Below are 72089 nucleotides of genomic sequence, written 5' to 3' on the forward strand. Positions count from 1 at the left end.
GTAGGTTCCTCAAAATCCAGTAAGAACATCTTCTAGAATTAGTAAAGCTTCTGAATGATATTTTGCTTCATTATATTATGCATTATTGATTGATTTGGTGAACTAAAATGTTCTGCAAAAGTGACACAAATTGAAACTAGGAAAAAGTGAAAGCAAAAAATGAAAGATAAGATGGTTTTCTTAAACCAAAATCAAAACTAGAAGCTAGTCAAATTTCCTAAGGGTAAAAGATCATTGCCTAATGAATGGGTGTATAAGTTAGAGTAAGAATATGGAGGCAAGAAAAGATACATGACTAGACTTGTGGTCAAATATTTTGCACATAAAATATGTATTGATTTTAATGAGATATTTTCCTTTGATGTTAAATTACTTCAATTCAAACTATTCCAAGTCTTGTGACCATAAAAGATTTTCATTTGGAATAATTAGATGTCAAGAAAACTTTTCTCCACAAAGATTTAGAGGAGATTTATATACAATAACTACAAGGACATGTGGTCAAAGACAAGGACAAAATATTGTGCAGGTTGAAAAAGACCTTGTATGGGATGAAACAAGCATCTTGATAATGAAATTTGAAATTTGATAGTTTTATGGTTCAACTTAAGGTCACAACAACTACCATTATGATCATTGTGTTTATTTCAAGAAATTGGACAATAGTAGCCATATTATCTTCTTATTATATGTTGATTATATGCTTGTTGTTGAGTCTAATATGCAACATATAAATCACCTTAAATAGAAATCAACAAAATCATTTTCCATGAAGGATTTGGGTGCAACAAAACAAATTGTCGGTATGAGAATAACTAGGGATAGGAAAAATCACAAATTGCCATTGTCTCAAAGTGATCACGTAAAAAAAACATTGAAATAATTCTAGATGCAAGATGCAAAACCATGTAGTATACCTTTCCCTAGTCATTTTAAATTATCCAAAAAGATGATCCCCAAGACACATGAGGAGATATACATTTCCAATATTATATACTCTTCAATAGTTGACAACTTGATGTATATCACAATGTGTACAAAGCCAAATATTGCACATCCAGTGGGAGTTATAAGTAGGTATATTAAAACAATACCAAAAAATAGCATTGAAATGTAGTAAAGTGGATCCTAAGGTATTTGCAAGATGTACATAAACTTGGTCTTTATGTTTTGGAGATGAGTCTATTCCACATTACAAGGCTATGTCGATTTAGATTTTTTAGGAGAATTCATAGTAGGAGGAGCCTTACAAGGTATGTTTTTATTGTAGGTGGCACAATGGTCAATTAGCTTTCTAGATTGCAAAAGGTTATTACACTTTCAATCATAAAAGTAGAATATGTTACTACTACAAAGGCTAGTAAGGAGATTATTTGATTACAGAGGTTTATGGAGGAATTATGCAAGACACAAGAGACTAACAGGTTGTAGAATGTCAATTAGAGTGTGATTCACCTTGCGAAGACCACAACCATTCACTCTAAAACCAAACACATTTGGATTTAGTATCATTTCACATGCTTAGGTTTAGAGGATGAACAATTGAAGTTGGAGAAGGTACATACTTAGAAGAATCCTATAGATATGTTGACAAAGATAGTAACTCGAGAGAAACGAACTTTTGGCTTAGTTTCTATTGGTCTTCAAGCTTAATCATAGTGGAAATTAGAAACAATCAAGTCCATGTGTGTCAATCTAGGGGGAGCTTTAGAAACAACGATCTTCCTATAGGATCAGTCTCTAAATGGAAGAATATTTAGTGTATAACTTGACCATTCTCCAAGTGGGAGATTGTTGCTTTGTGGTGACTAATTAGACAAGTACTATTCACTGGCTATTATTGGGAGTGATGCCTCAATTTTTTGGGTTAGCTTGTCAATCATTTTTTGGGGTTAGTTCATCAAACATTTCTCTAGTTTAACTTGTCAAGTTTTTTTAGGGTTAAATTACCAATCAACATTAGCAAACCATGTAAAAGGCCTATAAATAAGTGGTAGTGTAATGTGAAAGCATCTTATTGTAATTTGTTCTTTGTTGGATAACAAAATAGGTGGATAACTATTTTTGATGAATGTAGACCATATTGGGTGAACCACATTAAACGTATGTGCTATTTATTTTTTAGTCTTCTCTATCTCGACATTACATTAATATTGTTTGTTGCTCATATCTACGTAAATGCTAATATTACTCTCTTTTTAATAATCCACATTTATGCTAAATATGATGCCCACCTTGTCACTCAATCACCTCTATTACACTCTCATGTTGTTGGATGAATGAGCAATCACATTCAATCTATCAACACATCATTTTGAGATTTGTGGATATTTGTTTAAATAGACTATAGTTTATTTATTTTTTCACTTTACACATTTGTGTGCATACAATGCTCTCTCAAATCCAATTCCAAAACTTGGAGTAATATATTTCAAAGTATTTGGAAAGTGATTATGAAACACAAACTTGTTATTTTTCTTGAAGTACCCTTCCCCAAAGCTTACAATGGCGACTTAACTATACTTGGGGTTTCAAATCTTATATGCCATTTCTATGGTCATTTGGAGACTTGTAAGGATCTATTTTGGTCTTGTCTTAGTCTACATTGGCTTGGATTCATGACTTTTACAAACTCTTTTGCCTTGAATCTTTGGCACGACACACTATTCTTCTAAGAGATTTGTATAAATTCTTGTTAAACTCATCAAATCTAGTAAGCTTTACGAGTTGAGATTTTTTAAATTAAAATTTTAAAATAAAATTTCACCATTTTCCTAATGCTTTCATTAATCAACATGTTTTAGTAAATACAACATCTATTATCATTTCTAATGTTCCTTTGTATCCAAGGCAACAAAATGGCCATAGAAAGTTGCTCCTTTATAGCTTCTTGATTAATGAGGAAATGCACTTCGCATTGTAGCAAGGGTTCCTTTCAAACTCATTTTCACGTGTCTACACTTATTATCTACTTACAACTTGAGGAAATGACGCAATAACTCTTCATGCTAATATTCTAGAAATTGTACTAGGTGCTCTTTGCCTCTTTAGGTTTGTCCCTTTTATCCACATCCTTTGAATATCATAGGTGAAGAATGTCTATAAACAAGATGAAAAATTCCTATGTCATGCCTTTAGTATACCACCTTGTTGTGAGACTTTGAATATTCAACAATATACAAATCAATAACTCCAAGATAATAACAATATGACTACTAATCCATTATAACTTAAATAGTCTAAAATATAATTAAAATATAGCAAACTTTATTATACTAGTTTTATAATTTAATTATATAATTATTTTCAATAAGTTAATTTTAATTATGTCTCCTTATTCTCTTTTTCATTAATCCCAACCTTTATTTGACCTAATCTTATGAAGTGGAAGGTGTATATCACCCAATTTTTTAAATAGGTTGTACATTATTTTTTAATTTGAAGTAACGCATGGAGAGACTTTTTTTAAGAGAGAGAAGAAAACTGTATCTCACATCCTTTGCTGTACATCGAATCAGAAAGTTCCAAATCATGTTGTCTCTCAGAAAGATCAAATCCACTCTTGCATGGTCAAACAGACGGCCTTGAGAAGACCAATCCCGGTGAGTAGTACAAATCAACTGTGCTTTGAAGTTGACCCTCTCTGCTTGTCATCGCCATGAAAAATTCTAATAAATTTTCAGAGTTTTTAAGACCTAAAATGAATATAAAACAATGCCCAGTTGCATGATGCACACATCTTTTTTTCAATGATGGGAGGTTCCCTGCAGTTTCCTTAACTCATTTAGTTGATTCAAGAGAAACCCAGTTGGTTTATCTCCATATTTATATATTTTACTAATTATCCCTCTTTTTCATTGGCTGTAGGTTGGAGCAATTGGGTTAGATTAGGGTAAGAGAATCTCAAAATGAAAGAGAATGTCATAAACAATTAGATTTGATCGATGTTCCAGTAGTTGGGTATTCCATTAGTGGGTAAATCGAATCGAGCCTGTAAAGAGCAAGGACGCTTTGGTTTATCTGTTTTTTTAAGATATCGACATGGTTGCCATTCCTTATTTTACTGCTCTCAGCACTTATTTAAGCTATGCGCTGCTCTTTGTTTTCGGCCATTTGCGGGATTTTTTCAGAAGCTTCTCCAAATCTGATCAGGGCACCCCAAAGGTACTCTCGCTGGGTTATTTAATGAATTTTCAACTGATCTGTTGAGTTTTCCATTAGATTTTGCATTCTGACGCGGGGACAGATTTTTTTTACTTTTTGGGTTTCTGGTATTTGCTTATTCGTTATTTCAAATGATACTATCTAATTTTCCGAGCAGATCCTATGATCACAGTTGGTTGTCTTATGATTTATATAATTCTGTAAAAATTCAAAACTAGATACAAAATCGTATTGTTGTATGATCTCACGTATCGAGAAATTTGTGAATTGAATGAGGGGTTAATTACTCGTATTACAGCAGCAGGGTATTTCTGCCATCATAAATTACTCATGTCATCCCAATTACCATTTACGTGTTGGACATTTTTGGGACATCAGTTAAGTCACAAGCTTTGCGTTCTCAGACATTTTTCCATCTTTCTTTTCATCTAGAATTTATATCTTTTTCCTTAGCATTAGCTTTCCAAGCTAGCTCGACTAAAGTGTTAATTCTGGACTAGAAACACAAAAGCAAACATCTCCATGTATCCTAGGAAAAACCCTCAGCAATGATGGAAACAACCCAGCCCCAAAAATGAATCCTTTATTAATTTGAAAATTTCCTTACAAAAGTCAGAGCTACAGCTCCATAAATTCATGAACAAAAAACCCTCCTTTGTAACACCTCTGATCAAGACTTGAAAAGTCGAAGATGCAGGATACATAAGAGAATACAGTATATAAACTTCCTGATGATTGCACAAAACAGTAACAATAGAACCGCTTGCTGAGAGCATATATATCCAACAGATATATGAACCCGTGTATCAAAAGGGAAAGAAATAATATGGTGTCGTTTTTTAACGAGAAGGCTCACGAAAGAACAGATAATGACAACCATCAATCCGTAGCCGTGAGATAATACTGAAGGAGAAAGTAACTGCTGCCAATTCCGTCATAACCAGAAGAAAGAATGGTAACGAAATGCAAGCATTGACGGGAGAGTAAAGGCACACATTGATAACCGTTTCCATCGAAGATGCTTTATGCGATGACCCCTTTACAATATGAAACAGAAGGAGCAGGTAATAGTTGCCGGCAGCTATGCGGGACCCAGGATAAAATATTATATAAAGTATGAGACACCTGTAACTCCAAAAATGTGTTAAAACAAATTTTCATTTATAAATCGTGATTTCCAGAATTTCAGATAAAGCTAAAATATTTAACACTCCCTCGTAGCTGATATGAAATTTAGAAACTAGGTGAGTATGCATTCTCATGCTTAACACAGTAACAAAAATTTATTCATAACTAATAATCATGGAATTGCTTAACATGAGAAATTTGTAAGACTCACAGCTAATCCTTTACTCACGGACTCTCTCAATGTGAATATTAATGGAATCTCTCAACATGACATCCAACTCTTATCACGGAATATCTCAATGTGATAATATCATGGACTCTCTTAACATGATATTCACTTTTGCGTAGTGAAATAGTTGTCATAGCTGATCTTACAATATTTATTAGTTCACACATCAAAAATGGTAATAGATAAATCTTACAAAACTAGACTTTGTTCCATTTAAGTCTCACAATTTACCATACCTAGCTTATTTCTAAAATAATGAAATTTCACCTTAGAAAGGGGCTTGGTGAGAATATCAGCAGTCTGATCATCAGTGCTGATATACTTCAGCTCCATAGCCTTTCAAAGTACCATGTTTCTTAAATAATGATACTTGATTGCTATATGCTTTGACTTGTCATGAAAAACTAGATTTATAGAAATCTTTATACAGCTCTAGTTATTACAGAAAATTGTAGTTGGTTCAAAGGATTTTTCAAATAATCCACTTATAAATTTTCGAAGCCAAACAACTTCACGAGCTGCTGAGCAGGCTGCCACATATTCAGCCTCAGCAGTACTTTGAGCTACACATTTTTGCTTCCTGCTGCACCAAGCAATCATGGCTGAGCCAAGGCTGAAACAAAAACTTGAGGTACTCTTTCTGTCCACAATGCAACCAGCCCAATCAGAATTTGAGAAACCATGAAGTTGCAGATCATTAGAACAAGAGAAGCTTAATCCATATTGTAAGGTCCCTCTGATATATCTCAAAATATGTTTAGCTGCAATGAAATAATATTTTCGTGGCTCACTCATAAACTGACTCAAAGTATTAACAACAAAACAAATATCAAGCCTTGTATTGACGAGATACATGAGAGAACCAATCAGCTGTCTATAAGGAGTACAATCAATTAATTCTAAATCAGCTGAAATTACTTGAATTTTCTTCAAATTAGATTCCATAGGAGTCACATTTGGCTTGCAATCAAGCATACCAAATCTCTTAAGAATATCAAGAGCATATTTACCTTGACTGATGATGATTTTGTTAGGTTGCTGCAAAATTTCTAGACCAAGGAAGTAGTGCATTAAACCCAGATCTTTCATCTTAAATTCAGAAGTTAAATCCTTTTTGCATTTGACAATCATTTCATCATTTCCTGTGATAAAGAGATCATCAACATAAAGAACAAGGATCAACATAAGAGCTTAATACCTTTTGAGATAAATGATTGGATCAGCTTCATTTTTTGTGAAACCCAAACTCAAGAGATAGCCATCAATGTGCTCATACCAGCCTCGAGGTGCTTGCTTAAGGCCATACAATGCTTTATTTAGTTTGCATACATGAGATTCTTTGTTATGAATAATGAATCCATCAGGCTGCTCTACATAAACCTCTTCATTAATAAAACCATTGAGAAAGGCTGTTTTGACATCCATATGATGAAGCTTCAATTTTTTACTCGCAGCAATAGCAATAATGATTTTGATGGAGGTGTACCTTGCTACGGGAGCAAAAATTTCATCATAATCTATACCTTCCTTTTGACTAAAATCTCTGGCTACAAATCTAGCTTTGAATTTGTCCACACTCCCATCAGCAGCATGCATTGTTTTGAATAACCAACTAGAGGAAATGACTGATTTATCTTTACGATAAGGAACAACCTCCCAAACTTTATTTTTTAGAATAGACTAATATTCTTCTAACCTGGCATCCTTCCAAACCTGCTGACCTATTGCTGATTCAAAATAAGAAGGTTCAGAGTCAATGAGATTACACATTAAAGCAGGATAGTTATCAAAAGTTTGAGGTCTTTTACTTTCTTAAAACGTTCCCTTAGGGGCTGAAAAGTTTTCAGCTTCTTGTATAATGTTTCTTGCCCACAAAGGTCTCATTTTCTCATTCATGTGAACACTAGGACCAGCTTTGGATATGTCTTGAATCTTAGGAGAAGAAGGAGAATCCTCCCTCTCAAAGAAGATGGAAGAATTAGGAGTAGCAAGAGGAGGATTTTGAGGAACCAGGGGAACATCCAAATCAACGTCAAGAGAAGAATCAGCAGATTTGGAACAATCAAAATTTTCTTCAAAAATAACATCTTTGCTTAGCTCAATTGATTTGCCCTGAAATGTAAATTCTATAAGCTTTTGAAGATTCACTATAACCAACAAAAATTCCCTTCTTACTTGAAGGATCTAATTTTGATCTTTCATCTTTGGGAATATGAACATAAACTGATGAAACAAAAATTTTGAAATGACTTACGCCAAATTTAGAGTTGGAGAATGCTTCTTTTGGAGTCATATCATTAAGTACATGATGAGGGCTTCTATTTTGAACATAATCTGCTGTCTTGCAAGCCTCTGCCCAAAGAAAAATCTGCAAATTTTGAACATGAATCATAGCTTTAGCAGCCTCAACAATAGATCCGTTTTTCCTTTCAGCAACTCCATTCTACTAAGAATTGTAGGGGACACAAAACTCCCTCTTGATACTTGCTTCAACACAAAAGGATTGAAAAGAACCTGAAATAAATTCACCTCCATTATCAGATCTAAGAGTCTTAATTTTCTTTTCAGAAAGGTTTTTGACTAAGGCTTTAAATTCCTTAAATTTGGATAGAACTTCATCAGACTCTTTGAATTTAAGAAAGTAAATCCATGTTTTGTGAGAACAGTCATCAATAAAGGTGACATAGTACCAAAAACCACTTAAGGAAGCTGATGTCATTGGTCCACATAGATCTGAATGAATCAGCTCTAATACATGCTTAGATCTACTTTTACTTGAATGAAAAGGACTCTTTGGAAATTTTCCTAGAGAACAACTTTTGCAAACACTATTATGAGAGGGGCTGAGAAGAGGGAGACCTACGACAAATTTCCCTAAGGATGAAAGTGATTTGAAGTTGAGGTGACCAAATCTCTTATGCCATAATAAATTGTTATTAGAAGCAACATGATTTAGAACATGAACTTGATTAGCTGCAAGCTTATAGAGACTCCCATGACGTTCTCCAATAATTTGAGCATAACGAAAATTAGAATCTTTCTTCCAAGCCACCACACTTCCATTAGAAAAAGCAATATTGAAACCTCTATCTTCCAAGGCTGAAATGGAAATTAAATTCCTCTTGATACTAGGAACAAACAGAACATCACTTAGATGAAGAGGAATACCAGATTTTAATTTTAAGAAAATGTTACTTGCCCCTTTGACAGAATAAGATGCATCATCGCCAATGATTACTTGAAGACGAGAATATGATTCAATCAGATTTGAAATGTGTTGCTTGAACTCGGAGATGTGACGAGAAGCACCACTATCTATCAACCAAGTATTACGATCAGCTTGTACATGACTAGACTATTACAATAATAGATAAGACGTCTATTATTAGTTAATGGTTATCTTGTAAATATCTTTAGCTTTAGTTTGCTTTCGTTTTTTGCTTTCTCTGGAATAGAATGTTTCTATTCTTTACGATCGTTTCCTAAGGAAACATCGTCTCTTCCTTTTGTATAAATTGACCTCTCGGTCTCTGTTATTAATAAGCAAGTATTTACCAATTACCTCGTAATATGGTATCAGAGCTAAATACTAAATTTTTTTCGGAAAAATTTATAATTTCTTCTTGAAATTATTTGTTTAAATTTTTCCAAAATTATTTCAGTTAAATTCTCCAAAACCCACCTAGGGTTTTCTGCTTGGAGAAATTCCCGAATTACGGGTCTGCAAATTGCATGAAAATTGTGGTCGTTTTGTACCATTCTTAGCTGGTATCTAAAAATCGCGATTTCTTTTGCCTAACATCTTCTGCAAATCGCGTTTTTTTATTGGTATTTTTTACCACGGATTGTCTGGGCCTTCAGACTCACGGCTCTGTGTTTGGTGAAAATCGTGGCTTCTCTCTTCAGCAAGCTCACGTGGTATTAGTCGCAGCTCTGCGTTTTTTTTTACAAACCTTTGCAAATCCGCCATCATTTGGAGGTCACACTCTGTCTTGAAACGTCTCAGTCTCTAATCATTTGCTGGGAAGCAGATTCGATCATTTTTCATCAAGAAATCTGAAGTTTTTTCAAGTTTTTTTCAGCTAGGGCCTTTTTTTTCGAAACCCTAATTTTTGGGGTTGAAAAAAAATTTTGTTTGCAAATTCTTGGTGGGTTTTTCGAGAGCTCAATTGGGTTGTCCGTTTTTTCTGGGTGCTTCGATTTTTGTGCCTCGATTTTCGAGCCAGCGGATTCAAAAAATGATAGCGAATTCCTTCTGGGTTTTTCGAGCTCTCTTCTGGGTCATTCTCTGATTCTTCTGGGTCTTCCGTATTTTTGCCTCGAAGAACGTGCCTTAACAGATTTTCACAGTTTTTCATTGAAAAACGTGCCATGGCATCTCTGACAAATATTTTGCTCGAGCATAATTCCAAATTCAATGGTTGCAATTATGGAACCTGGAAGCAGCGCATCATCGCAATCTTCGAATATCGAAACACCGATCAACTTGTTCTGGGTGTTACGCAACGTCCGATTTCTCTGGGTCCTGATCAAGATACATGGGATCTGAATAATCAAGAGGCAGTAATGCTTCTCAAACTATCCGTAGCTGATGACCAGCTTTCTCAGATTCCATCCGGCAAGATAGTGGCCGAAATCTGGACACATCTCAAAGGTCTTCATGAGACTTCCGACAAGAGCAGAGCCTTCTTTCTGAAAAACACTCTGTTTTCTATTGTCATGGATGAGCGCACCTCGCTCCAGGCACACCTGAATCGGATTCAGGAAATCCGTGATCAGTTACTTGCCATCGGTCGCAAGATGGAGGAAGAGGATATTGTGGTAATCACTCTTCGAAGTTTACCAAATTCCTATGAGCATTTTATCGAGACTCTCAACATCACATCTACTGGTGTTGATCTAAAGTTCACTGATCTTTGCACTTTGCTACTTCAGCAAGATCGGTGGAAACAACAGTTCGGTAGCAGCTCCAGTTCCACCTCCACTGAGCAAGCCTTTGCTGCGAAATCCTTTCAGAAGGATAAGGGCAAGTTTCAGCAATCATCTCAGCAGAAGTCTTCTCCTCCAACATCTGATGGTACCAAAAAGAAGAACATTCAATGCAACTATTGCCACAAGTATGGTCACATGAAGGTTGCATGTCGGAAACGCTTAGCTGCCTAGTCTAAGCAATCAGGTTCGCAACCCAAAGCGAACAGTGCAGAGCACACTGAGCAGGCGGAATCTGCCTTTTATGCCTTCATGGCTAAAAGACCCGCAGATCATGTGCAGTCATCTGCCTGGTACATTGATTCAGGTGCCTCTCGACATTTCACTCACCGCAGAGACTGGTTTATTGACTACCAGCCTTATTCAGATTCTGTTATCTTTGGTGGTGGAGAAGAGTACACGGTTGTTGGTAAAGACAACATTCAAATTCAGTCTGTTGGGAGGAAACTCATATTCCTTGATGTGTACTACGTTCCAGGGATGGAACTAAATCTACTCTCGGTCAGTCAGTTGCTGCGACATTCTCCACACTTGGCAGTCACCTTCAGTTCACATCAGTGCACCATCACTGATCAGGCGACTAAGTCTACTATTGCAGTTGGTCTTGAGGATCATGGTCTTTTCAGACTTACTGATTCTGGTGATTCTCAGGACTTAGCTATGGCTGCTCGGCGATCTTCCATCAGCACACTTTGGCATCAGCGATATGGGCACTTAAATGTGCATTATCTCTCACAACTTGCTTGGGATGAGCTTGTTCTTGGTTTGCCAGAGATTCAAACCCAACACCTTGGAGTTTGTGACGCATGTCAGGCTGGGAAGCAACATCGCACACCTTTCCCTAGTGGCGATTCTTGGCGAGCTTCTCAAGTACTTCAGCTTGTTCATGCTGATATCTGCGGCCCTATGGCCACTCCTTCTGTTCTTGGGTACAGGTATTTTCTGTTGTTTGTAGATGATTTCAGTAGAAAAATGTGGGTGTATTTCCTTAAAAAGAAATCCAATGCATTTATTGTATTTCAGAAGTTTAAACCCTTAGTTGAAAAAGAGTCTGGGAAATCTATTATTACTCTTAGATCAAACAATGGGGGGGAATTTTGTTCTAATGTTTTCTCCAGCTTCTTGGATACACATGGCATCCAATGCCAGTTCACCACACCCCACACGCCACAACAGAACAATGTAGTTGAACGTCGGAACAGGATAATCATCGAGATGGCTCGTTCCATGCTCGAACACAGACATGTTCGGAAGCATTTTTGGGCAGAAGCAGTTAACACTGCAGTTTATCTGTTGAACCGGTCACCCACAGTGGCAGTCAAAGGTAAAACTCCGGAAGAGGCCTGGTCAGGTCGCAAGCCCAGAATCAGTCACCTGAAGGTTTTTGGCTCTCTTGCTTTTGTTTGGATCCCTGATGCTTCAAGCACCAAGTTGGATGCCAAGATTCAGAAACTGATGCTTGCTGGATATAGCAGTCTTCACAAAGCCTACCGCCTTATTGATGTTGAGACATCTCGTCTCATATATAGCCGCGATGTAGTCTTTGATGAGCAGCGAGGACCATTCATGCCTGTTTCTCCTGTTCCTGATCCAGCAGACCAGCCTATGCAGGTTCATGATTTGGGAGTTCGGCTTCCATTAGGTCCACCTGATGGGAGGGCTCCAGTAGCTCTTACAGCTCCAGTCCTGCCAGTGATACCTGTACAGCCACCTCCGGCTTCTCCTGCAGGATCACCTCGTTTTGAAGATGCTTCACCTGAGTTTGATCTAGATTCTTCTGATCAGGATCCTGCTGATCAAGCATCTCCTAGTACTACTGTTGGTCATTCTCCTCTCCGGCCTAAGTGGTGGGCTAAGACACTTGCTGATCTTCATGATGATGAGCTCATTGATGGGAGAACTACTCGGAAAAAGAGCAAAACTATAGATTCTGTTAACTTTGCTCTTATGGCCAACATTCACAGTGTGTTTGAACCTCAAACATATTCCGAGGCTAAAGGAATTCCAGAGTGGGAACAGGCCATGCAATCTGAACACCAGAGCTTGCTGAAGAACAACACTTGGGTCCTTTCTGATCTTCCCCCAGGGAAGAAATCCATTAGCTGCAAATGGGTCTACAAAATCAAATACAAATCAGATGGTACTTTGGATAAGTATAAAACTCGTTTAGTGGCAAAGGGCTTTTCTCAGCGTCAGGGCATTGATTATGAGGAGACCTTTGCTTCTACTGCAAAGATGAGCACCATCAGATTAGTCCTAGCCATGGCAGCACAGTTTGGCTGGAAGGTCCATCAGATGGACGTAAAGAGTGCTTTCGTGAATGGTGATCTCCATGAAGAGGTCTACATGACGCAGCCTCCTGGTTTCAAGGTTGCTGGTAAAGACCATCAGGTTCTCAGATTGGTAAAAGCTCTCTATGGTTTGAAGCAGGCCCCTCGGGCATGGTACATCAAGATTGATACGTACCTCAGTGATCAAGGCTTCAAGAGGAGTTCTTCAGACTCAAATCTGTACATCAAGACTACTGACAGTGACATCATCCTTCTGGTTATCTATGTGGATGATCTAATCATCACTGGCAGTTCAGCATCTTTGATTCAGGGAATCAAACAACACTTATGCCAGTCTTTTGATATGACTGACCTTGGGCTCATGCATTATTGCTTAGGTGTTGAAGTTTGGCAACAGTCTTCTGGTATATTCATCTCTCAGTCCAAATATGCCAGGGCCTTGTTAGACAAACTCCGAATGCAGGATTGCAAACCTGCATCTACACCTATGGAGAAAGGTCTCAAGTTATCAGCCAAGTCTGATTCTCCTTCCGTTGATGATACTACGTATAGGCAACTAGTAGGCAGCCTCATCTACTTATCTGCTACTAGGCCTGATATTAGCTTTGCAGTCAGCTATATTTCACGTTTTATGACAGCTCCTAAGGCTGATCATTGGATGGTAGCAAAGCGTGTGCTTCGTTATGTGAAGGGCACTTCTGATTATGGACTTTTGTATTTTCGGAGTTCTAATCCTAAACTCAGTGGGTTCACAGATTCAGATTGGGCAGGCTCTGTTGATGATAAAAAGTCAACATCTGGATATGTGTTCAGTTTGGGATCCGGTGCAGTCACATGGACCAGCAAGAAGCAGCAGGCAGTTTCTCTCTCTTCTACAGAGGCTGAATACAGAGGGACTGTTAAGGCAGGATGTGAAGCTGTCTGGCTTCGTCGGATGCTTGGGGATATGCAGATGTCACCAGCAGGACCGACTACTCTGTTTGTTGATAACGAAGGCGTTATCAAGTTAGCACGGAATCCAATCTTCCATGAACGAACCAAGCATGTGGATGTTCATTGTCATTACATACGACAGCTGGTTGAAGACGGGACTATAGATCTTTAGTATGTTCCTACCTCAGATCAGACTGCAGACATTTTCACCAAGCCTCTTGGCCCTGATAAGTTTGTCAAATTCAGAGGATAGCTTGGTGTGTTAGATAGATTAACCATTAAGGGAGGGTATTACAATAATAGATAAGACGTCTATTATTAGTTAATGGTTATCTTGTAAATATCTTTAGCTTTAGTTTGCTTTCGTTTTTTGCTTTCTCTGGAATAGAATGTTTCTATTCTTTACGATCGTTTCCTAAGGAAACATCGTCTCTTCCTTTTGTATAAATTGACCTCTCGGTCTCTGTTATTAATAAGCAAGTATTTACCAATTACTTCGTAATATAGACAAGGCTGATATAGGTACAAGACCTTCTGGATGATCATAAGAATCCTTGGAAGGATCGGAATCTTTCGAATCAGACACAGTTACATCATGAAGATTGAGTTTCACAGTGCAATGCTTAGCAAGTTTTTCACACTTAAAGCATTTAATCTTGGAGAAATCTTTTTTCTTTTTAAAATCAGAAGATGAGGAAGGATTTTTATCTTCAAACTTTTTGAAAAACTTCTTTCTTCCTCCTTTCCTTGAAGTGTGAGAAGTACTTGATCTTCCACATGGTTAGATTTATGATAACTCCCTCTAGCCTCCATACGACATTCCTCTTGAATACAATCAGTTCTAAACCTTTCAAAGGTTGGAAAATCACTTCTGCTACTGATGCCTTGGATGAATGATTCCCAAGAATGAGGGAGACCATTCATTGCAAGCATAACCAGTTCTTTGTCATTGACAGTTTCTCCAATGGTGCTTAATTGATCCTTTAGCTTAGAGATCTTCAAGAAGAAAGAGACAATGGAGTCTCTTTTACACACCTTAATGTGAAGAAGTTGCATACAAAGTGCCAGGGTTCTGCTAGTATTATTTATCTCATACACACTATGCAGGGAATCAAACATCTAATTGGCAGAATTTAGCTTGGAGACGGTAGGCACTAAATGATCCTTCACGGAGTCAATGATTATCCTCTTGGCCGGAATTTTATTCTTCTTCCAAGATGCTTTTTCGTTAGGATCAGAAGGTTCTTGAACTTCAGATTCAACGAATGAATGGAGATCATTTTCTTCAAGTACTAATAAGATTCTGGATTTCTAAGAAATGAAATTGGATGCTCCTTCCAATCGATCTTCAACCTTCAAACCAAGCACCATGATGGAAATAAAAGCAAGATAAAAATCTAGTCTAGTCTTAAGTATAAGAAACCAGGCTCTGATACCATGTTAATTTTGGACTGGAAATAGAAAAGCAAACATCTCCATTTATCCTGGGAAAAACCCTCTGCAATGAGGGAAACAACCCCGCCCCAAAAATGAATCCTTTATTAATTTGAAAATTTCCTTACAAAAGTCAGAGCTACAGCTCCATAAATTTATGAACAAAAAACACTCCTTTGTAACACCTTTGATCAAGACTTGAAAAGTCGAAGATGCAGAATACATAAGAGAATACAGTATATAAACTTTTTGATGATTGCACACAACAGTAACAATAGAACCGCTTGCTGAGAGCATATATATCCAACAGATATATGAACCCGTGTATCACAAGGGAAAGAAATAATATGGTGCCGTTTTTTAACAAGAAGGCTCACGAAAGAACAGATAATGACAATCATCAATCTGTAGCCATGAGATAATACTGAAGGAGAAAGTAACTGCTGCCAATTCCGTCATAACCAGAAGAAAGAACGGTAACGAAATGCAAACGTTAACAGGAGAGTAAAGGCACACGTTGATAACCGTTTCCATCAAAGATCCTTTATGCAATGACTCCCTTTACAATCTGAAATGGAAGGAGAAGGTAATAGTTGCCGGCAGCTATGCGGGACCCAGGATAAAATATTATATAAAGTATGAGACACCTGTAACTCCAAAAATGTGTTAAAACAAATTTTCATTTATAAATCGTAATTTCCAGAATTTCAGATAAAGCTAAAATATTTAACATAAAGCAAGGTCTTTTTTTTTTTGCCATACAATTTAAAGTAATTACATTGTCTTTTGTTAGTGAACGTATACAAATATAGTAGAATTGCTTATAACATTAGATGTGATATTTTTTTTGGCTTGAATCAGGGATATGCTCCACTCTGCAAGGACTTTGAAGACTTCTACATCCGTAGACTGTATTGCCGCATTCAGGTATTTTACTTTTACATGAGGTCTTTATTAATAATGTTATATCTATAAGATGATAATTTTTTAATAACATTGTTAATTCTTTATGCTTTATATGTTGGTGGTGTTGTTAAAAACTTAAAATCAGCCCATAAACAATAAGGATAGAGTATTTCACATTGCTAGACAGCTTTGCTGTTTTCTCTAAATTGATTTCTTGTCTACATGGTATATTACAATATATTGTCGATGAATCCATAGAATCATAAATTTATAGAACACATTGGTCCTCTGAAGCATGGGTTGTGGGCACTGCCTTTTTCTTTTTCTCTGTTTTGGTATGCCCATTTAATAATTACACACTTAGATCTTTTTAAGTTTATACATATATGCATATAACGTTTATATATAACTGTATTATTTTGGAATTGCTGTTTTTTGTGTCTTGAGCTTGGAAGACAATTGACATCTTCTGAGGTTTTGGAATAAGTGCTTGTTATCTTTTTGAACATCCTTTTATGTTACTAGTAATCATTCAATCCTTTGTAAGGATTTCTGTAAGATCTTAACATCAAGCTTGTAAGAAAATTGGATAAGATTGATGTTATTCTTTGATGCAATTGAAGGTCAGCACAGTAATTGTGATGATAATCTTTGATGCTGTCTCGATGATATGATCCTTTTTTGATAGGTACTAATTGAATATCTATTTATGAAAAGCTCAACAGAGATAGAAGCAGGGTATAGGTTAGATGTTTTAACCATGGTTCATTGGGATGTATCCATGGGGTCCAGGTCATATCATGAATGCCTAGAACATTTTGGGGATGGGAATGGGCATAGTACATCCCCTCTCTGTCCCCGCTTATTTGAAAAATTTGGGATATCTGTGGTGTTCCTGGAAAGGGTGACATCTTATTTTCTTGCTGTGCCTCTGAGATGACCAGGGAATGTCCCCAGAGCCAAGTTCACTGAAAAGCAGAAGATATATATATATATATATATATATATATATAGGTAATAGAACCACAACTCACACTATTATGGAGATAGTTACAAAATATGCAGCTTTCTACTGGTATTTAGGAGTGTAACTTATAAATCTTACCAACATGATATTCTGTGATGTCTAGCCTCTAGGTACATGATATTATTTTTGAGTGTGAAAATACAAAATTTATAAAGAATGGTATTTCGATTAGGTGCAAACCTTTCCTCTCATTGAATTTCAAGCTTTCAATAGCTAATACATTAGCTACCTTTTGCACTTCAATTATGATTCAATTTCTGCGTGATCTATATTTTGTAAGTTGTAATTTATGCTATCAATCCAACCTCTGAACTGCTACCAATATTTGGTCATTTAGACAGAATCCATAACCCATTCATGAAATATATGGATGCTAGTAATCGCACTAGAGTGATGCTTTTCCTGACATGATGGGTGGTAAAAAATTGTTAAGGGTATGGGTACATCTCTGCATATTTTTCTTCTTTTCATCAACTTTCGAACCCTAGAAGAACAAAGTCATTTGATCGATAGGTCAAAATTTATGCCTGAATGTGTAAGCCACCTCAATTACATGCAATGCTTAAATTTTTATTGCATGAAGGTGCCATTACTTGTGTACCATGGCATATAGTTTCTCAGGATGATAATTTGGATTAACAGTAAAAATATTGTTTGGTCTATAACAATGGTTTTTTTTGTTGATCCATTTCATGCTTACAACTAAAATCAGGGTGCATCATGATGGTGGTAACAAGAAAGCCCTTAAATATTGAATGCAGTGTACCAGTGTCCCTTGTGAGGTTTATGACATGGTTTAACCACCTCTTGTGAATTCTATAAGTATAGTGATTGTATCAGGCATTGACATGTTGATCTTTTGGTTGCAACAACAATCACTACTTCTAAGTCTCTAACAAGTGGTATCAGCTCTTTGTTACATGTTTGAATCTATGCAAGCCATGACATATGCCGCTGCGAGGGAGATTGTTGATAGTGTGCTAGCATCCCATGAGGGGTTTGTGACACGGTTTAACTGCCTTTTGTGGATTCTATAAGTATAGTGGTTGTATCAGGCATTGATAGGTCAATCTTTTGGTGGAATGGCAATCACTACTACTAACAGAGACATCAAGTAGCCTCTAGATATTTTTCATTTTCTTATTTGGCGCATGAATGCACGTAGTGCTTAGTCAATATCTATAGGGAGATCCGATTCTTTTTGTGTGTAAAGGTTTTAATGAGATGAACATTACTTAGATACTCTTCTCCTTATATTGTTTCTGCAGTAGCAGGGATATAATGGCTTCCTTTTTAGTTTCTAACTTGTTTGATAGCAAGCTAAAAAGTTTGTATATTATGTGTCAAGTTTGTAGTTGCAGTTAGATTGATTCGATCATGAGATACATTGTTGATGGTAAATCATCATTAGCTAAATATTCTTATATATATATGTACGCATGCATGCATGCATATTATACATATGGTTATTTATATAATTAATATATTAACTAATGATGATTAACCATAGAGATATGTCTCTTCATGGGACATGTCTCCTCTCATATTTATGAGTCTTCAAATCTGCATTTGGAAGACATCAATTACAATGGCCATGTTAGTACATTTGCAAAAAATGATCCGTGTTACTCAACAATGTGAACTCTCTTTCAAAATTCTTTTAATTTTAAATTACTGTTATCATTGGGTAATTAGACATGATAATTTTTTAAATTCATACTATGTTTAGAGTTCTACAAAGGAGTACAGAAGATTTTCAAAAACTATAATTTGTTATAAAATTCAATAATTCAATATTAAACAATGGAAATGAAGTCTCCTTAAATAGAATAATACAAGTCTACTAAATGAAACAATCATTAACTGAATACCAAAATAGAAACTAATTAATAAAACTAAAATCACTAAAGATGACCATTAGGAACATTACCTTATTATCTTAATACCCTCCCTTAATGGTCATTGTACTAACTTTGCTACAAAAGGCAATCTGCAGTTCTTTTGGTCACGAAAGCATGGAAGGCTGCTCCCTTCTCATCAGAACACTCAGTGACATGAGCCTCCTACTGAGACCCTCCTCGAATCTATAGAATTTTTGGAAATGACCAAAATATCCATAGATCATCCAACCTAGTGTTGGGAAACAAACGTATCACTCTATGTAGCCGGAGACAATGACATGAAATTGAAACCATGATTTTAAGAAAAAAATATTAAACTCTTGCGCAAACCGTTGCCCTAGCAATTGTAGGTGCAATCTAGAACAACAACAAGAAACCACAAATTTTGTGGAAAAAATCATCAAAACCCTCGAATGATTTTTTTGGGGAAAAAAATAAAAGGCCAAGACCAAAAACTTTTGTTATGTTATTTTTTCAAAAAAAGGAAAAAAACCTAGAAATGATTTTTGAGGATAAATTAAAAAAAACTGAACATGACTTTTTACGAGAAAAATTTATCAAAACCAAACACAAAATTCGAGACATGGATCAGAATATAATACTTTATTTTTTAGGAAAAACAATAAAACCCTTGGTACAAAATGATTGTAAGGCAAAAAATCGCACAAGACCTTCCAATAAAAATGAATTTTAAATGTAAAACCCTCCTAAAATTCTTTATAGGAAAAAATTATGAAAACCCACAATATAATTTTTGAAGAAAAACTTATTAAAACTCACCCACTAATTTTTCTAGGACAAAAATTAGAAAACTGATGTTTTTTTCAAGGGACAAATATAAACCCCCAAAAAAAAATGGATGCGAATAAACAATTTTATGAATTACAGATGATTAAAAAACCCCAAAGACCATGATTTTTAGGACAAAATCATGCAAAACCCTCGTGCTGAAGAAATAAGTTGTAGCTGTGACAAACAAAACAACCCAGTACAAAAACTTTTACGTGGCAAAACACCAAACTTAATGGTAAAATACCTTCAAAATCGACCAAACTTCATCACGTGGTAAAATGAAAAAATACTTTGCGCGAAAAACAACACACACCAACACACAACTCACAAAAAGCACATGCAAACAAAACACAAAAATATGCAACACAAATAACTGTAGGCCTCATATGAGGGAGTTAGACCCAAACCCGCTTTGATACCATGATGTAGAATTTGGTAACTTGATATTAAACAATGGAGATGAAGTCTCCCTAAATAGAAAAGCAGCAAGACGATGATTTTGAATGAAACAATTATTAAGTGAATAGCAAAATAGAAACTAAAAAACTTAACTAAACTCACTAAAGATGATCATTAGAAACATTACGTAATTATTTTAATATAATTAACCAAGTCTAACACCTATCTTATTTCAAAGTTATAGCAGCCTTTCAGTACCATTAGTTTAGGAGAGAAATTATGTGATTTGACACAATTTTGGCAAGACAATTTCAACAACAAAAGTCTCCCCTAAATTGTTGTATTGTATTCTAGTTTTTACTATTTGTACCGAAGAATCTCAAGGGCTGTGTTGTCACAACATTGCCTTTTGCAAATATATGCTTCTTATTTCATCTAGGGCTTGCACATTCTAATTTGTTTTTACGCTTAGAATTGAGCAAATTTCATGACAATGATAACTCTAGCAAGAGAAGTGGCTTCCTTTACCAACAAGTCTAGTTACCATGGAAGGATTTAAAAAAAAAATGTCTCTAAGGATTCTCTCTACCTCATTGTATCTATATTTTCAATCCAGAGACTCATTGTCAACACTATACTTTGAATTTTTACCTATTTCCAAAGCACAAACCAACTATACAACTCCTTGGCTCTACTCACATTTGGTTTAGAAAGGATTCTCTCTTAACAATCTTTCCTTAATATCTTTGATCTTTCTGTTTCGATAGAATTTCACAACTTTAAATATTAAATGTTTAGCAACTTCTGCCACTGCAACCATGATTCTAATGAGAGGGCTTTCATGAGTCAGGAATTGAAAATATGTCTCTTACTTTCCGCTAACAACTGCCAAGAGAGCATAGCTGGGGTTCTATGCCAAATTAAGTTGGTCAATGGTAAAGAGTGAATCTGGTTTTAATAAGTGCTCGACAGATAAAGGGCCATATAAAGAGAAGTAATGTCCCCAAATAATATAATGGTAAAATAATGAATGTGTTATTAAACATAAATCATGAATGATCTACATATACAAGATACAAGGGAATGTTTCTATAACGAACAAGAGAGGAAATAGGAACATTCTTGTAGAGTGAAAAAGAAAGTTATTATAACAAACAAAAGGAGTTAATGAAAACATTACAAAAAGAATGACCATTAGAAAAAGACGGAATAGAGAGTAAATAGAAACTATTTAATATCGTAATACCCTCCCTTAATGGTCAATCTATCTTCAAAAAATAGATATTTGCATGTCTTCAAAAAGCGTAAAAGGCGGCCTCAGGTAGATGAGGGAGGTCTCCATGTTTTGCAGTGTTGGTCGGTGGTAGCATTGATTGTGGTAGGACGAGTCTTGGTACCTAGAACAAGTACCCCAAGGCGACAGTACTTGAAGATTGTCATCATTCTTTGCTTCCAGTTGTTGTAGTTTTTTTTGTTGAATCGTTGACTGCCTTCCAACATAAGACTAGTGAAAGATGTCATTGCACATTTTCCAGTGAAAAATTGTGATAAAACTGAGATGGCACAAACTTCGAGGCAAATTGATGGAAGACCTAGAAAATTTGAAGAGACACCCATAAGAGCTCGAAAAACCCATAAGAATCTGAAATTGGATTTTGAATCTACTGGCTTGAAATTTGAGGCACGTAAAATGATGCACCCAGGAAAAATATAGACCGACCTAGTTAAGATTTGCAAAACCCACCAAGAATCAGCAAAATGTTTTTAAAATTGGCACGGAAAAAGAGAGTTTCAAAAGAAACCCTAGCCATTTAAAAAAACAAAAAATGACAGATTTGACTGTAAAAAAATGGTGGAAAACGTAACTGCTGGACAAAAATCAGAGATAGAGGTTTTAAGACACCCTAGATGCTGCCCTTTGCAGAAGATTGTGCAGAAAAAGTCAACTTGAAAATGTCCAAAAAAAAGACCACGAAATTGCAAAAAAAAAAATTGAATGCCGAATCCCTAATCGGGTTTGAGGGGAAAAAAGATGCAAATTTTGAACACACGTAGGCAAATATTTCAAATTTTTTGAACTAATAATTTCAAAAAAGAAGTAATTTTTTTTTTCGAAGAGGCCAAGAATTTGCTTTGATACCATATTATGGTAAAATAATGAATGTGTTATTAAACAAAGATAATGAATGATCTATGCACACAAGATACAAGAGAATGATTCTATAATGAGCATGAGAGAGGAAATAGAAATATTTTTTTAGAGTGAAAAAGAAAGTTTCCATATCAATCTGAAAAAGTTTATGGGAACATTACAAAAAGAGTGACCATTAGAAAAAGAGGGAAGAGAGTAAATAGAAACTGTCTAATATTGTAATAAATTATGAGTATCCAAATTTTGTTCTAGACTATAGTTTCTATATAAAATAAAGTAGGGTTTTTAGGGTACCTTTTGCTTTGATTGAGATCTTGCAAGCAACTTTGGAAACATAATAATCATAATTTACAATTACATATCAGATCAATATATTGCTTGAATCAGCTTTAGGATGGCTCAACCATAGAAGTAATAAGCTAGGGTGATTTGATGAAGTGCTCGAGAGGCCCCCCTAACTTAGGCCCAAAAACAGATTTAACATCCTCTTGGCCAGCCCACATGGGTAGGGGAGTTGGCTTGAGGTTTGGGTTTGCTCCCATGTGGTCTCAAGTTCAACTTCAAAGCCCAATTTTGCTTGATCACCTAGCTTGCAGGTAGCTTGGTACATCCCCAGAGGATTAGCCTCACCCCAACTCGCCCCTTCTTGATTCCAATTTGGCAGTAAGCCAGCCCAACGTAAGATGGGTTGGGCACTGAGCTGGGTCGTTGGGATACCTCAGGCACAAAAAAGATCCATCTTCTCCTCATGTGGCTCTTGCTCTACGAATGAGGTGGTGTACCTAGTATGGTGTCCTATTACCATTTTCCTTGTTTGTCACTTCTACCTTATCTCCAATGATTTAGCTTCCTGATGCATTTATATACCCTGATAGAGGTTGTGAGGAATATACAGCAGGGCACCTAGAAAGTTTCCCCTGAGCCAAAAGGCAGTCTCCTTGTTCCCCTTTGGCCCCATGGGACTCCCTAGGACAGTATGAAATGGTGTTCTTAGGTGACGTCATCACCATTTTCCCTTTTGTGACTACCTCATTTTCCCTACCATGGCTATTTACAGCAGTTGGAGATAAAAACACATAGAGTATCTTATCCAAATCACATATTCCATATGTTCAAATATTAATCTAGGTCACAGAAAATGAATCAGAATTATATATAAATATAAACAACAATATTTATTATCTCAGAATATGCCACTATATGGATGTATGTTTTATGGGTAATATAAACAGTCATATGCAAGCATTATCTATATGCATTTGATTTAGTATTCAGCAGTTACAAATATTATGCCACAAAGACATATTAAGATACATCATACCAGAGATTGCAAATTATAAACATGAACTATTATATTTCTTTTCTTATAACCAATGTCTGTCCTTAACTTTTGATGATATATCCCCCCAATTGATCCTGAGAGGATGCATTTGATCCTCTTCAAATATCTCATGGGATTGCAGAACTTGTGCCAATTCATATCTCAAATGTAATCGCTGACTATTATGATGTTGTCTTCTTAACCACCGATTAGACATATGTCTATTATTATTGACACCTGTCATCACCTCGGTATATAAGTTGGTATTATTTATTAATATAGACTGTTGTTTTGTTATTAATCTGCTGTTTTGCATACTTGGGCGAGATTCCTTTCATATCATGCGACCTTTTGTATCGTTGTTAATCACTTTTTTATTTATTCCACCAATAGCTGCCATAGCCTCCATCATTGCTCTTAGTTTGTCATAAACTAATTGTACCTCCATTTCTTTATTGGTCTTGCTTGGCTTTAAGCAAATTTCTAATCTGTTACATGACGAGTCAAATTGAAATTTATGACTACTGCATTGATTACCATGCTAAAGAAATATCATTGATCATGGCTTTTTATCATCTATTTATCGCTGACTTTGATAGCTTGTTATCATACCCCTTCATTAATGCTTTTACATAATTTTAATCACAGTTTTTGGTTGTGGCAAATTACATTGCTGACCTGCCCCTTTTGATTTATCTTGACTATCTTAATTGATGTCATTACCTTTGTATTTTTATAGCTGCTGTTCATGCTTTAGTCACCATTGTCTTCTTATAAAATTGTTGCTCATTACAGAAGTTTAACCACTATCGCTTCATTTCTCATTTAAGTTGCTCACTTTATGTTTGCCATGATGAAGTAAAAAGAGTGGGGGCCTCATAATTAGGGTTCAAATGGGGGGACATGACAAGAGACTTGTAAGAAACTAAGTGTTATCTTGTAATTGGCCAAGCAAATGAGCATTCAGTGACAGTATGCAAGGCAGGTTCTGACTGTTCATTGCATTGGGAACATTAAGATGAACCTTGCCAGTTTCTTTCATGAAGTAGATCACGAGTTAGTTGGGATTTTGTCTATTGTTTAAACTCTCATAGATTCATCACAGGTACTGTTGTTTGATCTGAGCAGTGGCCAAGTAGTCCTTCACATTCATTAATAATGTGGAAATTAGTTTTTTTTTTCAATCTCAATACAATAAAATGTTGGAAAATGTCCTTAAAATATATCCATAGCAATGAAAATTAGTGTATGTTGTTTTAAAACTGACCATTATAGCACCTTAGGGTTTGCTTTAATTGCATTTTGAAGTTAAGGTTTCTCAATTTTTTTTTTTCTCACAGGACTGTTTCAACCGGCCTATTGCAAGTGCACCGGATGCTTGGATAGATGTGATTGAACGTTACTCAAATGACAACAACAAAACATTATTGTGGGTGATAATTTGCAAACATGGTTTCAGAATTTAAAAAATCAAGCCTATTATGAATCATATTAAACATATTTACATTTGTTTGCACTGGCCAGTTTAGAAAGTAGCCCATTGAGCAATATTTTTTTTCATATTCAAGGGATTTATTCATTCAGCCTTTATTTGAAACAGTCCAACTGGGAAGATAAATAGATGTTTAAACCTTGCATCCTACAACTATCTTGGATTTGCATCAGCAGATGAATACTGCACTCCACATGTGATTGAATCATTGAATAAATTTTCTCCGAGTACATGCAGCAGCCGTGTTGATGGGGGTAAGTATTTCACTACATGCAGTGTATCAGATGGTTGTTTTCTAAAATCTGGGCTCATATGATTGAAATGTATTTCAGAAATTGTACCATTGCCTTGCCTGATTCTTTTTTGTCATCATTTACAGGATCAATCAAATCTTACTGTTTTGTTTCTGCTAATAAAACAGGTACTACAGTTTTGCACAATGAACTTGAAACATTAATTGCTAGCTTTGTTGGGAAGCCTGCAGCTTTGGTTTATGGAATGGGATTTGCCACAAATTCAACCACTCTTCCAGCATTGATAGGAAAGGTAAGCTATTAAGTTTAAATAGACAGAAATTCTTGTACTTTCTAAATTGAGACTATGGCTCCATTTAGCTGATTCATCACTTTCTCAGGGCGGGCTTATTATCAGTGATTCCTTGAATCATTCTTCTATAGTTGCTGGTGCTCGAGCATCTGGGTCAAAAGTTGCTGTTTTTCAGCACAACTGTCTGTACTATACACCTATCCTAAATGTCTTTGCTTACTAAAAAGTTAGCAACAGTCCATTGGCTATTTTAGTATGTAAATGTTTGAAAAAGGTTAAAGCTTATCAGTTTTTCTGATACTTTCAGCACCTTCACACTTGGAAGATGTGCTTCGAAATGCTATAGCTGAAGGACAGCCCCGGACTCATAGACCTTGGAAAAAAATAATTCTTGTAGTGGAAGGTATCTACAGTATGGAGGGTGAACTTTGTAAGCTTCCAGAGATTGTGGGTGTCTGCAAGAAGTACAAGGTTTGATTGGCTAGTTTACAATTATTAGTTTATATTGTTTTCTAGAATGCTTTAGTAATTGTTCTTCATATGATGAGGTTTCTATTATTTGGTTTCATAAACATCTTGAAGTGTGCAACGATTCATCCTTATATATGATTGTGGATTAGGTTTACATATATCTGGATGAAGCACACAGTATAGGAGCTGTTGGTAAATCAGGAAGGGGAATATGCGAGCTCCTGGGAGTGGATCCAGCAGATATTGATGTAATGATGGGCACCTTTACAAAATCTTTTGGATCATGTGGAGGCTATATTGCTGGATCCAAGGTTAATAAGATATTTGGAGATCTGAAATGTTATTACTAAAATTACAATATTGAGTTGACACTGATGGTGTTGTTTTGACTGAACTAGAGTTCGTAATATAACTAGTTATAATCCTGCATGCTTATTCACAATTCACCTTTTTAAGTGGCTTTCTGTTCTCTCCAGGATCTTATTAAGTACTTGAAGGCGGTTAGTCCTGGACACCTCTATGCAACAGCTATGACTCCACCTGGTGTACAACAGGTTATATCAGCATTGAAAGTTATTCTTGGAGAGGATGGTTCTAATCGAGGTGAGAAAGACAAAGAGTCCTGCAGTTATGCAATCTGATTTTCATTATAGTGTCTTTCTTGCAGATTATTCTTTTTCGAATTTCCATAGGTTGTGGAGAATATACAATTTTTATTGAAGTATATGGGTGGTTGTTTTAATATTCCACTTCTCTCTTGTATTAATATCCCCTAAGGTGCTTGTGTGCTTTGTGGGTTTCCTTGCCATGTTATTACCAGAGCAAGTAAAAGTATGTAACTGTTAACATAAATTATGTTAATGATTAGTGATTTTTAGTGTGCCTTTTTAACAGGAGCTCAAAAGCTTGCACGCATACGAGAAAATAGCAATTTTTTCCGCGCAGAGTTGCAGAAAATGGGATACGAAGTTCTTGGAAACCACGATTCACCTGTGATGCCCATAATGCTGTATAATCCAGCAAAAATTCCAGCTTTCTCAAGAGAGTGCCTTAAACGCAATGTACGAGTAAATTTTCACTCTGATCATGTATAAAGTTTCAATTTATGTACCAATATTTCTATGGTAAGAAGTTATTAATGCACTTTTAGCTATCAGAATAGGTTTGCAGCTATGATCTATTCTGCAGAAATGGTTTCCCACAAAAACAAGAATGTTTCTCTTTGTAAATTGAAATTGGGTCTGTTTTGTGTGTGTATAGTCTGCAGAGTAACCTTTTCCAAATTTCTTCAGTATCAGTTCTTTTGCTGGTAAACCAGTAAATTTCTTTGAGACTAATCATTTACTTTTTGCATTTTAAGTCCCATAATTTTCTGGTAGCCAGTTGAGAGATTAATTGAAATGTCTTATTGAAAACAAACTTCCTTCCTGTTATTGTACGTAGTTTTATACAGTTTTACAGAGATCTTCTACTGACCGTCATTATGTATTCTAACAAACATTCCCGCACATTAAATTTCCACTAATGGGTGGCCTTACAGGCTTATTCATTACAGGCTTACTCTAAAACGCCTTACTCTAAAACTCCTATCGACAATCTAAACCTACAATTTTATTTCATAAGGTTGGAAGGATTTCTGGTGTATTAAGAAAGGATTGTGCATTATGATAGTCCATGATGCTTCATACACACATGCATATTTAAAATGAGGAAACAGTTTCTTGGGCTTCATTTATATATAAGAAGCATGAAAACAGGATGTGGTTTGTGACCTCATTCAGGAGGGTGACTATATATTTGACATGTTAACCAGAGACGAGTAATTAGAAAAGTAAGAAACCACAAATATTAAGGTATGATATTTATATTATGATTGAAAGTTTCAATAAAGTGAAGTGCCGGCATTGCCACTCAGACTTAACATCAACTTGACACAAACATTTACACATACTAAAATCAACAAAGTGTCAGCTTAGGTAATGAGAATAACTAATCTTTGTTCTAGCTGATATCATCAAAATAGTGAAATGCAAAATTATACTAACCATTATATCTGCAGTCCTGAAAGAATCCACAGTACTATAAAAGTGACCATAAAATCCAGTGTCCACATGTTTTATTGACTTTATTGTGTGAATCCTACACTGGGATGGCTTAAGCTTCAGATTCTGACCTCCTCGACAGTTGCAGTATCCTTTAAGTGTGATGCTCTCAGCAGGTTTCAAAGTTTCAAACTATATTTGTCAGCATTCTCAGCATCATTGGGTTCTGTAAGATTAATTCTGACTTTTGTACATATGGCATTAATCTTTTTGTCCCAAGTTGACATTTGTGATGCCACACCCTTCATTAGATTCTACATCTCACCCAACACCTTCATAATTTCATGGCTTTGTCCTGCCTGCATCTATCCTGCCTTTGCCCCCACCTTTATGCATCTCAAAGGTGTTGCCAAAGCAAATGAAAACATTTGCATGCCTTAGGTATTTGCCTGTTTTATCACATTGAGGAGAGCAACAGATTGTTGTGAGTCAATCATTCACATCCATAACAGCTCCAGACATAGGACCTTTCCATAAAAACAATTTGGTGAACTAGTTAGTGTTTATCCATTTGAACAATATATGTTCCTTGATACTGTCTGCTAGAGCACTGATTGAGGTATCCATGATAGCAACAGTAGTCACTTCATGCTTTAATCCATAATGATATATTTATATCAATCAATATTTGTAATCAAATGTATTCAATCAGGACATTGCATGCATAATGGGTACCTTCCAGGGAATTGAAGTTCAGCAAGTTTTAGTGTTTTTGTCTCTCTGACCACATGCCTGATAATATCTACTGCCTTGTTTTAGCATGCTGCTCCTCATCCCTGAGAATTGACCCCTTTCATGTTTTGAAGGGCATTCTGATCCATAGGTCTAAACATTTTACACATCCCACCCTCCCCCAACACACACACACACACACACACACACACACACTCAGATAGTAATAATAACCTTTAATTGTTTTTACAATGCATTTGAGTTTAGATAAAATTATTTTTAAATTTAGGAACTAATACTATCCTTATATGTTTTCTCAGTTAAAATATGATAGTTTTGAGACTGAAGTAATTACTTGCTCTAACATTTCTTTTGTATGTTGATAATTCTCTTTTTTTAACAGATTGCAGTGGTGACTGTTGCCTTTCCTGCAACACCTTTGCTGCTTTCAAGGGCTCGGATTTGCATATCTGCTTCTCATACTAAGGAGGACTTATTGAGAGCATTGGAAGTATGTATATTGTTCTAGATCTTTTAATTCTTCATGTTTCCATTTTGAGAGAAATTTTTATCTGTTGCTATTGTAATTGCCCTTTCTTATTTTCAATGTAGAACCTCTGGTTGGTCAAATGGAAAATATAAATGCAAATAATATCAAATGAAAAAGTAAATGCAAATAATAAACTTTTATCCCATACTTATAGAACAAACATATTTGATTAACATTAAGAGATATTTTATCGATCACATTTTAAGGGGCCCTTATTAACATCTCTGAGAGTTTCATTCCTCATTTTTTATGGCATTTGTTTGTTGCTCTATTGGCTGAATTTTCTGTTGGACCCTCTGAGTGTTGCACTTGCATTTGGTAAATTCCATCAAGGGACAATTCAAGAGTACGCATCTATTACTTAAAACATTTTGCCATCAATTTTTTATACTTCATTTAATAGATTTTGATTCATTGCATACTTAAGATGTGCCTAAGCATATGTTATCATCTTTGCTTAGATGTGCTTACTACATGAGTAAAATAAGGAAACGTTTGGTTCTACATGCATACATCTACATAAAATTTTAATTGGGAACATTGGTACGTTTGAGAAATATGATCAGGGCATGCTGAAATGTATTTGGCATGGATAATATATTGGCTTATGTGCTGACATAGATTTATTTCCTTTTTATTGTTTCCAAATGATACCGAAATGACACTAAGTGCATTATCTTGATGCTTTCCACAACCCTTCGGCAACTAACTACATCTTACATACATTACACAATACTGAATACATTCTTGTATATGCTACATACATTACATATCATGTTTGCAGCCACACCAACCATAAATGGCACGTGAATGCCCCAAAAATAATGCAAACCTATGAAAAGTCAAAGATAATTTATCTGGTGTCTTGTGGTGGCATCAATCTTTGAAACAAATATAAATTTATGGCTATTGATTGTTGCATAACATACATGTGAAACTTTTAGGCCAGTTTATGAGTGGATACTTTGTCCTGTAATTATTACGTAGCAAAATTATCTATAGCCCTTATGATACCAGTGTGTCAGGCCAGACAGTCATGGATGGACGTGGTTATGTTCCTGTAATTTAGTATATGCTTTTATAGTGAATGAAAAATAATGACTACAATGATGTAGGTGGAAGTTGAGTCCAGAGCCATTCAATCTCTGTAATCATTTCTCGGCATAGCAATGTAGTGATTGATTCACACAATATTTCATACTATTATTAATAGTAATAGTCTTTGATGAGTTATTATCTTTTTCAGCTGCATTTTGCTTAAATTTCTTGATGGTGACTTGTATTGGATGCAACAACATTCTTTGAATCTTGTGCTTGCTGCACCTTGCATGACATTGAAGCTCTTTGATATTTACCAAGGATCTGCTGTCAACAATTCATAGACTGTATCAACTTTTATACGAAATCTTGAACTTGAATAAATTCGCATTGTTTATTCCAACGGAGTGAAGTATCATTTTAGAATCACGGTGTGGGGATGCCTCATATTCATGTAGTGATTTTATGCTTTGAATTCTGTATATACAGGCTAGTGTACATGTGGATTTACTTACCAATGCTTCTAAAGTCTCTCTTTTTCCTGCTGATGTTAGGCTTGTTTTTGTTTAACTTCATTTCAAATTAATTCATTTTCGGGTGTTAAATTCTGATTACAGGCAATCAGCGAGGTTGGAGATATGATCCATATCAAATATTTTCCGACTGAACCAGAGAAGCATTTGATAAAAGAGGAATAGCAGCCAAAAGAAAAGAAAAAAACTTTGTTGAAAACAACCTGAGTCAAGAGATGACAATCTTGATCATTGCATGTTTTTGATGATGCTTTTGAAGCAATGATATTTAATTGTGTATGAAGATTTGAGTTGTTTTTCTTAGGGAGTTTGTCTTCTATAATGATTGTGTATATGATCCTCTTTAATGGGCTTGTATTTTAAATCCTTTTTAATGGGATTGTATTGTAAAACAAGAACATATTATAGTCTAGTCTATTGAATTCTTTAGACTAACATGAACAGCATCATGCCATCTTGGGATTAATACAATTGTTTAATTTACAGGTTTGCTGCATGTTTTCTTTCTTAGCATTGATACTCTTGATTAATTCTTCTTGGGAGTACACCATCTTTTATGACCTTAATGATAACCAATTCTTTAGACTAACATGAACAGCATCATGCCATCTTGGGATTAATACAATTGTTTAATTTACAGGTTTGCTGCATGTTTTCTTTCTTAGCATTGATACTCTTGATTAATTCTTCCTGGGAGTACACCATCTTTTATGACCTTAATGATACCCAATTCTATAGGAATCATGTGAATCTCTACTTTTGTAGCTTGTTTGATGCTAAAAAGCTACAAGTCCATGCATTGTTTTGCTTTGTAACTTCTTTATATGATAGAGCAAAAGATTGAAAAAGGGACCTTTAGACCCCATGGATAAACATGAAACGTTTTCAGTGCATGGATCCTGGTCCAGAGAACCAGCCTTTGGCCTCTGCCTTTTCCTGTTATCACAGCCTCTGGCCTAAGCAACCTCCATTGGCAGCACATAAGATTGCGAGTCTTTCTACATGTTTTAAACATTACAGTTTTGATCAGGTCTCCCACTCCAGAGTTGTGTTTTAATACCCAAAAATTCCACATAAATGTTGCAATTCTGCTATCCAATCAAGGGGAAAACATGAAATCAAATTACTGCCCAGATAATCATGCTCATCATTTCTTTTTAAGCTTCAGTTAAAATTGAGTGCAATGTATGATAACACATCATACTAATATAATTTTATAGAAACAGACTATCCAATATTCAGTCTTGTCACTACATCTCATGAGATTTTCACCTAATGGGAATTGGACATACCTTACTAGATAGACACAGAAATATGGCTTAACATAGCCAATTAGAATAGTTTGCCAACAAGCAAAAAGGCTATTGAGCTGATTAACATTGTTTCTTTTCTCAGGACAGAATGCTGTTTTCAACTTGGTTACATATGTTGCAGATTCTTCCTGCAATGAATAGACTTTAGTTCCACTTATCTTCTAGAATCTAAACTATTGAACCATAAAAAAATTTAAATTGCCAAAAGTCTGCTGTAATTGCAGTTAAAAATGTCTAGGGACTTGCTTGAGGCATGATTCATGTAGCACTTGTATTATTGGCTAAGTAGCTGATTCAGGCGCAAATGTGGGTGCAGGTGTGAGAATTGTGTGTGCAGATTTTTTTTGGGGATTTTGGATGCGTTTTAATACATACATACATACATACGTACACACAAACAAAAACAAGAAATATACACAATTATATTGTCTGAGAATATAATATCTCATAATTGATCAAGATAAATATTAAATGGTAATTGATAGTTTACAAATATTCAAATAAGTAAAAGCCATATCATACACTCCTATGCTTACTAATCAAAATCATAATGATTCTCTAAAAAAATTATCATCTCAAATTGCTGCAAGTTCAAAGATCAGTGGAATGTAAAGTGGTTCCATTTGTATTAGATGCACAATGGGTTGGGAAGTTACCATCATTATTGTTGGCCATTTTTGCCCCCATTCAACCCAACAGTGATATCTGATTTGAGAGATCTTCAATGGGTTGGATTCCTTGCAGAGGGATAATACAACTTTTTGGTTTGGTATTGTGTGATGGTTCTACGTTAGTATTGCGTTTATTGGCAGATAACATTTCACGTTTGCCCACCCCTTCTCCCTACCTGATTGGCTTGCAAAGTTGACGACTTTTGTGTTTTTGTGTACCATCTCAACATCCTCCCGAAAGTGTGAGATGCTGCCACACATCTTCATTTTGACGTTTCTTCATTTTGCAGTGTTTCTTAGATGCTCTGGAACTCGAAATTGCACATGTGAAGACTTGAAGGATGACATGAAAAAATAATTGGGTATATAGGAAAGAGTTTTGTATGCAAAGTTGTGTGATGTCTTTGGAAATTGAAATGCTATTGTTATATGATGCAAACTTTATGTTAGAGCAGTATATGCAAAGTTTTGTACAAAGTGCTACAAAGGACAAATCATATATTGAAGATATCAACATTGTCAAAAGGTTTTTGTATCTATACCTTTTGTTTACAAAATATATCATTGTATATGTATGTTTGAGAAGTGGGCTCATCTTGCTACTTTTGTAATTGTAATACCAACTCCTAATAGGTTTGAGGCTTCTAACAACACCCAGTCCTCTAACAATGACAAAGACACTATACAGATGTAATAAACTCCTAACACGGTCACTATATTTCACAAGATATTTTTGATTAGCGGATCATTTTGTTGGTGCCATACACATCGAGGTTTTTTCCTTGGCTAAGGTTTTCCTACTTAACAAATAATGGTGTTATGAGTTGCATTGTGTTATTGCTAGTTACTTTTCAGTTTGACTACATTTGCATGTTTTAAGATTGTTAAAGATATCCATAGTTGGGTAAAATTTTGTGGAATACTGATTCACTCCCCCTTTTAGTATTTCTTATTTCTATTCGTTGGTATCAGAGATGAATTACTTAGGGGAGGCCCGATAGCTTGAGTAAGAACACTATAAATATGGATCAGTTATGAAAGAACCTAGAGGAAACTCTTGAGAAACTTGACGTAATCACATAAGAAAGAGATAATATGAGGAACAAATATAACGAGGCAAAAGCTTACATTCAGAAGTTGAAAGAGCAGATTAAATCTAATAATTCCAAGAAGAATGATTCAAATGATTAGATCATGGATAGTGATACAATTTCTAAGCTGAAGGAGAATGAGATTCTAAAGCATGATCTTGAAATTACCAATCTTAAGATGAGTTTGATTGAAGATGAGAAAAAAGGTCAATCAGATTTGAGATATGAGAATGCAAATCTAAAATCCAAACTTACCAAGGTGACATCTGAACTTGAATTTGCAAAGCTACAATTCATAAAATTTGAGAAGTACAACACTATTGTGAAAGGAGAGTTTAGACAAAGAAAGATCTTGAGAAGTTTTATTCCAACACTGAAAAGATTGATGAACAAATTATGGCACAAATACCTAAAGGTGATATGGCTAGTATTGGCTACAATCAAGGAGAGAGATTTGAAGTTAGTAAGGAACTAGATCTAGTGATCTAGCAACCTGAACAACTACAATAAGATCTAAACAGGGAAGTACCTAAACAATATGATCAACCTAAACAAGGAAACAATTTGGTGGAAGATGCTTTGCATGCAATGAAAGTGGTCACATGAAAGATTGTACAAGTATACTAACCCTATTTCTAGTTATTGTTATAATTGTTATGCTTATGGACAGAAAGCCAATGAATGCACGAAACCTATATTTAATAATTATATTTATCAAGGTACTAACCATGCAACTAGTAGAGCTCTTAGTGCAACTAATGTCATAAGAAATGGAGTTATGTGTTACAAGTGAAACAATTTTGGACATACTTCTAGAGATTGCAGATTATAATAGCATGTCATATTTGTAACAATTTGGGACATACAATAAGATTTTGTAGGATGAACAATATGAGAATACCAAATAACATGAGTTCACAGAATGTAAGGACACTTAATTATAGAATGAATGTAAACAACAATGTTAGAAGGAGTGAATGTAGTAGTGAAAGACATATTAAAAATGTCAAAGAGAATTTAGAGAACTTCAATGAAACATTTGTTAAATCTAAAACACCAAAAAGAAAAAAAATATGGGTAGAAAAGAAGACAAGTGATGCATTTGAAAATAAGTTGAAGTCATTAATAGTTGATGACAAACCTTTGTTAATCTAAGCTGTTTATTCATTAGAAGGAACATGGTACATCATGCCATAAAATCATTGGACCCTTAAATGATGAGATAAAGTTTTGTGTACTTAGGTGAAGCATATAAATGATGTTGTGGATCTATATCTAAGATCATATATCATTTGAGCATCATATGTAGGTGCATGAAGGGAAAATAATTCTTTGGGAAAGGATACAAACTTTTTGAGTCATGCATACTTGCACAATTAATGAAGGATTGAATCAAATCAAATATAATGGTTGAAATCGATTGAACAAACACCATTTGATCATGCAAAGAGCTAAAGAGGTCTTAAAAGAAAATTTGAGAAGTGAATTTGAGGTATTTCAAGTAGATTGCAATAAAATTCACTAAATCCGTAGCTTTACAATTTTAAAAGGTATTTATCGCTTGTGTTTTAAGAGAATTAAATGTTTTAAGTGTAAGTACAAAAATTCTAGTTGTATGCGATGTTAATGAGAGGCCTAGGTATAAAATCAAGAAACACCCTTACATTTCACTTGAGGATGATCTGTTTGGAGCTTTTTTTGCAAGTTTCTAGTAGGGTATTACACATAGAAGACATCTGTGCATACATCCATTGAAAATTTGAATCAATAGGAGATAATGACATACACAAGGATATGAACCTAGTGTACAACAATGATTTGACCTTCAAACAAGGGTTTGGGCACTTAGAAAACCTAAACATCACTAAGCACATGTTCTTTGAAGAGTTTGACAACTTGAATAGACTGGAATTATACTAAGAAAAATTTTGTGAGGGTAAATTTCAGGTAGGAGAAATCCCTATCATGATTACCAATGATTTGATTCATAAACTTACTAGAGTGAACAATGAAGGTAGCAACCTTGTCAATGAGAAAAATGACAAGAAGTTAGCTGAGACCAACACAAAGTCTGTTTTAGATGGAAGAAACATGAAATTAGATAAGATAAAGCAAATTGATGTCAGATTGACCAACATGATCATAGGGTACAAAATGAACTATAGTTCTAGGTTAAACTTAGTACTTGCTAGATTTATCCATGCAACTTATATGATGACTATGGGAAGAGAGAAAGTAAATATGTGTGAAATTCTTAAGCAACAATCAATTGATAATTTGGATAGAATTAAGAAAAGTAAGACTACAACATTCATATTTGAATCACTTTTGACATCTTTTCTTTCAAGTGATGAGAATATTCCTCAGGATGCCTAACTATGAATGGGTTTCTAAGAAAAGAACAGTGGAAATGATTACCCACTACTTTAGAAAAAAACACACTGATAACATAATGAATGATACATCATGAACGATGAAGGATTTTCAAACAAAAATGAAGAAATATTCAAAATACCACCTTCTATTGTAGAAAAGTACAAAGATGAATTATGTTTTATGGTTGAAATAGATGTAACTTGCATACAGGCAGTAGAGCCTATGGTAAAATTCATAGACCCCATGGGATATGAAGTGAAAAAATTATTAAAGGATATGCCAAATTGATTTTGGAATCAGAAAGAGATGAAGAGTGTCCTAGATGGGCCACATATGGAGAGAAGTTAAGTGAAGTCCAAGGTCAATTGTACTAGTAAAGACATAAGAAATAAAGTAGATAAGAAAGTGAATGAAATGATGAGGGAAATAGAAATGAGCAGAGAAGAATTCAGAGAAGCAATGGGCACAACTCTGGAAATGAGAACTAGAATACAAGCATAGATCTTAATTTCCAAAGCACTTACAATTGATAGTGGACCTTCTATGGGAGTGACAATCGTAGTTCCACCAACACAATCACCTATTGCAACTTATGAAACAATATCACTTTCTACTTCTAAAGAAGAAGTTGCTATAACTAAAGTGCAATCATCCACAACATTATCTTAGAGAAAATCAACAAGAAGTACCTCAAGATCAACATCAATTGAGATAAAATAAGAAAGGAAGGAGTCACCAAAGGAGTTAGTCATTGAACCTAGTAAAAGAAGAAAATGATTGTAAATTATGTTGGCAAACAAAAGAGGACACACAAATAGGAAGAAGAAACATTGAAGAAAATGGGAGGACAAATTACATCTCCACAAGAACCATCTAAGCTTGAAATAGTGAAAGAAAATCTAGCGGATACTAGTGAAGGTAGGAAGAAGTTGAAGCCTAAGATTGAAAACATGAACACATTGATTATAAATGATGACAATCTTAGAAAGTTAAATAGATTTTTTAATCTATATAATAATTTTGAAAAGTTACAATTAGATAATGCTATAATCACATATGTGATATTGTTTAGTCAAAAGTTAATCAACAATCATGGAAAAATACCAAAGAACCTATATGAGAGGCTAAATAATAGAAACAAGAGAGTTAAAGAAGAAGGTAAAGGAATAAGAAAAAGATTTGTCAAAAAAATTTGTGAAATTGAGAATGAAGAGTAGTTTGAGAGTAATTTGAAGAGCCTATAAAAATTATGAAGAAATAAGAAAAGGGAAATTCTAATTATCGGAGGAAGGTATGAGAAAGTGAAAAAAGAAACTGAAGAAGCAATAGTAAAAGTACTATCAAACCTTAAAGAATGTGCACCCCAATTTCACATGGACACCCCTACAATAGAAGAAAAAGAAGACAAGGATAAACAAACAACAATGGCTATGGACACAGTTGATACCACAAAAAAGGAAGAGACAAAAAATGAATCAACAATTGTTTCACCTAGCTTGTCAGAGATGGACACTACAACATAGACTTCAACTCCTATTACTATAGAGGCAAAGATAGAAAATGACATTGTGATGAGAGAAGTTGACAAGGAAATTGAAGAGAATGTGGAAGGGACAATTTTTGAGACACCATAGATAACCATTGATGATGATTTCATGAACATTGTTATTAGAGATATTAGTGTTGATGAGGCAAAGGATCCATTTAAGGATCAAGACACTATTGTTGACAATTTGGCCACTAAGAATCTAATAGGTTATCGTAGCTCTAATGAAGAGAAGAATAAGGGTAAAGATATGGAAGACGAGGAAGTGAACGAAGATGATGAGCTAACAAAGAAATGGAGAATAATTATACATGAAACATCCCACCTTATACCACAACTAAAATATGCTAAGACATAACAAGAAACTATAGTTTGTCAACATACTATAACTTCACAAGAAGATAGAGAAAAATAGAAAGAGGAGTCTGAGACAGAAGATAAAGGGCAGATCAAAGAGAAAGATGAAAGCCAGACCTTGCAATTAAAATTGGTCACACCTAGCAAGGAGAAAAGCAAAGAGACCCCAAGATTATCAAAATCCCCATTAAAATAATTTTTAGCAAGAATGATGAGCAACACACCCTTGGAAGCTTCAGGAGATCTTGAGATTGAGATATTTAGTCAAATTTTTAGTGTCTACCTCAAGAAAAATTATTTAGAAGACAAAAGGCATCAAAAGAACTCAAGAAATTCTTGAGAAAGTGACAAATAAATTGCAATACATTATTCTAGTCTAAGTCAATGAAGCATATCCAAAGAAGATAGCTCAAGAGACAATTAATAAATTTGATGATCAATTCAACACACTTTTGGAAGTTACGTCTACAAAGACACAAGTCAGTCATTATGCACAATTATTTGACACTATATATGCAATAATACCAAATGAGACTTAGTGACTCTTGAATGTTGTATCAAAGAGTTAGAAAGATGTTTGATTGAGGGAAAAATATTGTATGGATAGTGTACCCTTTCATACAATTACATCAGATATATCATAGAAGCACTAAAAGGGGAAACAAGCATAATTACAAAACATTGTGATTGAGCTACAACTACCCAATATGTAGATTTAAGACTTGGAGAGAAGAACTAAGAAAGTGAGTGATGATATCAATTTGATTGAGTTGAGAAGGGAAATGATAATAAAGAGATTTTCATTGTTGAGGGGCCAACTCGCTCTAAAAATTAGTCATATTCAAAAGCAATTGGATGAGTGTCTTAAAGCTAAGACATCATATGGTAAGTTTGTTTATTCATATTTGAGTGTAGTAGAGTTAGCATCCTATAAACTATGCACTTTAATCAATGTATCAAAGGTAATCCAAGACATATTGGATAAAGAATTTAAAAATTTGAAGACAAACTTTGTCGATTGTATTTGACACTTATCTTCCTAGTCAACTTTATGAAAAGAAGGTAGAATTCAAAATTTTGATTTGTAAATAGGTTTTTGACACTCACCTTTGTCATTGATGTCAAAGGGGAAGTAGTGGTAGGAAAATTGTATAAAGTATTATGTAAGGGGGAGTAGTATACATTGTAAAAGGAGATATAAGGTATAATGTAAAGGGGGAGTATGCATAATGTAAACATATGGTATATAAATAAAAATGATCTACATTTTGAAAATTTTGTATGGCCATGTGAAGAATCTCATAATTTTAAAATTTTGGGACTTAGCAAATGTTCCATATGTTGCCATCATTTCCAAAGGGGGAGATTGTTGGAAATTTGGCTAAGGGGATACTTTGAGGTTTTTATTTATGGAAACATATATGATGTATTTAGTGAGAAATATTTGGAGCTATATTTTGGAGAAGATAACTTAGAAAACCATCTAAGTGTCATAAGGATTAATTGTAAACAAATACCCCTTTTTGGTTGGAAAGGTTCGCAATGAGTGAGTTGACACGTGCACTTGAGGGAAGTTAGTACATGGTATGAGGATCCTATATCTCAGAGCGCATGTCATTATGAGTTATACAAACAAAGTTATTAATGATTTTCCATTTGCAGTCATCTACAGCCATAATGGATCCATGGCAAGGAAATGGTAAATTATGTTAAGGAATTATTTTTATCTACCAAAATAATTACTTGAATAATTAGGGATGACATCCTAGATGCTAACCTTAAGTGAGAAAAGTTTAATTTTTGTATTTTGGGACACGTGTGAACACTTGAAGGCTGACATGACATAATAATTGGGTATAAATGAAAGAGTTTTGTCTATGAAGTTGTGTGATGTCTTTGGACATTGAAATTATATTGTTATATGATGCAAACTTTATGTTAGAGCAAAGAAAGAGAAGTATATGCAAAGTTTTGTACATAATACTACAAAAGAAAAATTAGATAATGAAGATATCAACATTGTCAATATATTATTGTATCTATAGCTTTTGTGTACATACCATATCATTGTATATGCATATTTGAGCAATGGGCTCATCTTGATACTTTCGTAATTGTAATACCAACTCCTAATAGGGTTGAGGCTTCTAACAAGGCCTAATCCTCTAACAAGGAAATACACATTATACATATGTAATACACTCCTAATAGGGTGAATACCTTTATCACAAGATACTTTTCATTAGTGTTTCATTTTGTAGGTACATCCCCACTAGGGTTTTCCCTTGGCCAGGGTTTCTCCAGTTAAAAAATAATGGTGTTACACATTACATTGCATTACTACTATGTTTACTTTTTATTTTGATTACATGTGCATGTTTTAAGATTGTTAAATTTATCCATAGTTGGGCAAAAGTTTGTGAAATGCTGATTTACTCCCCTCTCAGTATTTCCTATTTCTACCTATATATATACATCTACACACACACACACACACATGTACATATACACATATATATTGAATAGGAAGAAAATAGGACCTATCCTCAACCCAAATTCCCAAAAGGAATGATCCAAATTGATTAATCACAAGGAAGTGATCAATGCATAGAAGGATCAAGCAATGAAGAATATGAAGAAAGGAGGAGATCCTATAATCTTGGTATGGAAAAGTATGTACTTGAAATTTGAAATGAATAGAAGACAAATACTAACTTCAAAATAAAGCAAAACTAGAAAATACTAATTTGTGATGTTTGTGTTCAATTTCAGGGAATTCTGCAACCTATTTTGGATTGGAAATGTCGAGACGAAGAAAACCCAATTTTTTTTGTCCTTTTGAAGGGCCTACCTTGACCTAGATAGAGGGGCACAATCTTACCTCAGAGTATAATTGTACCTCAAAAAGTCAACCTTGACCTACACTGCTCCAACCAAATTCTTGTTCATAGATCTCACAAGTTCAGTGAAAAGGGTATCCAAATCTGCACTTTAATTCGCTATTCCACACTTGTATCTGCAAGAAAAAGGGTTTTTTTGTTTGGATGGGGGGTTTACCTTGGTCAAACCCCAATTTGGAATCAACCTTGAAATGTAATTGAAATTGTAATATGAATAAATAAATTAAATGGAACTATTCACCTTTCTTATATTTAAATCCTTGTGGAGGATTTAAATCCTTGAATCTACAAGTACAGATGCTCCAAATGAATGTAGAACTGTATGTAGGATGTCTCAAATCAATGGCCTTAGATCTTCAACACCAATCTTGAATGGATATTTGTATAGAAAATTTTTTGGATGAATGTGGATGGAGAGATCTTCAATAAGAGGGCTCCATAGAGATTGAATCCTTCAATAGCTAACAATGGACCTCCTTGAATTGAATCTCGAATGCTTGAACACTTGAATGCTTGAATGCTTGATGAATAGCAGATTTTAACTTCATAGAATAATGGATGTGCAAGATCATGGTTCATAGTAAGTGAATGTCAAAGTGAGGAAAGCAGGCTTCCTTATATAGAGATCTAGGGCACAAACTTCTAGAGAAGTTCAACACTGAAGAATTAAATCCTAATTAACCTTAATCCATAAAAATGGACCTAGATTAAATTCAATTTAAGAGTCTACCATTCTAAAACACTAAATAGCCGACCCAAAAGTGGGAAAATGAAACTTTCTGAAGCCCAATATCCTAAAACTCCCAAAACTTGAAAATTGGACTTGGGGTTAAGGACAAGGTCGACCCTTCCCTAAGTCAAGGTCGAGGTCAACCTTGACCCAAAAAATCAAAGTCCTCAGTTTCACAGAGAAAATTGTCAGAAATAGGTTGGAAATAGAAAGAGAAGCAGAACAGGAGAAAAACAACCAAATCCATGCAAAGACCTATTCAAGGCACTTGAAATGACCCCAAACCACTTACTTATAGGGATAAACACTCTTAACATAGAAGTGATTCCATTTTAAGATGATACATTTAGCCCCCACTTTAGCAAGAGTATGGAATTGATGCAAACTCTTGGTAAAGTAGATCATAATGAAAAGATAATCTTATTAAAATTGAAGGCACAAAGAGATCCTCAAGCCCCTAGAGACTCAAGTATTCATAAAATCCAAGATCACAATAAGAGAGATATCTCTAGAAAAAGAGAAAAGGAAAAAAAGTGTGATTATCTTGCCTAATGAGAACTTATGTCCCACTGTGAACCACACAAGGAAACTGCATAGCTAGAAAGATGGAATTGAGCTTCCTAGTGAATGTGGCTACTCACTAGTCAACCCATCAAGGATTCACCCTCAAGAATATTATATTCTATAAGAGTAAAATAAAAAAGCAAAGAGATCCAATCTTAAGGACACCTTTGACCTTAAGGGATCAAATACATTTGAAACTAGAGGGATCAAGAGATCCTAAAATATAAATGCATGCTTTAAGGATTAGTCACTAATACAAAAAGGGAGAAAAGGTATCTTGAAAAATAATATATATGTATTGAAAAGTGTGTGTGTGCAATAGGTGAGCATAGCGTATGCCCTTATGTTAAAGTCATTGCTATCACTTTAACAGGAGCAATGGCTTTAACGAAAACATAAACAACTCCACTGATTTCGTTTCCACTATGAGATGCCCCTAGACGAAGACAAATCATGGGAAATACCACATCAACATACAAAGAACATAGAAGGGATCTAGCTACGATGGGGTTAGTATGATCATGAGATAATATATATATATGATATTATTTCAAATGAATTGACATCATTCCGCAAATAAAGTAGAACTACAATCACAAAGGAGGAAAGATCACATAAGAGATATGAAGAAGAATCTTTTTGGACCATGATTTGGAGATTAAAGAGAATTAGTGCTACCAAGTCATGGATCTAAGTAGATTACACAAGGAAACATATACAAATAAAAACACATGTACAACATAACATGAAACAACATATGGAAGAATAGAGATACAAATAGAGGAATAATACAATAGGTTTGATTCCTTTATCACCTTCAACCAACAAAGAAACAAGGATCATATAAAAGAATCTAACAACATTTAGTGAACACATTGTGGGAGAAGCACAATACAACAAACAAACACACAACAAAGGCTACCATGAAGGACTAGCCAATCCAACACACTACATACTCTCCCCATCTCATTGTATATCATTTAGGGAGGGTCGGTAAATTGCAAGAGGGACTATATCCAACATAGTAGGAATGATAGCCAGTTCTAGCAAGTATTCGCTTGAGAATCACAATGTTCAATACTAGGTGCAAGTTTCAAATGCGAGGAAAGCATATTAGGTAAATCGACTTCAATTTCAATAGTTTTATATTCATTATTAACAACACCAATATAATCAAGAGTATCTTCTTCATCTAGATTAATCAAAATAGATCTAAGATGCGAATGGAATCAATCAGAATCATGCATCTTAACATCATTATTAACAACAACTTCTTCTAACACATCATGCATAGTTGTATCCAAAGAAGGTAAAGATTTATGAGCTTTAGCTTGAGCACGAAGCTTCTTACAACCTTCATTAGTAGATTGATTACATTTTGTCTTGTTTGAAATGTGTTGAGAACTAGGAGGAACAATTACTAGATCCTTCACAAGTTTTACAGGAGGATTAATAGGATTATCAATAGACTGACAAGCAATAGGAAGAACTTGATTAACAATTTTAGAAGCCATAGAAAAAGGAGGTATGGAAGGTGTAAGAAAAAGACCATGATTAAGATCCATAGGAGGTAAACTTAACTCAAGAAGCTTATGATGCTTATAGGCTTAATATGAATGGAAAAGATGATCAGGATGAGAAGGACATGAATTAGGTAATGAAGTCCAAAAGAAGTCAAGTGTAGTACAATCCCTAGGCCTAGAAGTATAATATAAACTATTATTAACTCTCGTCACTTCATCGTCATAAACTAACTTAAGACATTATGAATAGGTGAAGCAAAAACATGCATGGAATTTAACCATGACAAACCAAACTTAACTTGAAACTAATCAGAAGTAGGAACAACAACAAAGGTAGTGCTCACAATGCTTTCACAAAGTTCAACTAGTAAATCAATAGAACCAAATGATGGATAAAGAAAACCATTAAAATTTTGAATCCACACATCCAATGTATCATAAAAATCATGTTGCAATCCTTTCATAAAAGGATTTTCCTTTGTAATAACATTGACAAAGAAGGTAGGATCAACATGACAACCATAAGTGGGTATCTGAGAAATCTTAGCATAAATATAAAGGGGACCATCAGGAGCTTTAATAGTCACAGAACCATCAAAGGTAATTAAAAATTGCTGAGGTCATTCTTTTCTTAGTTTTTTGTTGAGGTTTAGGTTGAGGCTTCAATTTAGGCTTAGGTTTCAGTTGAGGTTGAGCTAAAACTTGAAATTAAAGCTGAGGTTGAGACTGAGGTGAAGATACAAATTAAATAATATGCTCCACTTGATTAACAATATTATTAAGATCATCCATATTTGAATCATACACAATATCCATAGAATTTAGCTGATAAATAACATTAGTATCATGTGTAGATAAAGGATTCATATAGATTTGAAGATTTTGATTAGGAGGGGAAATAAATTTATTAATAGATAAAGCATTAGAATCAATTAAGTCCTGAACCTTATGTTTTAAAGAATAACATAGCTCAATATCATGACCATTCTAACAATGATGTTGACAAAAAGCTTTAGGATGAAAAGATTTAAACGTCATCATAGTAGGTAAAGCGGTTGAATAGGAGGTAAAGTAATCATATTAGTAGTTAACAACATATTCATAATATAATGTAAATATCTAGAAGAGGAATAAACATACAATTTAATTGAAAAGCAGTGGATGCAGAAGTGGCATTGTGAGATGCAACAACAACTGCATTTTCTTGTTTGTTTATCTTGACATAGTTTTTGAATTTTTGAAACTTATTTGGATTAGGAGCAACATCACTTTTATCAATAGGAATAGGAGACATTGGAGTGGTTCTCTAAAATTGACTCACTTGTAATTGATAATGATTAAACACTACACAAAGTTGTTGAAAAGAGGTAAATTACGTAAGCATGAATCTTATCTCTAATATCCTTTTGCAGATTTGAAATAAACATATGTTAAATATCAATATCAGGAACATGATAGGAAATTTAAGCATGACAATGCTTAAATCTACCAATAAATTTAGTCAATTTCTCTTTACAACTTTGTTTACAATGCATCAAATTGGTATAAGACACTTGTGGGCCAATTTTGTTTTGAAATTGTTGAATAAAAGAATTGGCAAGTTGTGGAAATGAATTAATAGAATAAGGAGTCAAATAACGAAACCATTGTAAGGCCTTGTCGCAAAAGGTTCAAGCAAAAAACTTGGCTAAAATACTATGATCATGAGCATAATCACTACAAAGGATTTGGAATGTTTTAACATGATGAACAAGGTCTCCTTTACCATTATCATTCTCAAGACGAGGCATATCGGCTTGCTAAGGAATGGAAGTACGAATGATATCTTGAGACAAAGGACTTTCGATGTCACAAGTAGGAATACTAAACTTGTTTTGAGTCAAGGTAGCAAGTTGTTGTTGTAAAGATGACAGAATTTGAGCCAAACTGATAATTGTTGAATCTTTAGAAGAAATAAGAGAACTAGCAACATTAGAAACACTAGGTAAAGTGTTTGAAGCTACATGAATAGAAGACACAACTAGAGGAACACTAGGAACTATAGTTGGTAGAGGATTAGAATAAGTAAAAGGAACATTATGATAAGAGGGTTGTGATGTAGGAAGGGACATAGGAGGAACACTCATAGAGGGAACCATCGCAGTCACCAAAGAAGGAGTATAGGTAGGAACACTAGGTAAAGGAATAGAAGAAGGTTCTATATTAGTGATAGGAGGAAACAACTCTAAATCTTGAGCTTCTTTAGCTAAAGGTTTAGCATTGGAATGCACAAGGTGAGTAAATTTCTTAAGAGCCTCTATAGCTTGAATATAATCTTGATTATGGTTTTCTTGAATAAGCCAATTACCCATTGTATCAAGTTCAATTGAAAGTTTTTGGACTTGTTCATGAGGAACTCTTAAAGCATCATCCTCATCATGAGATGAGCTAGAAGAGTTTTTCTTCATAATAGGATTAGAATGAGGAAGAATCAAATTTTCATTCAGGATCCTAAGGAAAGGAGAAGAAGACTCAAGCTCAAAAGTACCCATAAGTCTACAACTTTGTCCAACCCAAAGATTGAAGTAGGACTAGAAGTAATAAAGCTCATAAACCAATACAATGCAAATGAGCTAAACTAAGAAAACATAAAGCATAATTTTTTTTATATTCTGAAAGAGATTTTGCAAATTTTTTTCGTATTTTTGAAATATAAATGCAGGAAATCTAATTAGCATGCAAGATTTAATATAAAAGACAAATCTAAAACTAATGAGATAAAGGGAATATAACACCAAAAAAAAAGAAAAAGGAAATCTAAATCCATAAAAGAAAAGAGTGTAAGCGTGTCAAGTTCACCAAAATGAATAGGAAGAAAATAACTACTATCCTCAACCCAAATTTCCAAAAGGAATGATCCAAATTAATTAACCATAAGGAAGTGATCAATGCACAAAAGGATCAAGCAATGGAGAATATGAAGAAAGAAGGAGATCCTATAATCTTGGTATGGATAAGCATGTACTTGAAATCTGGAATGAATAGAAGACAAATACCAACCTCAAAATAGAGAAAAATTGGAAAGTACTAATTTCTAAGGTCTATGTTTAGTTTCAGGGAATTCTTGTACCTATTTTGGACTAGAAACGTTGAGATGAAGAAAACCCAAAATTTTTTTGTCCTTTTGAAGGTAGGTCGACCTTGATCTAGATAGAGGGGCATAATCTTATCTTGGGGCATAATTGTACCCTGAAAAGTTGATCTTCACCTACACTACTCTGATAAAATTTCTATTCATGGATCCCACAAGTTCAGCAAAAAGGGTATCCAAATCTACACTTTAATTCACTGTTCCAAACCTGTATCTATAAGAAAAAGGGTTTTGTTGTTTGGATGGGGGGTTTACCTTGGTCAAACCCTAGTTTGGAATCAACCTTAAAATGTAATTGAAATTGTAACATGAATAAACAAAGTAAATGGAACTATTCACCTTGCTTATATTGGAATCCTTATGGAGGATTCAAATCCTTGAATCCACAAGTACAAATGCTCCAAATGAATGTAAAAATGTATGTCGAATGTCTAAAATCAATGGCATTAGATCTTCAATACCAATCTTGAATGGATCTTTGTATAGAAAAAAGATTGGATGAATGTGGATGGAGAAATCTTCAACAAGAGGGCTCCATAGAGATTGAATCCTTCAATAGCTAACAATGGACCTCCTTGAATTGGATCTTGAATGCTTGAATGCTTGAATGCTTGAATACTTGAACGATTGATAAATATTAGATCTTCACTTCATAGAACAATGGATGCACAAGATCATGGTTCATAGTAAGTGGATGTCAAAGTGAGGGAAGAAGGCTTCCTCATATAGAGATCTAGGGCACAAACTTCTAGAGAAGGCCAACATTGGAGAATTAAATCTCAATTAACCTTAACCCCTAGAAATGGACCTAACTAAATTCAATTTAAGAGTCTACCATTCTGAAACCAAAAAAAACTGACCCAAAAGTGGGAAAATGAAACTTTCTAAAGGCTGATAAACCAAAACTCCCACAACTTGAAAATTGGACCTAGGGTCAAGGATGAGGTCGACTCTACCCTAGGTTAGGGTCAAGGTTGTCCTTGACCTAGGTTAGGGTTGAGGTCAACCTTGACCCTTCAAGTTGTCCTTGACCCAAAAAGTCAAAATCCTTAGTTTCATAGAGAAAATTTTCAGAAATAGGCTAGAAATAGAGAGAGAGAAGTAGAATAGGGGAAAAATAGCTAGATGCATGCAAAGATCCATTCAAAGTACTTGACATGACCCTAGACCACTTACTCAGAGGGCTAAACACTCTTAACATGGAAGTGTTTCCATTTTAAGATGATACATATATATGTGTATATATGTATATATATTTATATATATGTATATATATTGATTTACCCCCCTCTTAGTATTTTCTATTTCTACCTATATATATATATATATTGATGTTAATATTATCCAATTGATGATTAATTTGTAAATTATAATACAGACATGTCTCTTGTATATATACTTATCTAACATTCAATCCACATTTGGAACACACAGAAATTGTTGGAAATATAAATGAGAAAGTAAGTTCTGAGAGGGCGGGGGGTGTTGAATCAGTACTTAAAATTTTTAACCATAAAAAATTTCATCATCATCCATCTCATAACTTAGCAAATAAACTAAAATATCTAACCATGCATCACATCCATAGCATAATGTAAATCAACACATAATACAAAAGATTTTGCTTACCTAGAAACCCTCCAAGGAGACGGTAAAACTAGGGTGGCGATGACATGCACAAATCTTCACTACTACAGTAATAAAGTGTTGCCAATTATGGATACAACATTTTAATCATAAACTATGATCTACCCTGTGAGAGGTCTTCCCTATTAAAGGCTTACAAAGACTATTAGGTCTCACCTTGACTAAAGGATTTAAACTCACAATTAAGTAAGCACTCTATTAGGAGATTTACAAAAGTTTGTTAGGACTACTCCGTTAAGAGATTTACCATGTATCACCTATCAAAATGATTCAATACCTAATCCTTTGGTTAGTACCCTTCTGCTAGATGTCATATCTACTTTTTCTTAATTGTACTTGATCCTTCTGATCGAATGTATCTTCTCTAACCCTTCACTACTTGTCTTCTCAACTAATTCTGTTATCATCAACTGGTTTTTGCAATGTTGATCCTTCAATTAAGAATCTTATCCATGCCTCCTTTCACACATGATACTCCTCTTTGTATCTCTATCATCTCTATACTACCCCATAGAGTCTACCTTGTTAAATAGGCATTTGGAGATGATCTTAGGTAAAAATCAATGACTCTAGTTGATTACTATTGCCTCTTAATGCTTCCCTTTTTCTAATTGGCTACATGGGTCATATAGGGATGTGTGATATGAATCCATCCTTATCTCTTAATATAAATAATTCAAGATTATGACAACCAAAAATGGTTTACATCTGATTTTTTTCCATTACAAACATCTATGTCATTAACTAGTTACTCAACATCAATAGGCTTCTGATGCTTGACCTTAAATGTGCTCTTATGCTATTTGCTTGGCTCCTAAATGGCTTGACACATACTGTTGCTCGACACCTAAATCACTTGACACCTAGTATTTTCTTGTGACTCGGTACATACTTATGCTCATCACTAACTATCATATCACTCAGCATGTATTGTCTGGACACTTATGCTTGACATGCTCTATTCACTTGGCCTAAATAGTAGCTTGGTCGTAGTGATGACGAACTAGCTTGCTAGATAATGACTAAGTGTTTTGTCACTACTTTGTCAATAGCATAATGAGATTAACAATCTTGCACTTTGACATGAGTGACAAAAACACTTTGTCATGGCATATATAATCTTATTTCATGCATAAGTCAGACAATGTATAATTTCTGTTCGATCTCTATATAAAATTTCAAAATCTCAAAATTTGCAAAAATGCTAATACTTCATCCTGGTTCTATAACTCCCTTTGAGTAGATATCTGTCTTGACAAATTCTCAAAATTGACAACAAAATCTTCAAAATCCCCCTTTTTTGACACTTATGTCATTGAGGACTGTCCACTTAAAGTATATTTATTCAAAAATGGCTTGTGTATTTGCATTATGATTCCTAATGTAGAACCCCAATTATATTTGGCTACATCTAATTATTGGATTTGAATTTCTAACTTTGTTGCCATGTCAACTAGACCTTCTTGTGTAGAAAGATGTGAATCTTTCTTCATCAATGTCTTTGCCAAGGCTAGTGCTTTCTACAAAAAATTGATGTATGGGGTCAACACAGACTAAATGATGATCAAATTTGATCTTACGTTTGTATCTTTTGCTTTCAACTAAACAAGACTACTCTGTGTTAGCAATAATCTCTAAAAATGTAATTGACTAGTGCTAGGAGATGTCTTCAATGAAGATCTAGTAGACTTAAGATCTCCTTGCAAACTATCAATTGTTTTTTGAGTTTCTTGAGTAAAGAAATCAACCTTTCATAATTTACTATACAAAGAGTAAATTTTATCCAAAAAATTCTTCACACGATCCATCTTAGTTGACAAATCAACTTGTCTTAGCTCAATAGCACTGGATATCTTATCCACGACCTTAGTGTGAAACTTCTTGTCAAACCATTCCAATAACTTTACATTAGTTTCTATATCCTCATCTTTAATCCTATCAACTATATGTACAAGTTGTTCTATGATAGGCTTATTGGGAAATAAATCTAAAATATCAAAAGAATCAATATAATATATTTGATTTCATGCAAAACCTATTTTTTCTTATGCTCTCTCCTAAGCTTCTCTTGTCTTGATTTTCTTTGTAGGTCCTCCTATCTCCATCTCTTCAAGTATGATTCTTGTAGGATCAAACTATGGTAATACAATCACTTCATCCAAACTAGCATCCTCTAGTGATGTAGTTTTAGAACTCTTTGGTGTGCTAGTACTTGACATTGATATCTGCAATGGAATTTCTTGGGTACTTTCTCCTTGAAGAGTCTGGCTGTTTAGAGGTGATGTAGTCACTAGCAAGGTAACTAGTATATGTATTCCTACTTGCTCCTCTATCTTAGCAATCTTCTTATCCTCTTTTGCTTGTTCATCCTCCTTTTGATTTACAATAGATTTTGGTGAGGTGGGTGTAGGACTATCTTCCTTACTCTTATTCTCTTCACTTCCTTCCTTGTTAATTATAACAATTGCTGGTATACCTAAGCTTTATAGTTTTGGTAGTGATATAGCTAGTGTATTTGCATCTTTCTCTTTCATCTCAATGACAAATGTTGGCATTGCAATTGGTGCATTGTTAAGCTCATCTTTCCTCTCCAAAACCTTGTCCTGACATGTTGATTGTACCGCTGATTCTTTTTCCTTATCTTCTACAACATTTGGGGGTACAATAGATGTATCTAGTTGTTATTTCTCAGTGGATGGAATATCAAACTTATGAGATTCATCAATCCTTACCAATATAGGCTTTGTGCATGAAATGACTATATTGGTGGATTCTTGTCACAACTATTTGATGTCATCATCACTGAATGGATTGAGATTTTGTGTACTGTTGTCAAGGATTTCTTCAATAGTTATAGAGTCCTATTGACTCTCTTTCTCTTCTTGTGGAAGACTAGTGTCTGACATATTAGTATTTGTGTCCTTCTATGTGTCATTCTTTGATGTATCTTCCATCTCTTGTACTGGTTTTGTGGTCATCCCATAGATTGATTTCCAAAGTAACATACTTTGGGTTACCACCTCTTCAACTTGATTCCTCAAAATATGAAAAAATCTATATTTATGAGAACATCTCCCTTTATACTTCTTTACAACCTTTTTAATCATCTACGTATCAAGAGTAGGCATAACTTGAGCTAAAGTATCCTTTCTAATCTATTTTTCAATCATCATACTGAACTTCCATTTTTTCTGAACTGGCTCATATAAACTTTCAGGTAATTAGTTACCAATATCTAAAGGAGTGGTTTTGAAAGAAACCATCATATAATAAATAGCTTCTTCAATGTTATTCTTGTCTCCATTATCTTACTTATCAAAATCAATATGTGGAAATCTTGAAAAATCTGTATTATTCTTTACATTCTCACATAGATTATCTATATTAGATGAGGGATTATGGATTACCACTTTGAATTGACTTATGTCATTTGATAATGTCCTCTCTTCATTTGATTCATATTAAGGTCTATATTGCCTCCTTGGTTTTTTTGTAGGCTGGCTTGATTTTGTAGTATCATCCTTCTTCTTTCCTTTAGTTGATTGTGCCTCTTTTTCTTGTGTAGTGGCAACCCGCGTGCTTGACTTTGTCAAAGGTGCAACTAGCTTCTGTTCTTTCTTCTTTGTTATCTTCTTTGGCTTTTGAGCTTTCTTCTACTATTCCTTCCTCTTCTTTCCAGTTTTGTTAGGCTCTTCCTTGGCTTTCTCTTCATCATCTAAACCTTGATCCTCACCTAACCCTTGAGTTAACTATAAAGGGCCTTGACATTCTTCTTCTTCTTCTTCTTCTTCATCACCAAATTGTTCCTTAAGTTTTTTCATCAATTTGTTCTTTTTTTTGTCAATGGTGGTAGTTTGTGAGTTGATATTTTTCCTTAACCTCTTCATAATTCCAAATGACTTAGCATTCTTGTCAATATCCTCTACTAATAGTGTAGTGATGGGTGTAGATGCTTCATCAATATTCACCTCATAAGATAAATGTTTCAACCATCTAACCCTTGGAATAACTGCTTGTACATATGTGTATTTGGCATCTAATAAAAAATAAACATCATTATAATGTTTCTCCACTAGAGATACATGTATCCTTGATCTTTTCTTCAATGACTTCTTGAAGTCTTCAAAATAACTAGTCATAACTAAATCAAAGTTCTCTCCTAGTTGATCAATGTATTCCTCTATTTGCTGGGTAATGGACAGACTGATCTTTCATATAACTTGGGAAATGTGTTTTGTACATAGAAAAATATGAAAATAATAACTGAATCAAACTTAGATGAAGAGTTCTTTGATTTTCTAATAGCTTCAATGTTTTTCGATAATTGATAAAGTTGTAGCTTGGCTAGGTCATAGATGTGATCTCTCTTAACAATCTTGAAACCTAGGTCAATTGCAATGCATGGCACACTATTGAGTTGGCTAGACTGGTAGAATCTGTGTGCAATCACATGCATTGTAGATGCAATAATAGGGTCTGTAATTATATCAATTGACATTCCTTTCTTGTTTCATACTGCTCCTATAGATTTCTCAATCACTTCCTTAGCATCACTCCTCACGATCTTGTGGCTATCTAGGGTAGGATACCTTGTTATCCTATGAACGATTCATTTTGTGATCTTGACAAGACCATCTTCCAATCACAAATGGTTGTTATGAATTCTACTCAACACAATTTTAATCCATTCCATTTTGAAAACCTAGGGAAAATCTAGGGTACAAATTAACCCTTTACACTCAACAATCTTGCTTTCTTCCTTCAGGATCCAATTCTCACACAACTTTTGAGATGTCTCTCTATTCTCTAGGTCTCTAACCTCTCCTACCTTGCACCTGTAACATCATCTTACATCATGTATCGTTAAAACTTTTGCTAGGATAATTGACAATGCATCTAATGAAACTTCCTTATATGTTATCTCAGCTATGGTTTGAAACTAGGGTATTTTTAAGTAGTGAATATTCGTAATTTTTCAAATTTTAGAATTTTTTTCTAGTAATTTGCTTAATAATTTAAGATTTAATGCAACCTAAAATGCCACATTTTTATTAAATTTAGTTCTAAAATATTTAAAATCGCTCAATAATTTATTTTATTAAAAAATTTAAACTCAAAGATTCACCACAATATTCAATGCATGATTAAATTTTATTCACCTAAATATTATATATCATCAAAGAAATTAAAATTAATTTGCCAATAATTATGATAATTATTAGTTACTTTAGGGATATATTACCAATATTTAGTTTTCACTATTGATTTTAAACATAATGTAATTATCCTTATAATTTCCATGAGATTAAACATTTTTTGATTTGTAATATTCCATGATGATTAGTGAACTTCCTATTATTATTAAGATTCACCAATATTTTCTACTAAAAAATTATGATTCCAAAATAATCGCTAATGTAAATAAATAAATAAAATTGAGAGATTTGTCGATAAATATAATTTGGTTTTTCAAAATAATGACAAATTCACCAAGAATTTATATCTTTTTCTCTAGGGGGGTTTCTTAAAGTTTACCCTTCTTGAACCTTAGGAGGTTCTCGTACATCATTACTAAGTAGTTCAACATTAGTAACCTCTTTTCCTTCCTTCCTTTCTGCTACTGAAGAACTTTATTGCATTTTAACTTGCTATGGTTTGAATTCATAAAACAATGTAACTCGAAACAAGTGAAATACATGTAGATTCGATGAAAAGTGTTGTGTAGAAGTTGAATCTTGTTTGCAATCACTGAAGTCCTCTTTCAAAAATCACCTTGGTGCTCTTCGATCATATGGTAAGTGATAATGACATGAAAAATTGACTATATAACCTTGAAAAACTTGCATTTAATGCTTAGTGCCTACACAGATGTAAGCTTAGCCACCATATGATTTTCAATGTGCTTGGTCTATATAGATAAATCAACAACCATATCATTTCCTCCATTACTCAACAGTTACTACAACTCTTCCAATATTTGGCAACAACACAAAATATATAATAATCATAGAATAAATCTTTCTTCTAATCACTTCATTACATCTTAATTTATGCTTATAAATTGAATTCATACCTTAAATGCTTGGACTTATGCAAAATATATATTTTCAAATGTCAGTTCCATACATAACTTTGATTGCCTAGTTGGGGGTGATGTGATCACCTGATCCATTGGATAAAGTGACCTTATCTTGGCTTGATGTGCTACAATCTTCTTTCTTTTTCCATGTTTTATTCATTTGGGTCTTTACCTTTTCAACATCTACCTTTCCTTTGCCTTTGTTGAATGCATTGCTTGGGGTAGGTGAACAAGTTGGGTAGTTTCTACTTACATGACTGACCTTAAGACAACTGAAGCATATAATCTCTCCATTCATCTTCTTTTTGTAGTTATCTCTAAAGTGATTCCTTATGCAATTTGCAACAACATGACCATATTATCTACAATAGAGACAACTATAGCTGGTATTGTAATCCCAATAGTAAGATTTTCCATGATGATGTACCTTTGTTTGTTTGTTTGATGTCCACTTAGGTTTGGATTTGCATTCGTATGTTTTTTATCCATACTTCTGACAATTGTAACAATATCCTTCAAATTTCTAAGTATTGATGGTCTTGGTCCTGCATTCATATGCCCAATGTCCTTACTTCTTGTAGTTATAGTAGTGTCCCTTGTATTTCTACTTGGGGTTTTGATTGCTAGTGTTACTTCTGCAAACATTTTTTGTGTGACCTATTTTTCTACAATGATGACAAGTGGGTTTGTTGTTCTTTCCTTTTATCACTCCCTTGTTCACCACTTGTAGATGGTTCACCTTTCTTAGTAGTAGAATATCCTAATCCAACAATATCACCATTTTTTCTTGGTGTGTTCATCAGTTTTTCAAAGAGCTTAGTGGCTTCACTAAGCTTATTAAACCTTTCAATGAATTCCTTTTCTACTTTAAATTTATTCTCTAGTAGGTCATTTTGTGATTTAAAAGTTGTCATCTTAATTTATTTCCTGTTAAGTTTTTGATTTTCAATCATTAGTTAATTCATTATGTCCAATTGTATGTTTGAAAGTTTTTACACATATGATGACTTCTCCTCAAGTCTATTTGCTAGTAATTATTTATCTTCTTTAATCATGAATTTATCTTCCTCAACTTTCTTTTTCACTTTAGATATGCCACACAACATTAGTAATTGAGCTTCTTGTTCCCTTTTTAGATTCCTAACTTCTTTATTTAGGGTATTGTTCTTTTCCATCAGATTTGCAATTTCTATATCAAATTCTTTGGAGTTCTTGACCTCAAATAATCCTGTAGTGTCTTCTTCTTGATATTGAGTGTCATTTTTTTTTTGTATGGCTAGATACTTTCTTCTCTTTAATGATTGATGTAGTTTTTCTCTTGCTTCCTTCAATTAATGTAGGAAAAGTTGTATTTCAATCTTTTGGTTCTCAATAGTCTTTCCCAATTTATAGACTTCCATCTTCAAGATCTTTCATCTGAAGCTGTCAAACTTTCCTTTCTAGAACAAGGGTTTAATACCAATTGTTGGAAATATAAGTGGATGGGAAAGTAAGTTCTAAGAGAGTGGTGGTGGGGGGGGGGGGGGGTGTGGGCTGTGGGGGTTGAATCAGTAGTTAAAAATTTTAACCATAGAACATTTCATCCATCTCATAACTTAGCAAATAAACTAAAATATCTAACCATGCATCACATCCATAGCATAATGTAAATCAATACATAACACAAAAGATTTTGGTTACCCAGATACCCTCCAAGGAGAAGGTAAAACTGGGGTGGGGATGACACCCACAAATCTTCACTACTGCAATAATAAATTGTGGCCAATTATGACTAGAAAGTTTTGATCATAAAGTATGATCTACCCTAGTAAAGGCTTACAAAGACTATTAGGTCTCACCTTGACTAAATGATTTAAACTCACAATAATTAAGCACTCTATTAGGAGATTTACAAAGTAAGGACTACTCTGTTAAGAAATTTACCCTATATCACCTATCAAAATTATTTAGTACTTGATCCTTTAGTTAGTACCCTTTACTAGATGTTAGATCTCCTCTTTCTTGGTTGTATTTTGATCCTTCTAATCGAATGTATCTTCTCTAACCCTTCACTATTTGTCTTCTCAACTTATTCTATTCTCATCAACTAGTTTTGCAATGCTGAAGGAATCTTCTCCATGCCTTTTTTTCACACATGATACTCCTATTTGTATCTCTATCATTGCTATACTTCCCCTTAGGGTTTACCTCTTTAAGTGGGCATTTTGAGATCATCTTAGGTAATAATAAATGACTCTAGTTGATTTCTATTTTTGCTTAATACTTCCCTTTTTCTAATTGGTTGCATGGGTCACAAAGGGATGCATAATCTGACTCCATCCTTATCTCTTAATATAAAAATTTCATGACTATGTCAACCAAAAATGGTTTACATAGGACTTTGTTGCATTATAAACATCTATGTCATTGACTAGTTACTCAGCATCAATAGGCTTCTATTGCTTGATCTTAATTGTGCTCTTATATTGTTTACTTGGCCCCTGAATGGCTTGACACATACTATTGCTGGACCCTTGAATCACTCAGCACACACTATTTTCATGACACCTACTTGTTTTCTTGGCACCTGAGTGACTCGACACACACTAACTGCTCAACACTAACTGTCATATCACTCAACATGTATTACCTAGACACTTTTGCTTGCATGAACTATTCACTTGGCCTAAATAGTAGCTCAGTTGCAGTGATGACCAACTAACTTGCTAGATAATGACTAAGTGTTTTGTTACTACTTTGTCAAAACTATAATGACATTAACAGAAATATGGTAATGTTATTACATTAATGATCCTTTCCTTTAACATGGTATGAGAGCCAAGCTACAAATGATAAAAGGGAAATTGAGAAATATGTTTATGCTCATGTCGTGCTCTCACAAAACACACCCCATTTTGAGTCACAAAATGGCGACCCCCTAGTTTCAAAATCCTCTACGAGACACCCTATCAAGTTCTTCAATCATCTAGGACCCTCCTTTAGGTCTAGGTCAAACACTGGTCTTTGATCGGGCAGTGTCAAGCAAAGAAGGGGGAAAAAATCTATTTTTTTGAGGCCTCTTCAGTAATGAAGTGCAATATGTGCACTTGTGCACCAACACATGTGCGCTAAGTGTGCACTTGCTTACCATCAGAGGTGTGTAGATTGACCCAAGGCTTATAAATATACCCACCCCACTCTTCTCTCCTCACTTGTCTTTTTCCATCTCTTTAACTACTACACCTAAAACCTGTTACTCCTCTCATGAAAACTAGACAAACACTTTCACATTTGCATAATTGTGCGCATGTGCATAACATGCACATATTACACATGTGCATACATTTCTTTGTTACTGGGTCAATTTATTAGGGAACTTATGCACCATGCACACTTGTGAAGGTGCACTAGGTGTGCAAGGTGCACATTCTAGGCACTTAGAGGGTTTTTGTCAAATTTAGTCTATTTTTGGACAATTTCTTGTCACTCCTAGTCTCATCTAAGTGTCATTATGATCTTTTGACATTAGAATACTAATAGTTCTCCCTTTTGTATAGATACAATGAAATCATCATCATCCTCCGTGGTGGTAAATATGACACCATAACTAGTGGCTTTTAAATATAAAGGAGCACCTAAGAAGTCCCAATTCCAATATAAACACATGGAGATCTGGAATACTTAATTGGGGCACATAGACTGGAACATCTTCCTCACCCTCTATAACAAACTAAAAGAGAGATCAACTATGGTGACAACTCTGATCTAAAGTGGGTAAGTAAACACTATGTCTCACCCAACATTAGTTCAATCATCTAAGTTGAACATGATATTGGCCTAAAATTATGTGCTAGAGGAGAAGGTTGTGAAGAGTGTGATAGGGGAGATCATTCTAGATCTTAGGCTCTAGAATATTGAAAAGATTTTCCACCTTCTAAGGACAAATCAATACCTTCAAATCACTTATGAGGGTGTAGACAGATGGTATAGGGATAATGAAACAAAAGCCAAGGAGATGGTACAATCAAAATACCTAATTGACAGGACACCCTTGGGCTAAAGAGTATGAAAGGATGATATGACATGTGTATATATGATAGATGATATTAGATACTCAAATTTTCTCCTGAGTAGAGCTGTAATGCCCCGCCAAGGGATCCAAAGAATTAACCTAGTATTTCACTAAGTTTGGTAACATTTTTTTTTTCCATGAAAGTAAATACCACATAAAACTTATGCACAATAACGGAAGCAATAGCAACGAGCATCTAAAGAGTAAACATGATATGCGCAATAGGTTACATTCTTTAAGATCCCTTAACGTGAGTACTTACATGAATCCATCTAGTACAACATCCACATGAATAAATAATGATAATTCCAATGTTCAATTATTACATTTCCAACTGCTCATTCATCCACTGTACATGTCACAGGGTATGAAGGCTTAAAAGAATATACATATGTAGAATAAGGTACATCATCCCATTCTAATCCATGGCACATCGAAGTAAAGATAATCACATGATACTCATGATACATCATCATAAACATCATATACATCCATCATAAAGATCAACAAAATAAACTAAGTGCACGGTTCCTCCCAACCGTTAATAGCATCATTAGACCATCGTGGGCCCTAGCCATCCCTCCGTGCGTAACATTCCAAATCACCGAGAAGATCATCGGTATTAACATAGTAGGAATGTCACTCCTAATAAATACCACATCATATGTAGAAGTAATCTAACATGCAAATATAAGCATAAGATAACATCATCTAGCATATGCTAATCATCAATGAAAGGATACATATCCACCATCACGAAGGACGCATCAACCACGATGTCTCAATGAATCTCAAATGATAAGAGTGGAAAATACACTACCACCCAACTGCGTGGTACCTAAGTGGTCCACTCCCACCGTGCTGAGGAGATAATCTCAAGTCCCAAACAGGCTATCATAGCACAAATCTCTAAAGTCCAGGAATCCTATAAGTATACTAACTCAAAGGTTCCAATCACAAAACAAACATCTACTTCCCAGAGGCACACAATGACATGTAGGAACCTACTATGCAAGCAGGAAAGTGTCATCGCATTTATCTTGTACAAGTTACCCTGGTGGTTAGCTAAACTCCACGGGTCCATACAGATCTCACGCGGCCACTAGTATCCTTTCATACTGACAAGGCATACTATGGTATGCAAGGTCGCAACCATGGGTTCTCTCTACTCCCATCCTAGCCTATACAAGCACTCAAGGCATGGGCGAGAACCAAAACTCTTATCTTTTTAGGTTCATTCAGTTAGTATTAAGTGTGAATGTTATCACTTATTAAACCAACTTACAATGAGTTATCTTGGCAGCCTCTTAGGGCCTCGGCCCCCATTGCAAGCCACTTCCCGACACTACATGTAGATATCCTACCCTAAAGCTCATGGTATCATAATCATAAAGAAAGTCCACAAAATCATCAAATATCCATAATAAGAATCAACAAATATCCATGATAAAATCATCAAATATGCATAAAAGCATCAAATCTCCATGAGCAATATCCATAGAAAATCATGACTACAATAGCTCTCTATTGGCAACTGAAGTATCACTGATAATCAAAATATCCATTGGTTCTCAATAACCAAAATATATCTCAAAATAAATCACCATATCCATTGGTTCTCAACAAGCAACCAAGAATATCTCAAAGTCATACTGATCGAAGACTCCAAAATGGTTGAGTCAAACATGTCACCACATGACATCATCAAGAATAAATCCACATATTAGTCCCATCATGGCGACTAGAATATATCCAAGGATAACTGATCGATGACCAAAAATAATGGTTAAGTCAAGTATCTCAAACATAAGAATTTCAACTATAACAATCAGTATTCACAACCAATACATAGAGCATTCCATCACATAATCATGGTTGGGTTTATAAAGATCGAGAAATAAAACATCATCATGACATCACACTCACATCACCCCCAAGCCTCTGGTAGACGTCCTATACTGGTCAACACTAGTCAACCCAAAATTCCAAAACATTAGCATAAGGAATACACAATGTAGACACATGTTTTGATTTTGCTAAGTTTTCAAATTTAAATTCAAATGCCAAGTCTCAGTTTATGTTTCCAAGTTTAAAGGAAGAACATATTATACGTTTTTTTTCCCATGTGCTATTTTTGGAAGGATTAAAAGTTCTCTCTAAACTTTAATCTCCAATTATAACATTTAAAAAAATGTTTCCACCAACTTTAATTTTCACATACTTTATACATTTTATAATCTTAAACTATTAATTAATTCTTAACAGTTAAAGTTATAAAATTACAAAACTATTCATCATTATAAAAGATGAATTCATAAATCTTTTATCAACAATTTTTAAATCTTTTAATAACATATTTATATATTACATATATACATACATATATATATATATATATATATATATTTATATTTAAATATATACATACATACATATATAATATATAATATTTATTTTCGCATTTTATAAATAATCGAATATTATTAATTTTGATTCATATCATATAACAATAAAAATTGAATAACAATTTTCTTTAAACAAAACCGATTTTACAGTAGTTGTCGGCTGTCACCGAAGTGACATCGGCCGCGGCACGCATAACTCTGCGATCGCAGGCCTGCGGCGGTAGCAGGTACGTAGTACCTGCTGATGTCGCAGTACCTACGACAACAGGTACTCCGAGCCCAGCAAAGCGCGTGGGGTACAGTCCGTCCCACAGCGCATTCATAAATATGTTTTCCCCAATGCGATTTTAAATAATTTTTGTATAAACTTTCTCATGCGATATTAACATGAATCTTTACTACGATTCGATAATTGATTCACCAATTAAATACATGTATATATATGTATATATATACGAATTTGTATCATAGTATTTGTGTAAATAATGCATATATATACAATATTTATGTATGCAGATTTCAAAATCATATATATACACAATATATTTTAATTCTCAAAATTTTCCTATAAACTTTTAACTCCCAAATTTATCCAATAATCTAATGGATTTTTGGTCATGAGTTTAAACCCTAGCCCCGCTATCTTATTAGATCTATGCATATAAAATTCTCAAATAATCTTATTTGCCCATATTGAGAATGCATGCAATAGAAATATGAAATTTCTCAGAAGACATAAGGAAGACACGAAGAAGACAGGGAATGCATGATGCGAAAATAGCATAAGTAAAATCACAAGAATCTACCCGGATTTTGATGCTAATTCACTCTTCCTCAGAAAACCCGCAGAGCAAGCTCCCTTCTTCAGAGTTCTCGAATCTTTCAATGCTCCAATTGCTCTCCACGCTATCCACGCTACCCACGCTCTCCACGCTATATCCAAGCTTCTAAGGAATGCCCGAATATAAAGAGCTCTCAGGATAACCCTAGAATGCTTCTAGAACCAGCTGGAAGATGTCGCCAACTAAGCATGGGCCTATTTCCAACCTTTTTGATAAGCCCTAGGGTTGTAGACACCATGTGCTCAATTGATGCACTAACCCCCATGTTGTTGACACATGAAAAATGGAGAACTGCATTAATTTCCAAGCAAGTTTATAATTCCAATTATTTTTAACTAATTTCCATTTCAATATTTATAACTCCCATTTTAATTTAATAACTTTTATTTTAATTTTTATAACTTTTATTATTATTATTTGTTTATTAATTTATTAGTATTTTATAATTATTATTTATTTTAATTTTCTAATTTTCTTTTTGTTTAATTCTTTTCTCCCAATTAATTCTCCTTGAATTAATTATAATCAAAATATCAAAAATCATGATATTTAATCTTCTCAAATAATTAATTTTATTAATTAAATCTATTTGTTAAGATTTAATTAACAGAAAATTCACCATTGACCTTGAAGACAAAATATGAAAACCCATCATAGGACAATTCACACAAAATTAGTCTAAAGGATTAAAAATCACGAAATATGTCATCCGACACATTCATTGGGTGCTTAATTCTGATACTTGTCCCAACTCACTAGGACAAATGGTTTTAGGGTTTGGGATTTGGACTTGAGAACTTATCTCCCTACTCTTATCATTGAGATAGTATAATAGGGTACGCTCATCCTGGCAATTCAGGGAAGTTGATACCCGGTACCTGCAACCTGCAGAAAATCCATGCATGTACATACTATATATATATATATATATATATATATATATATATATATATATATATATATATATATATATATATATATATATATATATATATATATATATATATATATATATATATATATATATATATATATATATATATATATATATATATATATATATATATATAAGATATAGTGCTAAGCTAAACAGGCAATGGCAGGAAGTGGTGCATCGTGTAGATCCTGACTAAGCAGGTGACTATGACTCCCTTAACCACATCAAAAATGCCATACAATAAGAAAACACGCACACCATACACATGCAAGTATGGGGTAAGTATCCATAATATAACACATGAGATAATAAACCGTCTAACCAATCATCAACAATAACTGAAAATAGTATAATGATCATCATACATACATGAAATGTAAAGTCTAAATGATTTCATCATATAACAACTGAATCCATAACGTATTGTCTGATACTGTCAAAACAATACCTACTAATCCATCAACATAATACTGGTCCATCAAAGTCTGATAATAATAGTAACAATGAGTCTAGAAAAGATGTGAACGAGGGTAGGCACTACAAGAGCCACGGGCCTTCCTGCCACAAGCCATCTAGAGACATGGATGGTACACTTTATTGAAACTATTAGGACATAAAAGATGCTTATTTACTAGGCCACTATTCTTAGTGACAATCTAGATGAGCAACTAATCTTGGTAAAGAACCACCCCCATTTTTATATGACTTCATATATGGTGTATCTCTTGGCAGCTAGGACTACAAACTATCCTAAATTATTTATAAAGGGAAGCATTCAAGATGCAAATACTTGGCCCTATGTAGTATACCCACTTGGTGAAGAAGAAACTCCCATTACAAAGTGTGGAATATTGGGTGGTCAATGATGGTTTCATATTTTCTATCATTAGGATCATTGAGGGAGATTATGTAAAAAAGATGTTAGTAGAGGCTGCAACATGAATAACAGAAGTTGGTGCTTATTACATCTAGTTTAAGACCTTTACTTATCTTTGGATAGTTGCTAATCTTTTATATCCTAAAAAGCTTTTGAGATACCCATCAAATAGGCTTATACTACTTGAGATTGCTTGAAAATTTACCTTTACATATGATAGAATGAGAAAATAGCACAAGAAGACATGGGTGTGGCCAATCACCATTAGAGATTTTGAGGTGAAACATAAGCAATATATCACCACATTTGACTTAGAATAGGACCAATATCCTCTCGAGGATTACCAGTCACCTCGCACATATTTTGACAACATTAGGATGGTCTAGCACCTAGTAGGGAAGAAATTTGTACCTAAGGAAGACCTTGAAGATCATTGGATGAATGCAATAGATGACTATGATGCCCGCATTAGGGACTATTGTAGAAATACTCTACAACTAGTAGAAAAGGTGTTGAACATAGAGATACCCCTCAAGGCCTGGAAATAAGATGCCCTTGAGATAATGGATTCCTTTTACAATAGGGACAAGATCTATGATAGACCCATTATGAATGTAGAAATTGGGCAAGAGGAGAAGGATGATATTGATCATTAAGGTCGACATGTGGTTCAAGTGACAATGAAATGGATAAAAAAAACTTTTTGAATGGATCCAATTCTATAGGCCATACCTCTTCAAGCTACAACAGGACCAAAGAGAGGAAAGGGAACAAAGGTCACAATACCAACCTACCCTACCAAATTACCAATGAGGCCAAAAATGGTACACCAACATGAGCGTGGGGTCAAGTATTTTGAGATAGGAAAGGAAAAGGATAAGAAGAGAAAAGGAGCCCTTAGGGAAAGAGAGAAAGTGGCCAAGGCCCAAGAAGAACCAACTACTCAATGAGAAGGAGAACATTAAGAACTAGAAGATGCTCAACTCAAGTAGGTATAGGCTCAATCCAAACAAGGAGTTCAACCAACTCAAGCCTCATAAGAAGAAGCCTCTATGTCAGTTCCCAAAAGAGCCTAAAAAGAGATGACAGTGGTAGGTGTGAAAAGGAGGAGATTAAAGAAGATCACTCCCTCTCCACATGTACCAAAAACTATCACAGAGGTGGAAAATGAGGAATAAGGGGAACAAATTGAGTTTATCCATTTAAATAAAAGAACTCGCTTGGCTACTATAGCCAAAGAAGAAAGGAGAATAATATTAACTCAAACACCTTCATTTATCCCTAGAGAGCCCATAAATGAGCCATTAGGAGATGATTAGAATCAATTACCTCCTCTACATCAAGTACCTATCGACATTCTTCCTCCACTAGCATAGGACATAATGGTGGTAGTAGATAAAGGATCAGTGGCTCTACCTCCTACAACAATTGAAGTAGAACCAGAGAGTCAAAATATAGAGGAAGGTAAATATGTGTAGTTACATGCCAATGAAGTATTTGAAGAAGGACAGATTGTAGAAGAAAGACAACAAGTTCCTTTGGATATAGAGGCTAGGTCCTTAGCCCAACTTAACACATAATCTCTCTTTGAAGATCTTCCTTGACATGAGAATACTCCAAAGAGGAGTGATAAGGGAAAGAAGCCTCCTTTAGAACCAACTTCTTTAGCACAATACACATCACCGATGGGGACAACACCATCATGGTTGAAGAAGGAGGTTGTGTTTAGAAAAAAGAAGTAGATGGAACTGACAGAAGAGGAGGAAATGCCATAATCAATAAAGGTCATCTAGAAACCTGAGCTAGCTAAGGGTGATGCTAGAACACTTGCCTTCATAATGAAGAATCAATATCAAGACCTTTTGGAATAGATCTCAATTTTGCCTCCTCATGCTGACACCAAAGATTAGACTCCAAAGGATGACTAGATGAAGGAGGTCATATTGGGAAAGCCCATGATAGAGATGACAAAGATCTTGATTACCACATGCCTCAAGCAAGTGTTTTCACACCTGTAGAAAGATGAGTCTGAGCTAATAATACTGTAGAAGCATAATGAACTATTGAGAGGATACTTGAAAGAGGTTGTAGGTTTGATAGATCTAGCTAATTCTAAAATTGCTATTAGAGTTGCATTAGAAAGGAAGGAGGTAGAGCCACCAATAGATTAATTTTTGGATGCTATTCAGAAATGGCATCATAGTTTTGAAGACAAGGGAGTACAAATAATATAGGGTAATTTGAACCTATTGCACAACATCTAGACTAAAGCTGAAAAATTGGTTTCTATTATAAACCAAGATTTTGGGCTGATGGATGAAGTATGTAGCTAGGCCAAAAATTTGTAAGCACTCAAATCTATAAAAGGGAAAAGATATCATATGCTGATGGAGATATACTTAGTAGATGAGTTAGAAAAATTAGATGATTGGATAGAAAATATAACTTCAAGGAATAAAGTTATGGAGGGGTTACATGAAGCTATTAAACAGATTAAGAATAAGGCTCAAGAGAAATTTTTGGAAGCAGATAAATACTACAATGTCGCTAGCCTTGAGATTTTTGATGATGAGTCAAAGACCAAGATTTCCTTAGTAAAAAATGTAGTTCAAAAATTTAGAGATACATTTGAAAATGCTTTGTAAGAAGATGATATAAGATACACATTTAAAATTGAAGAAGCATTATTAGAACTAGATTCTAAGCTTGAGGATTTTTTAGATATAACAATAGAGGTGAGAAACTTCAGACAAGTAGTGAGAAATAAGTACATTTCATTAGATTTTCCAAAGGCTAACAAAGTGGCAGAGCTAATATAAAAATTCAAAATTAAACATGCAAACATCATTTTATTATGAAGGGGAAGAAAACCCATATGCTGGAAATCATGTTTTGACACTTAGAAGAATTTTTGAATCTTTGGGTCCTATCACCAAGGTGTGCTTTTTGAGGGTGCACTTTTATCAGAGGTGTGCTAACAATTTTGAAGAAGAAGCAATGCACTAACAATTAACTCCTAGTTACTATTTAAGAGAATTCCATGCATCAAAAACACATTTTGTCGACAATTCAACTCCTAGAGACACCTAGAAAATGTCGAGCTTCCATTTTTAGAGCTTTGAGTGACTCCCAGATCATCTCATGGATTATATCTTCTTATCTCCTCCTTCTATTTTTTTAAGTCATGTAAAGGTTCATACACCCATTAATTGATATAAACAAGGCTGGAAACCTACTTAGCACCATTTAAAGAGTCAATTTGTATGTAAATAACTATATTTTATTAGTTTAGCATGAGGCACATTAGAAGAGCTCCCACTCCTAACAAAAATGGAGGAGAGTATTTCTTTTAAATATATGGATGTAATATGTACTCTAGCCCATTATTTTGATGCAATAATGTATGTTATTGGCGCTCTCATTCTGAGTGTAGTAAATCATGTTGGAGTGTGTTATTTTTGTGAATGCATGTTCATGAATAATAATGGAGCTAATAGTTTTATTGTGTTATTATGATTTTGTGATATTTTAGTTTTGATTTTTTCCTTATGTTAACAAATTCAAATGTTGTGATGAATTGGAGAAATGATCACTTGGTTCTTGCATAAGGTTTTTTATCATGTGAGCACACTTTCCTTGGCCTCACGATTTGATGAAATATGAAACATATTTTGGTTATTATTGAAGTTTCGATCAATGATTACATTAGTGGAATTGAGGAAGCACTGGTCCTAATTTCATTTGTTTCTTACCAGGTCCTTTTGCTAACTTAATTCATAGATGTATTGTTACTTTGGCTTATGTCTTTTAGGAATTTCCCTTTTAGTAATTTGTTTAAAATCTATTGTTACTCTATCTTCATTATTTTCTTTTAAAAACCCTTGGTTAATATAGGAATTCATATAGTTGCATTGATAAATTGCATTCATAAAATAAAAAATATACAAATATATCTTCCTTTGTGGTTAGATTTTTAGCAGATTTGCGTAGATTGGTTGGTACCAGCAAAGGCCTCCTTGTGAACATACACATTTATCTTCAACTGAGTTACCTAGTAGGATGAAAAATAGCCATTCAAAACCTTGGAGTTTGTCATTGATCAAATTTTCAAGAGAGATATTTGACAGGATTTTTGTCATTAAGCATCGTGCAAAATGACTGCTCAATAGAAGTGGCTCTAGAAGGAAGGACCCAAAACCATTCTGCCCAAAAACACAATTTTTTGTTTGAAAGTTCTATAATTTTTGGAAGTTCAAAATTTTTCTAATTCTGTCACTATCAGAAGGTGCACTTTTTAGAGGTTCTCTTTTTTAAGGTATTCTTTTTGAAGGTGTGTTTTCAGAGGTGCGCTTCTTGGAGGTGCAATTTTTAGAGGTGTACTTTTTCAAAGTAAAGACAAACTAGAAGATCCCAATCCACCATCTCCATTTCAATGAGATTTAAGGTCTTTACTCAATGGAAATGAGTTCCTAGAACTTAGTTACTTTTGCAAGCCTCACAATGATAAGGGGATACCAATAATTCTACCACTCCCATTTCAAATTCCATTTTCTTCCTTAGTTCCACCTTTGAATTGACCTCCACCTATCATTGCACCTAATCCTCCATCAATGACCTTCTTTGAAAATGTAGTATATCATAGTTACCAATAAATTTGCAAGGTTGAATCAATGACCTTCCCAAGAACCTTGAGAAATTATGTCCAAGGTTCATCTACAGAGAAACATAGACAACTAAGGATAACATCAACATTTCCAAAGAAATATGAAATAAAAAATAGATTCAACAATAGAATTTGGTCCTTCATTTGTTCCCATATAAATTGGGAGAGGTTTCATTTAAATGGCACATGAATATACCACCAGAATCTATCCAAAACTAGGTAGCTTTTGAAATTTTTTTCCTAGATCAATTCAAATCATTCATCAATCAAGCTATGATACACCACCAATTCATATCTATCAAGAGGGATCCAATAGAAACCATTTCACACTTCAACTATCACTTTCACATTCCATACCATAAGTTGGAAACCCCTTACACCATACCAGTTGGGGCCGCAATTTAGATTTATCCTAACTCTATGGACCAGTTCATTGCTATCTTCTCAAGGAGATTGCCTACTACAAATATTGATACATTAGATAAGGTCTCCAAAGAAGCAAAAACCTTTACTAAACATGCCAACCCTAATGTAGGAGGAATGATGGTTCCAACTCATGCCAGTATGACAGTACCAATATACCCTGTTGGAGTGGAAGTGATGCCTAGTCAATTGATTCCATTAACTTTAATCCCATTACAATAGGCACTAGCTGTGCCAAGTCTAGCTATAACCTACCCAGGATACTAACCTCCAAAAGTTATGTTCTTTGAGAAAAAGGAAACACCATCTACCGAGGTAGATAATAATGTCACAATTGAGCTAGATCAAATGAAAAAGACCAGGTCTCAAATAACCAATGAACGATCTCATCTTAGATTGTTACAAGGGCAAAAAAACAACTTCCAAAGAAAAAATGCATCCCATTACAACAACTATGGTCAAAATTACAGCAAGAATTTTAGAAGAAATAACAATGAAGGGAATAATTTTAACCTTCCAAATTGCAACAATGGTTTCCAAAGAAAAAATTGACAATGGAATACCTATATGAATAATGAGAGTATTCCTACAAACAAAAATTAATATGCTAAGTTTCTAGACATCAATCAACTTGACACCAATCAAAACATACCCAATGATGGCGACTCCTTTTTCAAGGGAAATTGAGAAATGAACCAGAATCTACAATCCACTAATAATGAACCCCTTATTGAATTCAATTCCATGTTGTTAGAATCTTATGATTTTCCATAGAATACTAAAATGGGGGATCAAGTCAATGAATAATTTGTCTTTCCATTTGATAAAAAATTAGACCTTGAACCAACAGGGATGTTCACTTTTTAGAATGATAACCAAAATACCTACAACTTATATAATTGAAGGGAACCCATGACTGATGGAATTCCCCTTGAATTGTAGCCAACACCTCTAGATCCAAGAGAAAATAATAATACGACACCTCTAAGAGCACCCTATGCTGGAAAACAAATTTAGAACCAAGGAAATATACCTATAGTAGTAAAGAATCCCACCTGGTCAACTAAAAAGTATAGTGCCATTGAAGAGCTAAAGAGGAGCAAGGCCAATATATCCATATGTGATATGCTACAAAGTTGTCCTACTCAAAGAGAAGCATTATTGAAAACTCTTGATCATACAAAGAGGATGCTTGGTATAGGCCCTCAGAAGATGATATCATCATAGGTTAACACCTTCAAGGTTATCCCCACCATATATAAGGAAAAGGATGAAGGCCCCCCTTTCTTGCTCAGTCTCAAATTTTTTGGAAGGAATCTTCACAATTATCTCATAGATTCAAGAGCTTCTTGTAATGTCATGCCACTCTTGATAGCTTAGAATTTAAGAGTCACTCCACAACCCATGAATCAAATAGTGATTCAACTTGAAAAAATAGAAGTGAAGGTTATGGGAGTGGTTAAATATGTTTACATACATTTGACTACATATCCTCAGATTCAAGATATCATTAACATACGTGTGCCGATGGAGATCACAGAAACATATGACCTATTATCGAGTAGAGAATGGACCCAAGTCCTAAGAGGGTGGTTCTCAACTAACTTCACCCATTTGTGGATGCCTTGGAAGGGATTGAATAACTAGATTAAAGTAGATGCCAAACCAAAACTAATGACAATGATCATAGAGTACAATGCTTTGAATGAAGTAGTATTTCTTCAATTAGATTTAGGCTTAATTAGAATACAAAGATGTCAATGTGTGGAGTTATGAAGAACTCAAGAAATATGATCCTGACATCATCACTCATGATATTCCATTGAAGCTTGATGCTAAGCCTTGTTGTCAAAGACAAATACCTGTAAACCCCATTATTGAACCATTGATAATAAAAGAGATCCAAAAGTTTCTTGATACCAAGATTATATTTCCAATCTGACATTATACATGGGTTTTTAACTTGGTACCAGTGAGGAAATAGTCTAGAGAGATTCGCCTTTGCATAGACTTTCAGAATTTGACCAAGCATCCTAGAAAGATAATTACCATTTTCCTTCACTTGATGAAGTATTACATATTGTAAATGGGTCTAAGATGATGTCTTTTCTAGATGGATATTCAGGAAATAACCAAGTAATGGTAGATGAAGAAGACAGATTAAAGAATACATTCAGAACAAAATGGGGAACATTTTCATACCGAAGGATGCCCCTTGGATTAATCAACATAGGAGCTACACTTCAAAGAGTGATGGATAAGGTAGTTAAGGGGTTGATAAAAAAAAAGAGCATAGTTATCATTGTGGATGACCTAACGGTATTTTCAAAATATAGGAGTACTCATATTGCTAATTTGAAACAAGTTTTCAATTGATGTCAATAATATGGTATATCTCTTAACCTGAAGAAATTTTCATTCAGGGTTACCAAAGGAAAGCTACTAGGTCACATCATATCTAAAGTTGGTATTTCCATTGATCCTAAAAGAATAGAAGAAATTATGAAGTCATCACCTCCTGATAGTCACAAATAGCTTAAATCTTTCTTTGGGAAGATTAATTTTGGATGAAAGTTGATTAGTAGGTTTTCTGAGATAGTTTGCCCCCTCAATGAATTACTAAATAAGGGAGTGAAAATTGACTAGGTTCTTGAAGTCAATATACTCGTAAGTCCTAATTATGAGTTGCCTTTCAAAATCTATTTTTTTTGCTTCAAAACACTCATGTGCAGGAATCCTCACACAAAAGAAAGATAAAGAAGATGAGAGACATATCACATTCATGAGTTTTCCAGTAAAGAATGCCTAATTGAACTATTCCAATCTTGAAAAACAATCATTCTCTCTAATAAAGGAAATCAAGAAATTTCTCCATTACATACTTAAGAGTAAGG

At 34.4% G+C, this 72089-nt stretch overlaps 1 protein-coding gene across 3 annotated transcripts; it reads left to right on the forward strand.

Annotated features, from left to right (window-relative positions):
• The first annotated feature begins 3425 nt into the window (after positions 1–3425).
• Positions 3426–31566, forward strand: LOC149567291 (long chain base biosynthesis protein 2a-like). Of its 3 annotated transcripts, none has more exons than XM_089820456.1 (13): positions 3426–3602; positions 3868–4164; positions 16030–16095; positions 25007–25095; positions 25267–25412; positions 25580–25704; positions 25793–25886; positions 26012–26175; positions 26325–26486; positions 26652–26778; positions 27070–27236; positions 29353–29460; positions 31155–31566. In XM_089820456.1, the coding sequence occupies exons 2-13, from the start codon at positions 4042–4044 to the stop codon at positions 31233–31235; spliced, it is 1452 nt and encodes a 483-aa protein (XP_089676582.1). In that variant the 5' UTR covers positions 3426–3602; positions 3868–4041; the 3' UTR covers positions 31236–31566. The 3 variants fall into 3 exon arrangements, with proteins under 3 accessions (XP_089676582.1, XP_089676583.1, XP_089676581.1); XM_089820457.1 differs by lacking the exon at positions 3426–3602 and adding an exon at positions 3703–3759; XM_089820455.1 differs by lacking the exon at positions 3426–3602 and having other exon boundaries at positions 3703–4164.
• The last annotated feature ends 40523 nt before the right edge of the window (positions 31567–72089 follow it).

Source organism: Cupressus sempervirens, chromosome 3 (assembly GCF_028749045.1).
Source record: "Cupressus sempervirens isolate cs-2001-9-10 chromosome 3, ASM2874904v1, whole genome shotgun sequence".
Taxonomy (NCBI): domain Eukaryota; kingdom Viridiplantae; phylum Streptophyta; class Pinopsida; order Cupressales; family Cupressaceae; genus Cupressus; species Cupressus sempervirens.

Excerpts from the sequence above, each read along its gene's own strand:
- LOC149567291 (XM_089820456.1), top strand. The coding sequence starts at position 4,042 with ATGGTTGCCATTCCTTATTTTACTGCTCTCAGCACTTATTTAAGCTAT. Across the intron at positions 25,096-25,266 it reads GACAACAACAAAACATTATT|TCCAACTGGGAAGATAAATA; the intron begins GTGGGTGATAAT and ends TATTTGAAACAG. Across the intron at positions 25,705-25,792 it reads TTCCAGCATTGATAGGAAAG|GGCGGGCTTATTATCAGTGA; the intron begins GTAAGCTATTAA and ends TCACTTTCTCAG.